At 35.1% G+C, this 72,089-nt stretch overlaps 5 protein-coding genes across 6 annotated transcripts; 4 read left to right on the top strand and 1 right to left on the bottom strand.

Annotated features, from left to right (window-relative positions):
• The first annotated feature begins 16,090 nt into the window (after window positions 1-16,090).
• LOC104108632 (uncharacterized) lies at window positions 16,091-17,619 on the top strand. 2 transcript variants are annotated; one of them, XR_011412820.1, is made up of 2 exons: window positions 16,091-16,710; window positions 16,780-16,876. XR_011412820.1 is itself a non-coding variant. In XM_033659281.2 (2 exons), exons 1-2 carry the CDS (start codon window positions 16,426-16,428, stop codon window positions 17,210-17,212), a joined length of 411 nt encoding a protein of 136 aa, XP_033515172.1. In that variant the 5' UTR covers window positions 16,091-16,425; the 3' UTR covers window positions 17,213-17,619. The 2 variants fall into 2 exon arrangements, 1 of the variants encoding a protein (XP_033515172.1); XM_033659281.2 differs by lacking the exon at window positions 16,780-16,876 and adding an exon at window positions 17,087-17,619.
• A 5,569-nt stretch (window positions 17,620-23,188) lies between these two features.
• On the top strand, window positions 23,189-33,587 carry LOC104108631 (AP-2 complex subunit mu-like). Its single transcript, XM_009617712.4, has 13 exons — window positions 23,189-23,439; window positions 23,885-24,062; window positions 26,421-26,511; window positions 26,644-26,738; window positions 26,931-27,020; window positions 27,111-27,159; window positions 27,252-27,390; window positions 28,351-28,467; window positions 29,957-30,047; window positions 30,126-30,268; window positions 32,746-32,860; window positions 32,989-33,033; window positions 33,112-33,587. The coding sequence occupies exons 1-13, from the start codon at window positions 23,357-23,359 to the stop codon at window positions 33,190-33,192; spliced, it is 1,317 nt and encodes a 438-aa protein (XP_009616007.1). The 5' UTR covers window positions 23,189-23,356; the 3' UTR covers window positions 33,193-33,587.
• A 1,056-nt stretch (window positions 33,588-34,643) lies between these two features.
• On the top strand, window positions 34,644-39,821 carry LOC104108630 (AT-hook motif nuclear-localized protein 10-like). Its single transcript, XM_009617711.4, has 5 exons — window positions 34,644-35,354; window positions 36,253-36,305; window positions 37,398-37,529; window positions 38,485-38,646; window positions 39,163-39,821. The coding sequence occupies exons 1-5, from the start codon at window positions 34,847-34,849 to the stop codon at window positions 39,406-39,408; spliced, it is 1,101 nt and encodes a 366-aa protein (XP_009616006.1). The 5' UTR covers window positions 34,644-34,846; the 3' UTR covers window positions 39,409-39,821.
• A 1,972-nt stretch (window positions 39,822-41,793) lies between these two features.
• Window positions 41,794-42,177, top strand: LOC104108629 (uncharacterized). Its single transcript, XM_009617710.2, has one exon. It carries the CDS (start codon window positions 41,794-41,796, stop codon window positions 42,175-42,177), a length of 384 nt encoding a protein of 127 aa, XP_009616005.1.
• Window positions 42,178-49,375: 7,198 nt separating this feature from the next.
• Window positions 49,376-51,802, bottom strand: LOC104108628 (AT-hook motif nuclear-localized protein 23-like). The gene is made up of 3 exons (XM_009617709.4): window positions 51,307-51,802; window positions 50,810-51,130; window positions 49,376-50,080 (listed from the first exon to the last, which is right to left on the bottom strand). Exons 1-3 carry the CDS (start codon window positions 51,467-51,469, stop codon window positions 49,755-49,757), a joined length of 810 nt encoding a protein of 269 aa, XP_009616004.1. The 5' UTR covers window positions 51,470-51,802; the 3' UTR covers window positions 49,376-49,754.
• Between the last annotated feature and the right edge of the window lie 20,287 nt (window positions 51,803-72,089).

Consider the following 72,089-nt stretch of genomic DNA (forward strand, 5'->3'; position numbering starts at 1 on the left):
AGAGTCTTATTCTCGAAAGTGTTATTATCAAATGAATATTATATACCCCTATCATTGTCTCTTCTTTCTATATATATGGAGTCTTTTCCTAAGAAACCCTAATAGTACAAATGCAGAGAATATCCACTAGAATATTCTCTTTTAATACCCTATCCTGACAAATTAGCTGTTACATCTCCTATCATCAATAGTCAACCTCGATCTCAACCCTTGTTGACATCTCAACTACGGCTCTTTGATTGGGTCCAAACCTACACCACTATAGAGTAGCGAGGATGGTCGATGTATTTTTACCTAACGAGGTCGGGATCGATTTTCATAGGGAGTTAATTTGGTTTGGAGTTGGGTATCTAACTAATCTAGATGTGCTTGTTGTTCCTAATTGCACTTCCAAACATTGTTGCGATTGATTCTATTCTAATTTTATACTATAGTATGCTGAGTGTAAGCTAAGTACAATATTTTTGGTGAAAGTTTTCAAGTGTTAAAAGGCACTAGGGAAGTGACTTCCGCCTAGGTGAGTATCTAATGGGTATCAAGAATCTAGGACAAGCTTGTTATGATTGGGGTCGTGATATAACCATCACACATAAATGCTCACTCTATACCTCTCGGTAGTTTGAGTGACTTTGCCCGATTTGGCTTTCTCAAGCACAAATGGGTGTTCATACAATACAAGTGAAATTTGCTCAAGTCGGGTATTACTATCTCTAGGTTTAACCCTTTAATTGGGGCTATCAATCTCTTGAGTTCGCCCGAATTCCTTGTTAGCCCAATTTTCCTAGACTTAGTCCCTCTTTCTCAAGAAGAGCCTAAGTCATAAAGGCATGAATCAGTGTTTGCAACCACTAATTCTATAATTTTAGCATAAATTAGGCTAAATATCACTAACCCATAAACAATTAAGCCCTAAAATTCAAGACCCATTAAATACCCACACTAGGGTTGGGTCACAACCCTAGCTATGAGGTCTAGCTACTCATAATAGCAGCAGAAATCAAAGATAAAGATGAAATATAAGCCATAATATTAAAGCACAAGATGAAAAATAAATGTTTGAAGGTAAATCTACTCTAAAATTTCCCAAAAAGGAAAAAACCAGTTGCTCACGTGCTCTACTCAACAAAACTTCACCTAAAATTGATAAAAGGATCTATTTATACTAAGCTGAAATTTTAGGATAAAAATGCCACTGCGGAGGATTTGCGGACGCGTAATTCTGACCGCGTCCGCGCTTGAGCTTTCGTGGCCGCGTAATAATGAGCGTGGTCCGCGTTTCTTCAATACTGGGCTTCGATTGGGCTTAATTTCACGGACTGCATAATTTCAACCGCGTTCGCGTGTGCTTCCATCGCGGTCGCATAATTTGGACACGGATCGCGTTTTTCAGTTAAGCCTGACTTGCAGGGTCTCTGAACCTCAAGATGCGCTCTCAGCGGAAATCCCTTCGTGGACGCGCCAAAGATTTCGCGGCCGCGTTTTTCCAACGCGGTCAACGGTGATTTTAGTACTCAAAGCAGTTTCTCTTAATCTACTTTCGTGGACCGCGTAATAGTGGCCGCCTCAGTGGTGGTCCTTATGCGGCCGCACTTTTCTGCCGCTCTCAGCGCTCCAGTCTCAGCCTTGGATTCGTGCAGGTTTGACTCCTTCATGAGTTGATTATGGCTTCTTTGCCTCATTTTGCCCAAACCCTGCAAGCAAGCACATTAAGTTAGTTTTCGGGAATACCTTTACACATTTTTTACCCAAAACCTAAGCAAAAGGGAGTAAATAATAGGCTAAAACCTCTAGTTATCACTTTTGTCGACACCTCGGCTAATGAATTTGCTGCATCTTGGGCGACCTCGATCGACTCTTTCCTCAATGCCATATTACGCTAAATGTCCTTAGGGCATATTTTGGCCTATACAGATATAAGGCCTGCCCTAATTCCAATTTATCTATTTAGTGTAATGTCTATATAACTTAATCCTTTGTGATTAAGATGTAAAACTTCCAAAGAGAGTCCAATTTTCAGCCAAATGAGAAGGCAAAATACATACTTTACCAATCGGTCTTGTCCCCAAATCCCTCTTACATACTTGTTAAATATATTACACACCAAAACTTTTAAAGGTGTGTAAATTACACACCACTTCGGTGTTTGACCACATATGCTTAAATATTGCTATTACACTCGCCAATAAACATCTAACACGTGTCATAAATCGAGGGAAACAAAAAAGAAAAACTGAAGAAACGAACTCTCCCCCCTCCCTCCTCCTCTCCACATCGTCCCAAAGAAAAAGAAATACAGAAAATAAAAAACATGGCCCCTCCTTATCTTCCCAACCCCATCATCTTCTCCACCACCACCATACTACCACCAACACTTACACCACAAGTACCTTCTTCCCTAACTATGATTCAACTCTTTGCCGATTTTTAACGAGTTTTAACAATATCCATCACAAATCCTTATACAAATTTCAAAATCAAGCTCAAACCCAAAGCTTCAAACTTGTTAGTGGTGTTTTTTGAATTTTATCAAAATTAATCACCTAGGAAAATGTTTACTCAACGATAATCATGAATTCAAACTAATTTTCTAGGTCATGGAATACCAAAATCAACAAGACCCGATTACATTTTTAAGCTTTTTCCAAAGGTCAATAATGGTGATTTTTACAAGACCCGATAGCTCATCTGTTTATTTTGTATTTCTTCTTTGTCATAGGGGTTGGAGAGACAAAACATGATGGGGGTAGACAAAACTAGGATGTGGGTTGAGGAAGAAGACGAAACATGGGGGGAGGGGGGAGAGGAAACGCTGGGGTTTGGGGTAGGGGAAGAAGACATTGGTTATATTTTATTCTTTAATTTGAAAAAGAAAAGGCTAAAAAGGAAAAAAAATTATTTCAGATGAATTTTTTAGTTTTCACGCGCCTCTTTTATGTGTAATACTAGTGTTTTAAAAGGCGAGGAGTTTTACATATACCTCAGCGAGGCGCAATCCCCATAGGTATTTAATTTTTAATATTTTATAAAATAATATAATTACAGTAAATATTTATAAACATGTAAAATTGCATAAATATTGAAGAAAACTATAAATATGTGAAATATATATATATAGATATGCTCCATCCCCACTAAAATCTAGTCAAAATAATATATTATACGCTACTTAGAAGCACAAGTAACTTGAGTCGAAAAGAATAAAGTTTTCTACACTGAGGAACAAAAAGGATGACTAACCTGCAATTTAAACGTTGAACTTGTTGCTATGAAGGTGTAACGACCTGGCCGGTCGTTACGAATACTTTAACCACGATCCCCTAAATTATGTTTCCTCAATGCTATATTGTGGTGTTGTATCTTGTCGGGGTATTTGGTTTTTGGATTCGGGGTGAAAATGGGACACATAGTTTCTAAGTTAAAGGCTTAAGTTGAAAAGGTTAATTGGATGTTGACTTATATATAAATGACCCCGTAATAGAGTTTTGATGATTCCAATAGCTCCATATGGTGATTTTGGACTTAGGAGCGTGACCGGAAAATTATTTGGAAGTTCGTAGTTCAATTAGGCTTAAAATGACTAAATAGAAACTTAAGTTTGGAAGTTTGACCGGGAGTTGACTTTCTGATATCGAGATCGGAATCTGATTCTGGGAATTTGACTAGGTTCGCTATGTCATTTATGACTTGTGTGCAAAATTTAAGGTCAATCGGACTTGATTTTATAGGTTTCTGCATCGAATGTAGAAGTTAAAAATTCGTAAGTTTCATTAAGCTTGAATTGGAGTATGATTCGTGATTTTAGCATTGTTTGATGTGATTTGAGGTTTCGACTACGTTCATATGATGTTTTAGGACTTGTTGGTGTATTTGGTTGAGGTCCTGGGAGCCTCGGGTGAGTTTCAGATGGTTAACAGATAGAATTTTTGACTTTGAACTCTGCTAGAATTTTTCTGATACACTGTCTAGTTTCCTTCTACGTGATCGCGTAGGCTTAGCTGGGCAGTGGAGAAATTGTTCTTCGCGATCGCGTGAAGAGGGATGGGATTGCGTAGCTCTGGGATTTTGTGATTCGCGAATGCGTGGCTAAGGTCGTGTTCGCGTAGAGGAAATGGAGCAGAAGTGGAGGTCATGCATTTGTGCTTCGCGACTGCATGAACGAGACCGCGATCGTATAGGTCTGTGAAGTTGAGCTTCGTGATTGCGTGGACAGGTCTGCAATCGTGTAAGGTTAAAATTGGTCAAGGGCAAACTGTGCTTCGTGATTGTGTGAGATCGTCCGCGATCGCGTAGAACAAATGACTGGACATAATGTTTAAGTTCTGAAAATGGGAATTCGTCCCATTTTCCATTTTTACCGATTTGTTGCTCGGGAAGAGGTGATTTTCGGGAGATTTTCAAGGGAACCAACGGAGTAAGTGTTCTTAACTCAATTTTGGTTAAATTACCCGAATCTATTGCTAGTTTTAGCATTTAATTGGTGATTTAAGTTGGAGAATTTTGAAAACCCTCTTGGTTAAATTTGAAGATTTGAGGGTCGAGTTGATGTCGGAATTTGATAGAATTGGTATGGTTGGACTCGTGGTTGAATGGACATTCATATTTTGTAATGTTTGTCGGATTCCGAGATGTGGGCCCCGTTGGTGATTTTTGAGTTAAATTTCGGATTTTTGTTGGAAAATTAGTATTTTCATATGGAATTAATTCCAATAATTTGTATTGACTGAATCGAATTAATTGTGACTATATACGAGGCTTTCGGAGGCCAATTTGCGAGGCAAAGGTATAGCGGAGTAAAACATTACACAGTTTGAGATAAGTAACTTGTCTAACCTTGTGTGGGGGAAATTCCCCTTAGGGTTGGTATTATTATGAAAATTCTGATGTGTTGAAAGTCGTGTACGCGAGGTGACGAGTGTGTACACGGGCTAAATGTGAAAAATTCTGGTTTTAAATTGTGTAAATTTATGTCACATATTAATTAAATTATTTTATCATGTTATACTCATCATCATTGATCTGTTTTTATATTTAAAATTTGCCTTACCTTTTCTGTTAATTTCTTTACCTGTTTAGTTGAAGATTTGTTTCTTTTATTCCGTGCTCACTATTTGAAAGTTGAATTTCTTAATTGAATTATTATTAATATGAAGTATTTGACATTTAAAATTTGGTATTGAGGCAAAGTATTAAATTTGTAAAATATTATTTTATTGAGTTATTCACTCCCGAATATTTTGTTGAGATTTTTGTATACATTGTGATTGATCTGTGAACTCCTTATTGTGGAAAATAATATTGTTGATTTATTTGGCAAGTGGAAATAATTGGGGACTTGAGGTGCAAATTATGATATATTGTCATATTGATATGTATGCGGAGGATAAGGTTTGGGTGTTGAAACGCATGCAGTGAGATAAGGTGGGCTTGATATGCGTGGCTAATAGGGAACTACTAGAAGCCATGTAGTGTGATAAGGGTAGCTAAAACGCGGGATGCTATTTCGGAAAAAATGATTTCTTTAAAATTAAATGTGAAGGTTCCTCCGGTGATATAAGCAAAAGAAATATTGTGAATTTATTTATGATTTGGGACTACGAGGCGATACCTCGGGAGTGCCCTTGTTGATATTTTTCTATTAGTGTACTTGTCTTGATTGTTTTATTTTTCCTTTAATATGTAAATTCCTGTTTGTCTTCCGTGATGTATTATTCGCCCTTACTCTGAGCAGTTAAATTCTGACATACTGCTTACTTGATTCACTCTCATTGTCATTATTATTATTATTATTATTATTATTATTATTATTATTATAAACTGTTCGCCCTGTCTTTTATTATTTTCAGTTGGTCCCTGACCTAACCTCGTCACTACTCTACCGAGGTTAGGCTTGGAACTTACTGGGTACTGCTGTGGTGTACTCATATTACGATTCTGCACATCTTTTTGTGCATATCTAGGCACTTCCTACTAGACCAGGTATCAGTGAGTTGGTCTGTACGCGGAGACTTCAAGGTACATCTGCCAGCGCCCGCAGACCTCGGAGTCCCCCTCTATCCTTATTATGTTGTTTTCCTTATTCTCTTTAGACTCTGATGTTTAGAGACACTTAGTATTTTTCTTAGAAGCTTGTGACTTATTCCTACCGGGTTTTGGGAGTTGTAACTACTTTGAATTGCAGTTTTTAATTATTTCATATGTTGAGATTTGAGTTTCAGTTTTAGATTCCGTTATTCTGCATAATTGATAGGCTTACCTAGTCTTAGAGACTAGGTGCCATCACAACATCCAACGGAGAAAATTTGGGGTCGTAACAAGTTGGTATCAGAGATCTAGGTTCATAGGTGTTATGAGTCACAAACAGGTTTAGTAGAGTCTCGCGGGTCGGTACGGAGATGTCTGTACTTATCTTCGGGATGCTATGGAACTGTTAGGAAAATGTTCACTTCTTTGATTTCCTTATCGTGCGCATTGTTGACTTCGAAATTCTAAACCATTGTCTTTCCATTCTCTCACAGATGATCAGGACACGTACAACTGGATCTGATGATCAGACACCCGCGCCCCTTGTTGTAGCCACAAGAGACAGAGGCCGAGGAAGACCATGTGGTGCAGCCAGAGCACCTGTACGAGATATTGCATAGGAGCTACCAGTAGCTCCAATTGGAGAGCAGGCACATGAGGTGCCCGTTACTACCCTTGCACTTCATGAGACTCTTGCCCAGTTTTTGAGAATGTTTGGCACTCTAGCTCAGGTCGGTTGATTCCACTTTCTCCTTCCACATCTCAGGACAGGGGAGGAGAACATACTCCCGCCGCATGTACCCCAGAGCCACGGGCCCAAGTTGACTATGCCCCAGAGGTTATACCAGTGTAGCCAGTTGTCCTAGTTCGGCCTGAGGTTAGGGTAGCAATTTAGAAGGGGAGCAGCTCATGCTCGAGAAGTACAAGAAGTACTACCCTCCTACTTGTAGTGGCTTGGAGTCAGAGGATGCCCAGGGTTTTCATGAGGAGTGCCATTATATCCTCCGTACTCTGGGTATTGCGGAGACTAGTGGGGTTTCTTTTACGGTATTCCAGCTTAGAGAAGTGGCCTACGAGTGGTGACGAGCATGCGAGTTGGATAGTCCGGCTGAGGCAGTTTCACTCACTTGGACTCAGTTTTCAGATATGTTCTTGATGGAGTATATTCCTCTGAGTCTCAGAGATGCATGGCGCGTAGAGTTTGAGCAGTTGCGCCAGGGCTCTATGATAGTATCAGAGTATGCATTTCTTGTAGAAAGGGATTTTTCAGATGTATTTCCAGCGGATCTTTTGGGTATGCCACCCGACAGGGATATTGACTTTGGCATTAATTTGTTACCGAACACTCAGCCCATTTCTATTCCACCATATCGTATGGCCCCAGCAGAATTGAAGGAATTAAAAGAGTAGTTACATGAGTTGCTTGATAAAGGTTTTGTTCGGCCAGTGTATCGCCTTAGGGTACTCTTGTCTTATTTGTGAAGAAGAAGGATTGTTCTATGCAGATGTGTATTGATTACCGCCAGTTGAACAAGGTTACGGTAAAAATCAAGTATCCATTGCCACGTATTGATGACCTATTTGATCAGCTTTAGGGTGCCAGGGTGTTCTCAAAAATTGACTTACGTTCCGGCTATCATCAGCTGAAGATTCTGGATCCAAATATCCCTAAGTCTGCTTTCAGGACTCGGTATGGTCATTATGAGATCCTTGTAATGTCATTTGGGTTGACCAACGCCCCAACAACATTTATGCATTTGATGAATAGTGTATTTTAGACCTATCTTGACTCATTCGTTATTGTGTTCATTGATGACATTCTGGTGTACTCCCGAAGTCGAGAGGATCATGAGTAACACCTGAGGATTGTGCTTCAGACTTTGAGAGAAAATAAGTTATATACAAAAATTTTAAAGTGTGAATTCTGGCTAGATTCAATGGCATTCTTGGGTCACATAGTTTCGTGCGAAGGGATCAAGGTAGATCCGAAGAAGATTGAGGCAGTGCAGAATTGGTCCAGACTGTCCTCAGCTACGGAGATCCGGAGTTTTCTTAGCTTGGCGGGGTATTATCACCGATTTGTAGAGGGTTTCTCTTCTATTATTGCACCTATGACCAAATTGACCCAGAAGGGTGCTCAGTTCAGATGGACCGAGGAATGTGAGGAGAGCTTTCAAAAGCTCAAGACAGCTTTGGCTACAGACCTAGTATTGGTATTGCCTATAGGTTTAGGGTCTTATATTATGTATTGTGATGCGTCGTGTATTGGTCTCGGCGTAGTGTTGATGCAAGACGGTAGGGTGATTGCCTATGCGTCCAGACAGCTAAAGGTACATGAGAAGAATTATCTGGTCCACGACCTTGAGTTAGCAGCTATTGTTCATGCCTTTAAGATTTGGCGGCATTATTTGTACGGTGTCCATTGTGAGGTTTATACCGATCACAAGAGTCTACAACATCTGTTTAAATAGAAGGATCTTAATTTGCGGCAACATAGGTGGTTGGAGTTGCTTAAGGAATATGACATCACCATTCTCTATCATCCCGGGAAGGCCAATGTAGTGGTCGATGTCTTGAGTCGTAAGGCGGAGAGTTTGGGCAGCTTAGCATATCTACTGGTAGCAGAGAGGCCTTTAGCCTTGGATGTTCAGGCCTTGGCCAACCAGTTTGTCAAATTGGATATTTCTAAACCGAGTCAAGTTTTGGCTTGTGTGGTTTCTCAGTCTTCTCTTTATGATCGTATCAGAGAACGTCAATATGATGACCCCCATCTATTTGTCCTTAAGGACACGATTCAACACAGTGATGCCAAGGAAGTCACTATAGGAGATGACGGTGTATTAGGGATGTAGGAAGACTATGTGTGCCCAATAATGTAGATGATTTACGTGAGTTGATTCTTCAAGAAGCTCACAGTCTGCAGTACTCCATTCACCCAGGTGCCGTGAAGATGTATCAGGACTTGAGGCATCACTATTGGTGGAGACGGATGAAGAAGGATATAGTGGGATATGTAGCTCGTTGCGTGAATTGTCAGCAGGTGAAGTATGAGCATCAGCGACCAGGTGGATTGCTTCAAAAGTTAGAGATTCCAAAGTGGAAATGAGAGCGGATCACTATGGATTTTGTTGTTGGACTCCCACAAACTCAGAGAAAGTTCGATGCAGTTTGGGTGATTGTGGATAGATTGACCAAGTTAGCTCATTTCGTTCCAGTGGTTACTACTTACTCTTCGGAGCAGCTGGCTCATGTTTACATTCACGAGATTGTCAGGTTTCATGACGTGCCGGTATCTATCATCTCTGACCGGGGAACACAGTTCAGGAGAGTCGTAGAACGAGAGTTGGGTACTCGTGTGGAGTTGAGTACAAAATTTCACCCTCAAACAGACAAACAGTCTGAGCGCACTATTCAGATATTGGAGGATATGTTTCGTGCGTGTGCGATGGATTTTGGGTGTCCTTGGGACCAGTTCTTGCCACTTGCGAAGTTTTCCTACAACAACAGTTACCAGTCGAGCATTCAGATGGAACCGTATGAGGCTTTATATGGTAGACAGTGCCGATCTCCAGTGGTTTGGTTCGAGCCGGGTGAGGCTAGGCTATTGGGTACAGACCTGGTTCAGGATGCTTTGTAAAAGGTTAAATTGATTCGGGATCGACTTCGTACAGCCCAATCTAGACGGAAGAGTTATGCGGATCAGAAGGCTCATGATGTTGCATTCATAGTTGGTGAGCGGGACTTGCTCCGAATTTTGCCCATGAAGGGTGTTATGAGATTCGGGAAGAAGGGTAAGTTGAGCCCTAGGTATATCGGGCCTTTTGAGATTCGAGAGAGAGTTGGAGAGGTGGCTTACAGACTTGCACTACCACCTAGTCTCACTGCAGTTCATCCAGTGTTCCATGTTTCCATGCTCCGAAAGTATCACGACGATTCGTTTCATGCGTTATACTTCAGCTCAGTCTAGTTGGACAAAGATCTATCTTATGTTGAGGAGCCAGTGGCCATTTTGGACAGACATGTTAGAAAGTTGAGATCGAAGAGCATTGCTTCAGCAAAAGTTCAGTGGAAGGGTCATCCGATCGAGGAGGCAACTTGGGAGACCAAGCATGATATGCGTAGATATTATCCTCATCTTTTCACCACTTCAGGTATGTCTCTATACTCGTTCGAGGATGAACGTTTGTTTAAGAGATGGAGAATGTAACGACTTGGCCGGTCGTTACGAATACTTTAACCCTGATCCCCTAAATTATGTTTCCTCAATGCTATATCGTGGTGTTGTATCTTGCCGGGGTGTTTGGTTTTTGAATTCGGAGTGAAAATATGACACATAGTTCCTAAGTTAAAGGCTTAAGTTGAAAAGGTTGATCGGATATTAACTTATGTGTAAACGACCCCATAATAGAGTTTTGATAATTCCAATAGCTCTGTATGGTAATTTTGGACTTAGGAGTGTGTCCGTAAAATTATTTGGAAGTATATAGTTCAATTAGGCTTGAAATGACTAAAATAAAAACTTAAGTTTGGAAGTTTGATTGGGGAGTTGACTTTTTGATATCGGGGTCGGAATCCGATTCTGGAAATTTGAATAGGTCTTTTATGTCATTTATGACTTGTGTGCAAAATTTGAGGTCAATCGGACTTGATTTTATAGGTTTCGGCATCGAATGTAGAAGTTAAAAATTCTTAAGTTTCATTAAGCTTGAATTGGGGTATGATTCGTGGTTTTAGCGTTGTTTGATGTGATTTGAGGTTTCGACTATGTTCATATGATATTTTAGGACTTGTTGGTGTATTTGGTTGAGATCCCGGAAGCCTCGGGTGAGTTTCGGATGGTTAACAGATGGAATTTTTGACTTTAAACTATGCTGGAATTTTTCTGATGCACTGTCTAGTTTCCTTCTACGTGATCGCGTAGGCTTAGCTGGGCAGTAAACAAATTATTCTTCATGATCGCATGAAGAGGGATGTGATCGCGTAGCTATGGGAGTTTGTGATTCGCGAACGCGTGGCTAAGGTCGCGTTCGCGTAGAAGAAATGGAGCAGAAGTGGAGGTCACGCGGTTGTGCTTCGCGATCGAGTGGATGAGTTCGCAATCGCGTAAGTCTGTGAAGTTGAGCTTCGTGATCGCATGGACAGGTCCACGTGTAAGGTTAAAATTGGTCAAGGGCAAACTGTGCTTCACGATCGAGTGAGATCGTTCACGATCGCGTAGAGCAAATGACTGGATAAAATATTTAAGTTACCGATTTAAAGCTTGGGGAGAGGCAATTTTCGGGAGATTTTCAAGGGAAACAACGGGGTAAGTGTTCTTAACTCAATTTTGGTCAAATTACCTGAATCTATTGCTAGTTTAGCATTTAATTGGTGATTTAAGTTGGAAATTTTTGAAATCCTCTTGGTTAAATTTGATGATTCGAGGGTCGAGTTGATGTCGGAATTTGGTAGAATTGGTATGGTTGGACTCGTGGTTGAATGGGCGTTCATATTTTGTATCGTTTGTCGGGTTCCGAGACGTGGGCCCTGCTGGCGATTTTTGAGTTAAATTTTGGATTTTTGTTGGAAAATTAGTATTTTCATATGGAATTAATTCCAATAATTTGTATTGACTGAATTAAATTAATTGTGACTATATACGAGGCTTTCGAATGCCAATTCGCGAGGCAAAGGCATAGCGGAGTAAAGAATTATACGGTTCGGGGTAAGTGACTTGTCTAATATTGTGTGGGAGAAATTTCCCTCACGGTTGGTATTGTTATGAAAATTGTGATGTGTTGAAAGCCATGTACGCGAGGTGACGAGTGTGTACACGGGCTAAATATGGAAATTCTAGTTTTAAATTGTGTAGATTTCTGTCACATATTAATTAAATTATTTTATTATGTTATACTCATCATCACTGATCTATTTTTATATTTTAAATTTGTCTTACCTTTTCATGCTAATTGCTTTACCTGTTTAGTTGAAGATTTATTTCTTTTATTTCGTGCTCATTATTTAAAAGTTGAATTTTTTAATTGAATTATTATTAATATGAAGTATTTGACATTTAAAATTTGGTATTGAAGCAATGTGTTAATTTTGTGAAATATTATTTTGTTAAGTTATTCACTCCCGAATATTTTGTTGAGATTTTTGCATACATTGTGATTGAGTTGTGAGCTCCTTATTGTGAAAATAATATTGTTGTTAATTTATTTGGCAAGTAAAAATAGTTGGGTACTTGAGGTGCGAATTGTGATATATTGTGACATTGATATGCATGCGGTGAGATAAGGTAGGCTTGATACGCGTGGCTAGTAGGGGAACTACTAGAAGTCATGCGGTGTGATAAGGGTGGCTAAAACGCGGGATGCTATTTTGGGAAAATAATTTCTTTAAAACTAAATGTGAAGGCTCCCGCGGTGATATAAGAAAAAAGAAATATTGTGAATTTATTTATGATTTGAGACTACGAGGCGGTACCTCGCGAGTGCCCTTGTTGATATTTTCCTATTGGTGTACTTGTCTTGAATCTTGATTGTTTTATTTTTTCTTAAATATGTAAATTCTTGTTTGTCTTCCGTGATGTATTATTCGCCCTTACTCTGTGCGGTTAAATAGTGACATACCCTACTTGATTAATTTCCATAGTCATTATTATTATTATTATTATTATTATTATTATTATTATTATTATTATTATTATTATTATTATTGTTATTATTATTATTATATTGTTAAACTGTTTGCCCTGTCTTTTATTATTTCCAGTATGGCCCTGGCCTGACCTCGTCACTATTCTACCGAGGTTAGGCATGGCACTTATTGGGTACCACTATGGTGTACTCATACTACGCTTCTGCACATCTTTTTGTGCAGATCCAGGTATTTCCTACCAGACCAGGTATCAGTGAGCAAGTCTGTATGCGGAAACTTTAAGGTATATCTGCCAGCGCCCACAGACCTCGGAGTCCCCCTCTATCCTTATTATGTTATTTTTATTATTCTTTTTAGACTATGATGTATAGAGACACTTAGTATTTCCCTTAGAAGCTTGTGACTTATTCCTACCGATCTTTGGGAGTTGTAACTACTTTGAATTGCAGTTTTTTATTATTTCATATGTTGAGATTTGAGTTTCAGTTTTAGATTCCGTTATTCCGCATAATTAATAGGCTTGCCTAGTCTTAAAGATTAGGTGTCATCACGACATTCTACGGAGGAAATTTGGGTTCGTGACAGAAAGAGAATAGAGTTCTCTTTGTATTTGTAAAAAATAAATTGAATATTTGTTGCTTTGGGGAGATATTACCAGACTAGCGGACAAAGTAAAGAATTTGGAAAGACCATGAATTAGGACTTCAATCAATAAAAAAGGTCTTGACTTTTAAATTTAATACATTTCAGTTCCTTTTTAGAACTTTTGAGTAATTACCAAGCTGGATTTTGAGAATTTGGGTATTATATGAAGGACTTATTGAACAAATTTTATTTTAATTTTAAAAAGTGTCTCGGGCTTACGCCTTTCTTAAAAAACACGCCTCAAATGCTTGGGCGTACGCCCCGAACGCCTAGGCGTTGCCCCGAATGCCCGGGCGTACGTCCCAAATTGCTGGGCGTATCCCTCTTAAGACTTTCGCCCCACACCATCGCCTCGGGGCGTTTTTGGTGCGCCTCGACCGAAAAACGCTTTTTAAAATACTGTGTAATACACGCGTGTGACACATGACAAAAGAGGTGTGTAATTGACACACTTTTCAAAGTTTTGGTGTGTAATTATCCCTTGGTTTAACAAATGTGTAAGAAGAATTTGAGTATAAGGTCGATGGGCAAAGTATATATTTTGCCAAATGAGAACCCCATCTTGTCATTTATGATGTGTACTTTCTCATTTGTGTCAACGACACCATGCTTAAATCTTCATCACATCAGGTTGTTGAGTTTTGCCAAAAGATATTTCCTGTTTTTTCTTATAATTTAGAGCCTTTGAACCAAGTTGTTCGCATTTTTTGATTTGATTCTTTGAAAATCATGTGTTTGAATTTGATTTTAGAAAAATAACTCCTCTTTCTTATGTCATAAAGCAAAAGGTATTTACAAAATTTACATAACACGAGCTCTTGCAAATTAACACCTTTAACTTACAATAATAAATTCAGAGCTGGACATAAACTCGAAAATAATGAATTTTATAAATGATCACCTAATTTTTATTTTATTATAGTAAAATCGTCAAATTAATTTTTTTTTTTTTTTTGCAAAAAGGATCACTCAGTTTTATCTAAATATAACAAAATCACTAAACTATTCCAACCATGTTACTTTTTTATTTCATTTTATGCGATGCTATTTAAATGATCATAAACTTTAAGATAAATTTATATCTATACCTATACTATAAGTAGGAATAACCAAGCACCTCGTGATCAACATGTCCGCCTAGCCCAAAATTATCTTACAGCTTGCCATAGCACTTAATGTCTGAGGAACACGTGTGAGTTTGTTGCAACAGTAGGCTCAATTGAATTTGTAATTTACACGTCAAGCAAGGTTAAAGGCTATTATGATCAATAGGGCCCCACGTAAATTTGTCATTCCACACATTCTTCTGCTGATTTAATGTTTAGAAGCAAGTAAATATTTTTTGCCTTAATATTCTATTTTTAAAATAAGAACAAATATAATTAACTATTATAACCAGGCAGAATACAAAATTATTTACAAAAGGCTAATCTGTAAATATTACTATGCTATTTCAAACCAAAACATTGACTTACATTTATTAATTGTTAATTAAGTTATTTTCATTTAGTAAAAACTTCTTTCGGCTTAATTTACAATATTAATAATAAATTTATTATGTTTTTTGATATATGTAACAAGAAAAGAGTAATTTGATTAGGAAATGATAGTCAATTTAGAATTCACGGTATTATTAGGCAGAATAGGTAAAGACCCCCCTAAACTTGACACTTTTTAATGAGCGTATACCTTAACTATACATGATTTTAATTACCCCCCTACGCTTACTTTTTTCGGATGTTATTACCCCCTAACCTAGTAAACATTTCTATCGTGAATACACGCATTGTATACATTTAAATGCTTGCTTATGTGGTTGTACACGTTGAAATAATTCGGGTATCCAATTAGAATACCTGACCCGCTTTTAAAATTAATCCCTCAAATTTAACCCATCCCTTTTACCATCAGTTCATTTGGTCGATAACATAGAAAAACTAAGGTTTCTCACCACTTCACTCCCATCAATGACAGAGACGATTGTGAGGGCTTGAGCTTGATTTTGTGAGTCAATAGGGTTCTCCGTTGAGGTGCTGCTAAAAGCTATTGTGGAGCAGCTAAAAGCTACTGGGTTTCTTTGATTCTCGCCAAAATTTCTACTGTTTTCACTCCGCATTTGAAGGTATGTGTGCCTCTTTCTGTTAGGGTTAAATCAGGGCTTTTATGTTGATTGTGATTTTTGCATGCATGCCGGTTAGGGTTAAATCGGGGCTTTTATGTTGTTTGTTAATTTTTTATTATTTATTTGTAATCTTCTGTATATGTATGTCTTGAGAGTTATTTTTTACTTTTTTTTTATTGTTGTGTAGGGTCCCATGAATACTAAGTATTTGAATTTAAGATAAAAAATTGGTGGGATATTGGTGAGTGAGGTAGGACCTCTATATGTTGGGGGTAGGGTTGAACATGTGACTAATGTCGATTCTGACCACTTGTCAATATCAGAGTTATCTGATTATGCTAAGGATTTTGGGATTGCAAAGTTAGAAAAAACTTATATTATGAGTGCTAAGGGTGGCAATTTGGTTGAATTAACAAAAGATAAGGATTTAATGGACCTTGCTATGTTATTAAATAATGGGGATACAATAGACATTTTTGTCTCTTATGACTCACAATTTGAGGAGGTGGATGCTATAGAGGGTAGCCAAATAAGCCACGTGGGGTGAGCCTTTTAATGCATCTTCCAACACACAACAAGACAATAGTGAATCTTTTGTTCCCTGTGGTCCTCCTTTAAATACTACTGCTGCAAATCCAAATCTAGGATTACCTACTCCTTTGAATACCACTCAAGAAGAGGATTCACCCATAGATTGGACTTCCCCTTCAGAGGAAGAAGAATTGTTGCTGATGATGATGTAGAGGACACTGCTGCTGATTCTCAACAGGTAGAATCTGCTGGAGAAGAAGAAGAAATAGCATCTAGTTATGAATCTGAGAGGTCATTTGATTATGAAAGTGATGTCCATGAAGAGCTGAGGGTTGTTAAAGAAGATCTGAAGAAATATAGACAAAAGAATAGGAGAAAACTTAGGAAGGAAAAACCTTATAGATTTTTAGGTGAAGTTGGAGTTGATGAAGGTTATGAGAACATAGATCAGCCCAAAAAAAAATATGAGAGACAAATTAGAAGGTAATGATGAGCCTTACTATGATAGTTCAGATCCAGATAGCTTTGAATCTGAATCAGATCTGGAAGGGGAGGGTGATCTTGTATCTGATGATGATGTAGATGGGGAAGATAATATGGGACAGTTAAGGGGAAGGAAAAAAATAAATAGAGTGGTTTATGATCCTTCTGCCAAAGCAAAGAAGGGAATTACTATGACGTGCTCCATTTGCAAAGCAAGTACTCATAATATGAGGAGTTGTCCAACAATACCAACAACTAATCAAGAGGTACCTTCTTCCTTTATTACTATCTTCTTAATTATCTAAGAGCTAATTCCTCATTTTCTCATATAATAGACTACTAATTGCTCACAACAATCAACAACAAAAACTTCACAAAAGAGAGGCAGAAAAGAATCTAACAATGCATCTACAAGTAAGGCATCTACAAGTACTGGAGGAAAATCTGGGGGAGGGGGAGGGGGCAAGAAGCTACTACAAGAGGCCTAGGCTTCAAGGACATGGTGTATTTGTTGCACCGTCTGGTTTTACAAGTATTAATATAAGTGTATTTATTTTTTTGTCCTTAAATTTTATTGTCTAACATACTATATGATGTTATTGTCTAACTTTGAAATGTATCTTTTGGTTTGAATGTTATCAGCATTGTTTGCCTACAGCCAGAAAGGTGTATACCGGCCCTTTAGTTGATTCTACCCATGTTATTAGTGATATTGGATATAAGCCTTCTAAGGGTTTGAAATGGAAAGGGAAGGAAGTTGTGACTTAAAGACAACTTCAAGTCCAAGCTATAATGGCTAGAATCAAGACAAGGTCCCAATCCGCTGGAATACAAACAAGATATAAGGTTATGGGAAAATCTCCCTTCAAGAAGACCACTTGAATTTCTTTACTGTTTGGATATAGTATTTGATATACTAGACTTCTTTTTTGTTGAATTCATGGGGTGTCTGTTTTTTGTGGATACTAATGGTGGTACGCAACTTTATTTTATGAACTTGTTTGTCATGTGTATGTCTAGCTGTATATGGACAACATAGTTTAACTCTATTGTTTGATGTTAAATTCTGACTTTTTTTGTCAAATTACCAGCTATGTTGACAAAATGTTGTGATTGTGATTGGTTGTTTTTGTGGATACTAATGGTTGTTTTTATATAAATTGTGATTGGCATCAATTCCATATGTTGACATAGTAGTGTCGAACATCGTATCATATTGCTTAACTTCTATTACATATTACCAGATAACTATTATTTGTACATGAGCAAAATCAGATTTCAAAGTAAACTGAAAAATAATAGAAACTTTAGCATTCTTTCCCTCTTCGATAGTTTGTTAGTCTTCTTCAACAACCCAGAAATAACAATGTTTGCTTGCTCCGAAAATAGAGGTTCATACTACTGAAGAAATCAACAAGAATTTATCTTCGGATAAAGACTACGTCCAAAGAATCGTCGTCCAGGATTTGCAGTAGTCCATGCAACTTTTAAAGGAGCTGGCTTGCCACATCTACAAAAAATATTCATCTTCTTTCTTCCAAGTAAAAAAAATGGTAGTTATTTGGGCAAAAAATAAGAGCCAAAATCTTTGGGGGGGAGGGGGGGAGGGGGATAGAATTTGGATGGACAAAGAATGTGAGAACAAAGACTAGAAAGAAGACATAAATAGGGGTGAGAATGAGGTTGTTACCGTTGGGGTCTTCATTTTTTGGGGGAAATGCATTTATTACCATTAGAGGTGGTTCTAGGATTGGGAAAGGGAAATATTCAACTGATGTGGCAAAAAATATACTCCCCACGCGCACTCAGCCATTTAAATCAACTTTCACTACCATGTGGCAGGTTAGGGGGTAATACCATCCGAAAAAGTAAGCATAGGGGGTAATTAAAATCACGTATAGTTAAGGTGCACGCTCATTAAAAAGTGTCAAGTTCTGGGGGGGGGGGGGGAGGGGGGTCTTTACCTATCTATTATTATTCAAACTGTAATAACTTGACCATTTAAATCTCCAAGATTATTTTGAATGTCAAGTAAACATTTCAAAGTGGAACTGTTAAACAACTACCTTTAATTCTAACACTTAATGATAAAAGTCTATAAAAAAAATAGAATTGGTACTCCTTTAAAAATAGTTATTTCTATATTTTCAGGTCCACTTCTAATGACACATATTTTTTCTTACGTTATAAGAAGATATCTCATCTTATTTAATATTATTAATTAATGAATTATCAATGAAGAAAAATGCAAACTTTTTTGTTATTCACAAGTTGATCAGGTTTAAATATATTATGAACATTTTTCCTCCTTAAATTTAACGGTAAGAAATGACCAAAATGTGTTCCCTATCAGTTCATGTGCTACACATAAGCCTACTTATTATTATGCTAAGAAAAAATTATTATAATTTTTAAATTAAAATATGAGGAACAAATAACACACAAACACAAAGAAAAAACAAATTGATGAAATATTGGTTATATTTTTACTCTTTTTTTCTTCGATATTTAATTCGAACAAATTAAGTTTAAAATTAGATGGTTAATTCGGAAATGCAATAATTTTTATCGAGTAAAGATGCATATGAAGTTCTTATTTTTTAAGTATATTATTTAAATGAATATGAATGGTTTTACAAAATAATTAGAGTAACACAGGAAATATTTTTGTAATTACGTGTTGGGCCATGCTCCATCCTCATCTAGTACTATTGATAAGAGAAGAAAACAATAGAATAATAATGAAAAAATGTATAAAAACACGGAATGAGTAATTTTAAATTTTCCTCGTAAACATTTGTAAAATGTAAAAACCATCGCCTCGGGGCATTTTTTGTGCGTCTTGTCCCGAAAACGCCTTTTAAAACACTGTGTTATACACGCGTGTGACACATGGCAAAAGGTGTGTATTTGACACACTTTTCAAAGTTTTGGTGTGTAATTATTCTCATATTTAACGAGTGTGTAAGAAGAATTTGAGTGGAAGGTCGATGGGCAAAGTATATATTTTGCCAAAGGAGAACCCATCTTGTCATTTATGATGTGTACTTTCTCAATTGTGTCAACGACACCATGCTTAAATCTTCCTCACATCAGGTTGTTGAGTTTTGCCAAAAGATTTTTCCTGTTTTTTTCTTATAATTTAGAGCCTTTGAACCAAGTTGTTCGCATTTTTTGATTTGATTTTTGGAAAATCATATGTGTTTGAATTTGATTTTAGAAAAATAACTCCTCTTTCTTATGTCATAAAGCAAAAGGTATTTAAAAAATTTACATAACACGAGCTCTTGCAAATTAACACATTTAACATACAATAATAAATTCAGAGCTGGACATAAACTCGAAAATAATGAATTTTATAAATGATCACCTAATTTTTATTTTATTATAGTAAAATCGTCAAATTAGTTTGTTTTTCTTTTGTGCAAAAAGGATCACTCAGTTTTATCTAAATATAACAAAATCACTAAACTATTCCAACCATGTTACCTTTTTATTTCATTTTATGCGATGCTATTCAAATGATCATAAACTTTAAGATAAATCTATATCTATACCTATATTATAAGTGGGAATAACCAAGTAACTCGTGATCAACATATCCGCCTAGCCCAAAATTATCTTACAACTTGCCATAACACTTAATGTTTGAGGAACACGTGTGAGTTTGTTGCAACAATAGGCTCCATTGAATTTGCAATTGGGATTTTTACCTTCCTATACACTATTGAAACCTTATTACTCTCCCTATTCAAGTTTTAATTTAATTACATGGTCATATACAATTTACCAATTATATATAAATAAGTTTTAAATGAGTATCCCTTTATATTAGGAATTGAATTAGGAATATCAGTTATTTCCTTATCCCTTTATAATTGCCCATTCTCTCTCTCTCTCTTCATCTCCCTCTCTGTCTTTGTCTCTCTCTTGCAAAGCCTGAAGACTCATAAGGAATATCAGTTTATGATTTGAAAAGACGAATGCTCAATGAAGTTAAAATTGCAAAGCCTGAGGATTCACTTCACTTTAGTTGGGCTATAACATATGTAGAGACTTTAATCTCTCCTAATTCTTTATAGGATTATAAAATTTGAAGGTGTTTGACTCTCCACCATTGACAACCATTAAAAAACTTTGAAGCTTTGAAATCGAATTTGGGTTTTCAAAAACCATAATTTGTTTGGATTGGGTGTTGTTGCAAATAATTGGGAATATTATTTGGAGTTTATATCTCAATTTTGAGGGTGTTTTGGTGAAGATTATACTTGATTTTGGCTGAATTTCAGATTGAAACTCGAAGAAGAAGAAGAACACATGACATACAATATACTTACGAAATTGTAGTAAAGTTGTAATATAATTGTATGTAAATTGTATTATGTTGTAGTTATATATATTTTCTTATTTGAATGTTGAATGAAAGTTGAAAAATAGTCGTATAATGTATGAATCATTGTATAAAATTTATATTTAGGTTATCAATACTATCTTTTTACATAAAGTTATTGATATGTATCAAAGTTGTATTAAGAGAGTAAGTTTTGATTGGAATTTTAGAGAGGAAGAAGCACACACAACATACAAAATATATACAAATCAGATACAAAATATATACAAAAGACATATTGTATAAATTTGTATAAAAATTATAGTTAAGTTGTATGATATTGTAGTTATATTTAACTGGGTATAAATAATGTATGAAAGTTGTAGATAAGTTGTATAATATATAATTAGTTGTATGAAATTTATTTTTACTATATATGTTATTGTAGATATTCAAATTTGCATTAAATTTGTACGAAATTTATTTTTAATTTGTATGATGATGTACCATACATTGTTCTTTTTCTCAATTGATTTATTAAGGAAAGAAAAGTAGATAATGAATTCAAAATCGACTCATGTGCAGTGATTCATATTTGTTTGAACGGAAAAACTTGAATATTGATTGAACTGAATGATTTGGGTGAAAAAATTTCGAATTTTATATTAAAAGCGCCCCAACTAAATTGAAATATTGTCATTAAGTTTGTAAAAGAAGGGAAAAAAAGCATGCCCCATCTAGTCTACCAAGTATGTGTACCCCCTCCCCCAACAAGATTATGACAGAAAGAATAGACATATTCAAGTTGACACTGCTGGATCACTAAATATTTTTAGCGCCTGATATGTGTTGTTGTAATGGCTATTGGTTAACACTTTAGTAATACTTGTTAGAACTCGAATATGATAAAAATTTATAGTTCAAATTATGCTCAGATGCATCCCCATCCAGCAAATGAGGCAAATTTTATGTTTGTGACTTGTGAGAATCATTGGATCGTTTTAATTTGCTTGTGATCACAATTGAATATTTTTGGATTATAAACTCGAATGTAACAAAATTTCTTAATTTAAGGCACTAATAATAGATTGTGCACGGAAAGAGGCGCTAGAGAATAACTGCATCCCTTAATTTAAGACGCTAATAATAGATTGTATATAAATTGTAAGCATCCTTATTTAAGGCGGATAATATACAAAATTAGGATAATTTTGATAAATAAGTTTCAAATATTGTATAGGAACGAAAAAATTCCTTTGCAATTTATAGGTCAAGCAAGGTTAAAGGCTATTATGATCAATAGGGCCCGCGTAAATTTGTCATTCCACACATTCTTCTATACATGTTTCTATTAGAATGATTATGGGAGTCCCACTTAAATAGCTACTATTAATAATTATCATCTAACATCCAATTCTCCCGGCTACCCTAATTAAATATTATACTAACTATGTAATGTTTAGAAGCAAGTAAATATTTTTTGCCTTAATAGTTTATTTTAAAAATAAGAACAAACTGAATAATTAACTATTATAACCAGCAGAATATAAAATTATTTACAAAATTTCTTTTCCTTAATAGTTTATTTTAAAAATAAGAACAAACTGAATAATTAACTATTATAACCAAGCACAATACAAAATTATTTACAAAATTTCTTTTCCTTAATAATCTATAAAAATAAGAGCAAGCTAAATAATTAACTATTATAACCGAGCATAATACAAAATTACTTACAAAAGGCTAATATGTAAATATTACTATGTTATTTCAAACCAAAACATTGACTTACATTTATTAATTGTTAATTAAGTTATTCTCATTTAGTAAAAACTTATTTCGGCTTAATTTACAATATTATAATAAATTTATTACGTTTTTTGATATATGTAACAAGAAAAGAGTAATTTGATTAGAAAATGATAGCCAATTTAAAATTTACGGTATTATTATTCAAACTGTAATAACTTGACCATTTAAGTCTCCAAGATTATTTTGAATGTCAACTAAACATTTCAAACTGGAACTGCTAAAACAATTACCTTTAATTCTAGCACTTAATGATAAAAGTCTATAAAAAGAAAAGATATAATTGGTACTCCTTTAAAAATATTTATTTCTATATTTTCAGGTACACTTTTAATGACACATTTTTTTTCTTACGTTATAAAAAATATGTCATCTTATTTAATATTATTAACTAATGAATTATTAACGAAGAAAAATGCAAATTTTTTTGTTATTTTCAAGTTGATCATGTTTAAATATATTATGAGGATTTTTCCTCCTTAAATTTAACGCTAAGAAATTACCAAAATGTGTTTCCTCGTAAACATTTGTAAAATGTAAAAACCAGCTCATCGGACGAATTGAACACATGCGTTATAATAATCAAAAAGCACAATTAAGATCTCAACAACGAATTTTCATTTCGTTTCATATTTTTTTTAATCAAAACAGTTTCTTTCCCCAAATCGAACAACATTTCCCCCCCAAATCACCTGGAAAACCCTAGAAATCTCAAATTTTGATCTGATTTGGTGGCTATTATCGTAAACTTGGATCATTTCTGATTAGCAGCCATGCCAGTGGCGGCTTCAGCAATATACTTTTTGAATCTTCGTGGCGATGTACTTATTAACCGCCTTTATCGCGATGATGTTGGGTATATTCTCATTTTTTTGCCCAATTTTAGTTATTTGTTTGACACATTTCTAGTTTATTTTGATTTATAGAATTAGTTTAAGAGAATTAATTGTTGATTTTTGAATTTTGATGAATAAATTAGAGTTTGCTGCTCGAAAGGTTTTTGTAATGTATGGTGCTGTAAGCTCAAAGTTGGAACCTTTTTTCATTGTTTGTATTGCTGTATAAGAAAAATTAATACGATATAAAATTTTGCCTAACTGTAAGTACTGCTCCCTGTGTAAAATTTTGCAATGCTATAGCAAACTTTTTTACGACTCTGACCATGTTTAAATTTTGGTTTAGCTGTATAACTAATGTAATATCTGTATTTTTGGTACAAACTCACTTCACTGAAGTCATAACTCACTACATTTCTCTGTTATGTTTCTCATTTAACTATAAACCTTTTTAAATTTTATCAGAGGGAATATGGTAGATGCTTTCCGGATGCATATAATGCAGTCAAAAGAACTTGGTACATGTCCTGTCCGGCAGATCGGAGGCTGCTCTTTCTTGTACATGAGAATTAGCAATGTCTATATTGTGATTGTTGTTAGCAGCAATGCAAATGTTGCATGTGCATTCAAGTTTGTTGTTGAGGTAACTCTCGTCTTGCTTATCAGAATCTTACTTGTGCACTTACTGATGATTCCAGTCTCAAGCACTGCTGTTTATTTGTTGCTAGGAAAGCTTTCATCTTATCTTTTTTCTTTTTCTTTTTTTTGGGGGGGGGGGGAGGTTATTGGAGAAGGTACATTTTTGCACTCTGAACATCCGGTTTTTGCTGTTAAGTTACAGACGGGAAGTATTTTGTTGGGTAATATGGAGTTGTGCTATGTTTTCTTTTAGGTTCACTAAAGTGACAAATAGTAGTCTTTGGTTGCTATTAAAAGGAAACCTTTTTCAAATGAGCAGTTTTATATATTTGTCTTATGGGATAAAGTTTTGCATATCCACAGTCAGATTTTTAATCTTAGTGAATGGCAGCCCGTGTGTTGTTTTGGGTACTTGAGGGGATTGAGACAGGGGGATCCGTTACATCTCATGCTTTTCATTCAGGTAATGGAAGCCTTGAGCACAATGATGGATAGAGAAGTGGGAGGTGGTTTCCTGAGGGGCAACGCTCATTGAGGTTCCATAACGAGAAGTAGACATCACTTTAGTTCTGTGATGTAGACATTAACCGGCTGAGTTATCTGAGGTAGATTCTTATGTGGTTCCAGGTAGTTAGGAAGTGTGAGATCATTTTGATAGGTGATGTGGCGATATTGAAGATCTAGCACAACTGCTCAATTGCGGGGTTGGAGCTCTTTCAACTGCTTATCTCAATTTACCTTTGGGTGCTCCCAACAAAGACCAAACTGTATGGAACTCGGTGATTGAGAGAGTTGAGGGAAGGCTAGCAGGCCGACAAAAGAGGTACCTTCCCAAAGGGGGGAAAGAAGTACCAATATACGAGCACTATGTCAGCATTCCTACTTACTTCATGTCTTTGCTTAATGCACTAGCCAATATCTTAGGTAAATTGGGAAGGCTTCATAGGAACTTTCTATGGGATTCAACAAATGGGGAGAGAAAGTTCCACTTAGTAAGGTGGGAGGATGTTATGTCTCCAAAGGAATTTGGGGACTGGGGGTCTAGGGGTGAAACATCGCATAGTTTTCAATAAGGCTCTAAGGATATTGGTTATGGAGATTCTCTATGGAGGGAGGTGATAGTGGAAAGGTATGGAGTAGTGGAATGGGGATGGAGGACTAAAAATATCACACTTCTTTTGAGTGTGGACTTTGGAGGAATATTATGTAGGGATGGAAGATTTCATCGGCAACATAACTTTCAAGGTCGGGGATGGCAGTAAAATCAGCTTTGGAGTCACAGATTTTGAAACTCACATTTTCGAACATTTGCAGCTTCTCAAGCCAGAAGGAGCCGATAGTACGACATATCCAAAGGTTACAAGGTGGGGGGGTGGAGGAGGAGCCTTCAAGACTGGGAAGTTGATGAATTCCAAGGTCTAGTTGAAATGCTTTACAAGCTAAGTACATCACACATTATTCAATGGAGATGAGGAGCAGGAAGCGATGAATTGTCTTCACTGAAGTCGTATCATAAACTCTTAGTGAGGGAAGAATCGAGTTTTCTGCAATTATCGGTTTGGAATTCCCAGGGCACCAAAAAAGGTGTGCTTTTTTACTTGATTGGCAGTGTGAGGAGCAATCCTGAGAGCCGAAAATTTTAGTAAAAGGAGGATTGCATACGTTTGTTAGTGTTTTATGTGCAAATTAGGTGAAGATGTTGATCTCCTCCTCCTACATTGTCAAGTGGATACTTGCCCGTGCTGTGAGATGTTGAGATGCTTCAGGATTCAATGAGCACAGTAAAAGGATGCACTCGCTAGATGGACTTTTAGAAGGAGATTTCTGAGAGCGTGGAACTTGTGCCATTGGCACTCATCTGGGTCTTGCGGATGGAGAAATATATAAGAGCTTTTGAAGGGGCAGCGAACAAAGATGTATATTTGAGGAATAGCCTCTTTTTCCTTGTTTCTTTTTGGGGCACTCGGAGAGCTCCAGTTTGCATAGAAGATTTGGTGTTGTTCATAGAAAATCATATTATGTTGTAGATTCTCTACTTTTTGGTATACTGCTTGTAACCCATTATTAAAAAAATTATTTACCTTATCAAAAAATGTATTTGTCTTATGGATAAGAAGCATTTCGGTACCGATATAGTTTCCAATGCTTTAGTTATATAGAATTAGTGGACCTTTCCTTAAATGTACTAATACAATCTGTCTTATAAAGGAGCATTTCTGGTACTCCATAAGAAATGGAGGTTAGAAACATAATGGCATAACCATGACTTTATTGCCTAAATGTGTTTTTCTGTTTGTTGTTCTATAAGTGATTCGTTTTTACCACATGATTAATAGAACTGCAATCTCCAATTCTCTCGCAGGCTGTTACATTATTCAAATCATATTTTGGTGGTGCCTTTGATGAAGATGCCATTCGTAATAACTTTGTTTTGATTTATGAGCTATTGGACGGTAAGCCTTTCATAATTATTTAGTTTCTGACATTTCTTATCTGGGTTTGACAAACGAAAACCTTTTTTATGGAATAACCTTTTATGTGCATAATAGTAATTGATTTTTTTCTTTGTTTGTATAAAAACACAGAAATTATGGACTTCGGTTACCCTCAAAATCTTTCACCTGAAATCTTGAAACTCTATATTACTCAGGAAGGTGTTCGGTCATCCTTCTCATCCAAGGTTAGTTATTTTACGTGCTTGCTTCCATATTATGACCAAAGCGGGTTGAAAAGTAGATTGAGATTAATCTTTCTGTTTGATTTACATTTATAAAATTCATTCTTGAGATATATCATGGCAATGAGAGAAAAGAGGAATTTTGAGTATAATATCTATCCCTTTCTCCCTTCACAATTGCACACAATCCTGCAGCATGTAGATAAGCCAGTTCCAAATGCAACATTACAAGTTACTGGTGCAGTTGGTTGGCGCAGGGAGGGTCTTCATTATAAGAAGAATGAGGTGGTTTATTTGCTATCTTTCTTAATCTCTTAGATCTTTTATCTTCCCAAGTATACCTGGGTTTTTGATGAAACTTCTTACATTCAACAGGTGTTTCTGGATATTGTGGAAAGTGTTAATCTCCTTATGTCTTCGAAAGGTATAAAGTTTTGTAGTTTGGTGGATGTTTTTTTCATTCTTCTCTTATTTTTCTTCCATTTTTGGTTCTCGATTGATATATAACATTTGCAGGTAGTGTCCTCCGTTGTGATGTAACTGGGAAAATTCTCATGAAATGCTTCCTTTCTGGAATGCCTGATCTGAAGTTGGGCTTAAATGATAAAATTGGTCTTGAGAAAGAGTCACAGCTCAAGTCCCGTCCTACTAAGAGGTAGTGTCTGCATAATTATGTGTTTCATCCGTTGTGATTATGTCAGTCTGACATACCTTGTTGAGCTAGTTGTTTCAGGAAAGGTCACTTGAATGTTTGTGAACTCTAGGTTACCATACTCATTCCATTTCTTTCCTGGAGAGTTTGGTTCTTTTAGTTCTTCAAAGTCTAGACTTGATCTCCTCAAACACGAACCAATTGAACTTTTTCTTTCCCTGTCATAGCACCTCGTCGTGGAAAGAACATTAATGCTAAAAAATGGAACGAGGGATGAGTAGTTTTAGGGAATTAATAGCAACCTTCTGAAACTGGTAGGTCTGTGCATCGTCCACTGACAGTAGGTTTATATGTTCAGCATTTTTCTTCTGAGTAATAATCGTGTATTACGAGATCGGTAATATATCTTTATAGGTGAGACATACACTACCTAACCTACACCGGATGTTATGGTATCCTCTTGAATATTTCAGAAAAGAATAAATGCTTTTGAATGGAAGAAAGAGGCTTCTACTACTTGTAAAATGTGCTACTTTCTACATATAACTGTTTCACGATTCCTAAGATTTAAAAGCTATAGTACATAGACGTAGTAATAGTTATTGCCTGAGAATTTGGCAGTTCTATTGCATTACATGAAAGTGGGATTTCTGGTGGATTATAGGATCTTACAAGTATAGAGCATCTATTTTTGCAGGTGCCTTTGAGTATGTGTTTGTAAATTTTCTAAGGGTTACCTGATATCAGTTAACCTTATAACCTTAAAGAGTGAAGATAACAGTTCACTTCATGCCATTCTGCTTTTTTCAGTTGGTTCTCCATTTTCTGCAGTTTTGTAATGCTAACTGTCTTCAGACTTTGTGATTATCTAGCTGTATGGACTCCATATTAGTTTCAGCGGCTGCATGTTTAGATAGTTATTTCTGTTTTTAACACGGTATATTTCTCTGCCGCTCGGTGCAGCGGTAAAACGATTGAGCTCGATGACGTTACTTTCCACCAGTGTGTAAATTTGACAAGATTCAACTCAGAAAAGACTGTCAGCTTTGTACCACCTGATGGTGAATTTGAATTGATGAAGTAAGTTCATACTTCCTTCTGTTCATCGTTGTTTTTTGGGCGCTATTTTTTGTTCTCATCTCAAACCAGAAGGCTGAACTGCAGTTCTTCATTTGTTCTAGTAGTAAAAATCTGAACGTCCTTGAAGTGTTGCTTCATGTCAAATTAGATTAATAGTACAATAACTATGGCAGCACAACTATCAAGTGTGTCTGTCCCAGAAATTGTTTTCGGTATGTCATGGTAAGAAGTCCGTTATTGTTGTTACTATTATTATTAATGCTGTTTTTCTTAATAACGGTGGTGAAGGGGAGCCTTGGCGTAACTGGTAAAATTGCTGCCATGTGACCAGGAGGTCACTGGTTCGAGCCGTGGAAACAACCTCTTGCAGAAATGCAGGGTAAGATTGCGTACAATAGACCCTTATGGTCCGACCCTTCCCCGCGCATAGCGGGAGCTTAGTGCACCGGACTGCCCTTTTTTTCTTAATAACGGTGGTGTCCCACCCAGTTTGTGAGCACCATGACTAATCCACCAGCCCGAAGGAAAGAAAAGTTTCCAAGAAGGAAAGAAAGTATATGGTAGCTTGAATTCTTTCCGTAAGAGTTAGCACTCTTTTCTAGAACAAGATTTTCTTCTCCTATAAATTGGAGGCTTTCTTACCTCAATGCATCAATATTCTTGATAATAAGAATCTCTACAATTCTCTCTCTATATCCTTCCATCTCCTTTTATTATTTTATAACAAATTTCCTTTTTAGACACCTCGTAGAATATTTTAATTATTCTGCAAAAGTCAATATATATATACCTTTCACAGCTGCAAAGAATTTAAGTTTGAATCATGATTTGATCTTTTCACTGCGAAATATACACTCAGGGATTTTAAAGTGCATTTAGTATCTTCTTTTGCTATTACCAAGATAATTGAAACTCAAACCGCTCTGATTTTGTTTAAAACTGAATGTCTTGGTTTCTATTATTTGGTGTCTCAAATTAATGTCCTTTTCTCCTAAAAATGGAATATTTACTTCTAGTTTTATGCATTCAAGAACTTGATGGGTCCTGTTAGCTACATTCCAATATCCCAACAAATCAAAAGTATTCTTTCTCCTCCTATTGCTGCCAATCTGTTCATGTCCCCACTCGTAAGTAATCATTTGTGTTCCAAACTCTAAATAAGTTGGGAAAAGTTAAAAGTATTATATAACAGTTTGAAAGTTCTAACAGAATATTCAATTTGAGAGAAGTATATGAAAAAAATCCTTTCTATCTCTGAGCAATTTAAATTGAAATAGTGTAACCTTTTAAAGTGACGAGCAAGTCTCCACTCTATATATCATCTACATATTTTTTATCATTTAGAAAGTTATGACCAGTCTATAAGGATTGTGTCTGGGCTTTTAGGCTCAAAATATGTAGGCACCTTGATTTGGAAGAAGTTGCAGATTATACTCATATTTATGGCCATACTCTTATATAATAGCACCTGAAATTTGTTTATCTTCAGGTACCGTATTACTGAAGGAGTAAATCTTCCTTTCCGGGTATTACCAACTATCAAGGAATTAGGTCGTACACGTATGGAAGTGAATGTTAAGGTTTGATATGGAATGTATTTCAATTCGAAGCATCTGTCTTATTTGATTTACTGTTGCTAACCTTGTGTTGTTTTTCAGGTTAAGAGTGTGTTTGGTGCAAAAATGTTTGCTCTGGGAGTTGTCATTAAAATTCCAGTCCCAAAGCAAACTGCAAAAACAAGCTTCCAGGTGACATCAGGGAGAGCAAAGTATAATCCAGCCATTGACTGTTTGGTGTGGAAGTGAGTATGCGATGGCTTAATCATGGTTGGCATAATTTTTTACCTCCATTTGATTTATTTCTTGAAGATATGGTCAAACCTTCTTTTTCATCTGACTCACCTTTAGACCAGATACCTTTGCAAATTTGACATATTATTGAAACTTGATTAATCTGTCTGTTTCTTCAATTAAAAAGCTTGATGTCTTTGGTTTTTATTTATTTATGGAATCCTCCTCTTTATCACTAGCAAATAAAATTTACATGGAGGTTTCGGCGTTCCTTACCTCCTCAAGAAATGGGGGATTGAAGGGGGTTCTAAAGTTCCGTGTATCAGACACTATAAAGGGAAGGACAACTCTGTTCGTCAATTAAAAATCCTTTTAAGGATGTACTCCATTACAAATGAATCAATTTATTGTGAAAATATTGAAATGAGCTGATTTGGATTAGTCTTACCTTGTATAGAAACTGGGATAATATTTTGTGTGCAGGTTTTCTGTAGATTCTGGTAAATTCATCTTCTAGCACATCTGACTTGATTGGCTTGCCTTTTGCATGGCTGAGTGGTCTGAATTGCATACTTTTTTTTAATAACCGAGAAACTCTCGATGGGTAGTGTCGCACGGTTCGAAACTCGGTGGATAATGGGCCCGCCCCTCTACCTTCTCCACTTGAATACTAGGCTTTGATCAAAGCTGTGACGTGCCTCTAAACCACGCATCCCGAGGTGTGCTCTTACCACTAGGCCAAAGTCCTGGAGGCTTGAACCACATACTTTCTTAAGTTGCTATAGGTGATCTCACAGATGCTATTGTGTCTTTAGCCATAATTGTTTATTATTTGAGCTGGTGTTTGTGGAATCAGGAGTCAATCTCAAATATATTAGTCTTCTCAGTAATCAACATAGTTGTATCCATTAGTTGCTTCTGGAAAATCCCCGAGATGGAGCTTCAGATTTGGCCAGCATGTCATTTTTGCCAATTTGGAATGAAAGGAATTGTGACTTAGAAAAAAGAATGGAATGAAAGGAATTGAAGGATATTTCAATGGATTGAAAAAAATAAAACTAAGAAATATAAAGAGTTTGTTCTCTTGTGCCTTTGGTGTAAAGAGGATACGCTTTGTAGACATAATCGTGTAGGGTTGTTAGGAGGTGAAAAATAGCCTAAATGTCCATATTGTATATATTTATGGCATCGGCCTGTTGGGTTATTAATGAAATCATTTTGACTTGTGCGGTTCTTCAACCGAATTATGCATAGAAATTCACATCTCTTTCATCACTTCAAATTCTCCCACCAGCAGAATATCTTGGATCATCCTAGCAACATTTTTTTTTTTTTTTTTTGAAAATGCACCCTAGCAACATTCATAGTCACTTAATTAAACTTTACAGATCTGTTTCTATTACTAACCGATAGAAAAAATCTGTTTTTATTACTATCTGCTACTTGGTGTTGTCAAAACTAAAAGAACAGAGAAGCGCCAAGTTTTAATAGGGCTTATAGCGCTAAGCACAATTAAAGCGCTGAGAAATCTAGTACATGTTTGTGTATGTATAATGCAAAAAAAAACTAAAAAAACACAAACAACAATTATTTGGATGGGGAGATATTCTCGTCCATATTAATCTGTAAGTTTCCACATCTAATCTCTTTGTTTTTCACCGTGTTAATGTTTTTGAAAATGACTACCCACAATTAAGGAGCTTGTTTTCCGAAACTCTTCATCTCTAGATAATAATGCACGGTTAGTACTGCTCCATTTTGTTCAACCTGGAGCAATTGAATTATTTGTTGCCGAACCATTAGCTTAGGGTGTGCCTATCACATGTATCTGTATTTACTCATGTATAATGTCTGTGTGCACATGCTATCACAGGTATTTACACAATCTATACCTATGGATGCTTTCTTTGTAGCAAGTAGAATTGCGTAGTGCGTACAGTTTCGTCTTAGTAAATTTGTTTATGTAGAATGTAGCTCATCTCTATTAAGAACAATATGGTATTTTCTTTGCATGAGTTGCTTGCCTCCAAGTGCACACTTTGTTACAACTTCAGGGAGAGTAGGAGAAGCCAATGTTTACACTTCTCGTCCCATTGTGACTAATTGGAGGAATTGAATTAACCTAAGATCAGTTGTGTAAGATCAGATAATCTGGCAAAAGGAGGATCATTTCACTAGGTCCTGGATTTATGTAGTAATAGATGGCTCAATTGCTTGAAAATTCCTGTGCTGTTTTTTTCCTTCCGAATTCTTCTATTTTATGCTTATATTTCAATATATATACGACTTCAGATTTCCAGGTCATTGTCGAGCATACAAGTGTTTTTACTTTCATTTTTCTCTGTATCTAGGAGTTTATTGTTAATACAACTTAATTATACAATGATCATTATTGTTCGGAACACAGTTATCTGTTTTTGCTGCATTCTTCTGCATTAAATCTAGTTTTTCCGAGAATAGAATTTTCAATATGGACAATGTGGTGCAGGATAAGAAAATTTCCGGGGCAAACTGAGTCGACATTGAGTGCTGAGGTTGAGTTAATTTCGACAATTACAGAGAAGAAGTCCTTGACTCGGCCGCCAATTCAGATGGAATTTCAGGTAAATATTTGCCCTACCACATGATAACTGTGTTCCTCTACAGTTTGTATTTTTGGCATGATAACTTGTTTTATTGTGGTTTATTCTATTTGTTCGAGAGCTCATTACCAGTTCCTTGTTCGATGCAGGTTCCCATGTTTACAGCATCTGGATTGCGTGTTCGGTTTCTCAAGGTATGTTTGGCAAAATTACAATTCAATAGTGCTTTTCTTTGGTATGAAATTCAGCTTCATGTGGTTAGCTCCGTGCAGGTGTGGGAGAAGAGTGGCTACAACACAGTTGAATGGGTTCGTTACATCACTAAAGCTGGTTCATATGAGATAAGGTGCTAAGATAAAACAGCTTATGTGAGTTTGAGGCGGTTGTAGATTGATGCCCAGTGTTAAAGTAATATGTTCGAAGGATGCAATCATACCAGCACTTACGCACCAGATTCTATACTTTAAATGTGCTTGGGCGAGTGTAGTACTAGGATGGATGACCTTTAGAGAGTTCTCGTGTTTCGTTCCTTTGCTGACTCCGACTAGTTTGGGATTGAGGCCGAGCTTGATCATTTTCTCTAATTTTTTTGTTGTGGTGAGTTCTTTATGAGGACTAAGAAGAAGCCTTTAGTTAAAGCTGGCATAGTCCTGTTGTTTCTATTGTTGGTTTGTTTGATATTGTTCCCCACACAAATTACTATATCATGTCTGGTTCCTGGAAATGAATTAGAAGCTGTTGTTAGTAATTTGGTTCTGCAGCCACAATTTCTTCCCATCATTTTTCTTTCTTATCTTATATGTTTACTGAGCAAATTTAACCTTCCATTAATTGAAATTTGTTCTATTGGTTCAATCATCTATGGATTATCATACATTATTGGACTCTGTGTTTTCTTAATGAATCTTATTTTGGTTTTATTTATTCAATTATTTGGAGGTATGTTATGTTGTTAAAATTCTTAAAACTGTAACCTTCAAAATGATTTAGAAAACAAAGTATGAAAAACATTTTACATTATTAACAGTGGTTCAAGGAGCAACATTTTCAAAGACAATACCTAGTTTAACAGACAAAGTGGCTATAAATAACACTATGAAATACATGCGATTAGCCAGGAAGAATTGGGCAAATAGCCACTTTCCCAATTGCTATTTAATATTTAGCCACCATTTCAAAACTATTCAACATTTAGCTATCTTTTAATGTAGAAGTAAAATCTGGACAAAAGTACTTTTAGCTAAAGTACGGGAAAACTTCAGCACAATGTGTCGGTGTTCCAAGTTTTTACATGTGAGGAGTTTGAAATGTGCAATTCAAATTCTAGGAAAAAAATTGATAGAGCTTGAAATGTCTTCAAAATAAAAATGACTTCTCGAATGATTTAAATTATATACAATGATCACGATAAGATCTTTTTTTATATATTTTATTTATAGTTTGATTTATGATAGTAAGTTGGTTATTATTTTTCTCAGATTATTAATTAATATTTATAATTTTTTTAAAATTATAATTAGTTTATAAGTAATCTAGCTATACAAATATTTTATACATCAAGTGTCTGAAAACACACTAATCCAACTAACCCAAATTCACAACCCATTCTTGTGAAAACGAATCTGATAAATTTCTTCATATTTAGAGCTCAAAAGCGAGACCTCTAATTATTTAAACTTATTCATAAAACCCTAAAATTCCAAACAACCTTCTTTCCCCTCTCACTCCAACTTAAAGTCTTAAACTAATTCATAAAACCCTAATATTCCAAACTTTCTTTCCCCTTTTTTCTCCTTCCGCTCTCTTTTTCCCTTTTCTCCTTTCACACTGTATTCTCTCTCTTTATTAAACAGAGTTTTTCAGTAGACAACACCATCCCACCCCCTAACCTCAGCCCCCCCAAAACACAAACACAACAAAATCCAAACTTCACTGTGAAAAAAACCCTTTTCACATTGCATCTCCCATAATTATATCCACTCTTTAGAGTATATTCTTTTTTGTCCTATGGATTCTCAAGAACCCCCACCACTTCACAACCCACCCCACCTTCAATCTCTACCACCCCACCACCAACCACCACCCCCACATGCCCATGGATCAATGGTGTCACCCCCACCCCTACCACCCCAACTCCAACAACAAGAACAACCCAACTTTCCTAATATCCAACAGCTGCAGCAACAACCCCAACAACAGAACTTACAATTTCCATTCAATTCAGTTTCTGGGCCAAACCCAAAATCAAATCTTGATTACTCTGATGGATCATCATCTGCTGCTATAGGGTTAAGCATTGAGCCTGCTAAGAAGAAAAGAGGCAGGCCCAGAAAGTACTCTACTGATAATAATAATAACATTGCTTTGGGCCTTTCTCCTAATCCAGTTACTCAAATTCCTTCAGTGGTTAGTCATCCAGATTCTGTTGCTGCTGCTGGTAATAATGGAGAGAACCCTTCTAAGAAGTCCCGTGGGAGGCCTCCTGGCTCGGGAAAGAAACAAGTAGAAGCTTTTGGTATATTTGTCTTCATTATTGCTTTAATTATGTATCTAGCTGTTTTAATTATGTATCTAGGTTGAGATCTTAGTAGAGGCAAAACACTAGGTGATTTATTCCTGTTTGGCTTAGCCTTGGTGGTTAGAGTTACTCGATACGTGTGCTTGTGCTGGTGAGAGGTAGTAGGTACCGGTGGAATAGTCGAGGGCCACACAAGTTGGTACGAGCACCAGCTTAATTCAAAAAAATATGTATTAAGCTTCTACTTTGGAGTGGATCTAACTTATATACATTGATGATGTAAAGAATTTAACTTATATGCACTGATAATGTAAATATGTTTTACTATATTAATGTAGTTCAACTTGTTACCGCATGCAACCTACCTTATTTTTATGGACGGTTACATGTAGTTAACCTGACATTTATATTTTCAGTGCATATAAGTAAAACTCATTTGGAAAAAACATATGCTTAATCCAGCTTTTTAGGGACGATTACAAACTGACATTACACTCATGCGTAGAAGTCAAAACTCATTTGGAAAATACATATGCTTAAATTGCTTATCATTGCTATATTTTATAGATTGCCTTTTGTTTTCCTCAACTTTCTCCTATGTCCCAATTTGTTTGGCACCGTGTTCTAATCAGAGTCAGGTTGACTAAACTTTAGGGGGCAAATATATTGATTAATTTAATGAAATTAAAATTTAACTAGTCGGATACATTGAAAAGTACTATAAGTTGAAATTCTTGTAGGAAAAAGGTGGATAAGAAAATATTTATGTTAGTCAAAGTTCACTTAGTTTGATTCTTGGTAAGTGAGAAGTGCCAAACATTTTGCGACAGAGGTGAGTGATTACCTATTTAGCACCTGCAACATAGTGATTATTGGGTTTCTTGATGGTTGACAGGTGCAGTTGGATTCGGCTTTACACCGCATTTAATCACTGTGAACATTGGCGAGGTAAAATATCTTTTTGCTTATTGATCTTTGGGGTAAAGCATGCTGTTTTTAACAGCATGATTTACAAAACTCTGATTAACCTATGTATTTTACAAATGCATGAGTCTGCATGTTTTTGTGCTGTACATTGTTGTTCTGCAACCGGCTCGAGTTTCCAATTTCTTATGAGAGAAAAAGAAGAGATCAGTTTACTTCTGTACATAGTATTTCGTTGGATTCCTTTCTTAATCTTTGGGTTGATACGCCAGTAACTTATTGTGGACAAGTTTCTAGGATGAATTAAAAGAACCAAACTACAATTTTTGGTGGAGTTTCTAATGGTGAAATAAAGGTATGCTTTTGTGCAACGGTTCCAAGTTGCAATACAGTGGTTTGGAAGGATGAGATATTTTTTGGATCTTTTGTAAGTTGGAAATTTTTACCTTTTTGTCTTTCATGAGCTAAATAAGGTACTGTTGTTAATTCATGTCACACATGCAGAGTTTCATTTTTGTGTTCTTCGTTCCGATCATCATTATTCTCTTTCCTTTTATTTGTATAGGCAAGATTTTGGCTCTTCCATCTTAACTTCTCTTGTTTAGTTGCATTAAGTTTTGTCCCTATGTTTTGGAAACCTCTAATATTTCATCTCAAACATGTTAATGAATTACTTGGAGGATGTAATTTTCAGCATTTTGATTAGATGTTGTCAGAGTTGGCTTCCATTATATTGTTTGCTTGTGGGTTTCAAGGTTTAAACTTTAAATAGAGGTAGTATCTTGGTGATCTAGGTTAAACTTAAAGTGGGATATGGAGCGTCTTTTGTCGGTGAATTTTTTTAAAACCCCGTGCACCTGGTTTTTGTAGTTACTAGAGGTGCTACCATATCTAAATTGTGTTGTTGCATCAGTTGTCGTATATGGTGAATGGTAACAGAAATGTTTTGGGGTTCACAACTCCATTTGTTAACAATAAAAAGTCTAATGTAACTAATACGTAAAATTTATATCTTACCCATAATCAAACTTCTTGTTGACTTGAATTGAAGTCCCAGTCTTGTGAATTTTTTGTTGAGTTCTCTTTATGATTGCAATTCTGTTACCTTGGCCGCAGGACATATCGTCAAAGGTAATGGCTTTCTCACAGCAAGGACCACGGGCAGTTTGTATTCTATCTGCAAATGGAGCCGTATCTAATGTCACTCTTCGCCAACCTGCAATGGGTGGTGGCACTGTGACCTATGAGGTCTGTATGAGTTTTAGCTTAAAGACACTTACTTTTTCTGTTGCCTTATGCTGTTGCATGTGTGGTAGTTCTTAGCTACCCTATGTATAATTGTATATGTTATAGTGTTTTTGCTGGAGTTTGCTGTTGCATGTGTGTTAGTCCTTTTTTTCTTTTAGAAGCGTTTGCATAGGAGCGATGATGATTACAAAGGCGGGTCTAGAATTTGAACTCTATAGGTTGCATTGAACACATTATATTTTTAAAGTTATGGGTTCATATCTACTATTTTTGCAATTTTAACGAATTTTTACTCCGCGTCGAAAGTTATGGGATCAATTGAACCTCTTTTATCACACTACGTACGCCCCTGACGATGAATGTACTTGAAGCGGGATGAAACACAATAAAACCTTCAACGGATGGTATTAAGCCCATACGAAACGAATTAACTCAGTTGAGGCTTTCTCTTCCCCTTTTTGGTCTTTCTGTTGTGATGTCAGAGACTTCTTCATTTATGAAGCCCAGTTATTCCTCTTGAAGTATCATTTTTGCAGAAGTTGGTTAATACGATTTTAGGTGTATCTGATCGTTTTATTTTATGACGGATAACCTTGTGGTTTTGTTATGTTGACATCAACTCGTGCGTTGTCAATCTTATCCTAAAGAAGAGATTGAGAGAAAAAATGAGAGCAGCTACAACGGAAAACCATTGCTTTGGGTAGTTCTGTGTAATAAACTTATCTGGAACGAGTTGTCATACCAATTTTCAGTTATTTGATTGTCTTGGTCTCTCTCTCTTGTGTATTGCATATTGCACAAGTAATTTGATGTGCGTTTATCGCAAAAGTTGTGAAGTGTCTGCTGTATGTTAATGCTGAATTTGAAAAAGGTGATGATTGCATGTATACTGATTGTCTTGTAACATACCTTTTCGGCATTGGTCATCGAGCATTGTGTTATTCTTTATATGCAGGGCCGATTTGAAATCATCTCATTATCGGGTTCATTCTTGCTATCAGAAAGTAATGGTAGCCGTAGCAGAACAGGTGGTCTAAGCGTGTCGCTGTCTGGGCCAGATGGTAGAGTTTTGGGCGGTGGAGTTGCAGGGATGCTTATGGCTGCCACTCCAGTACAGGTGCTATTCTAACTACCACTTCGTCAGAAAATTTAAATATACATACAATAATGTGCAAAAAGTAGGAAAAAATAATGTAAAAAGACACTGCTCGATGAATAGTGCTTCCTAGTCCACTGGTCAAGCGTTTCATTTGCTTATTAGAGGTTGGGGATTCGAACCCCAAGCTACGTGCGTATTTTAGCCTATTTTCTTAAAAAATAAAGGTGGTACTAAACCGAAACCTGACCTCTAGAAATAAGATTCGACTAAATCGATAGGCTAAAGCCCCTTTACACAAACTAAAGTGATAATAAATGTTAAAATGTTACACAGTTGGTTCGCGTATTTGCGCTCTTCTATGTTGCACAGACTCTCCAAAACAGCTGCCTCACCCGTGTGACGAGCGCTCATTGACATTTTCGGAGAGTACGAGCAACATAGCTCTTCTTTAAATGTTGACACCGCTTGTGAACAATCTGCATGCCGTTGTATGCATATCGTGTTACTTGCTAACAGTTTTCTGTTCACTACCAGGTGGTTGTGGGTAGCTTCATTGCGGAAGGCAAAAAGCCCAAGTCTAAGGCACCATCTCCGACTCCAACTTCCAATATGTTGAATTTTGGTGCTCCGGTCACTGAGGCGAGCTCTCCTTCCCAGGGTGCCTCAAGCGACTCATCCGATGAGAACGGTGGAAGTCCTCTCAGCCACGAGCAGGGACCTTTTGGTAATGCTGCGCAACCAATGCACGGTATGCCAACGTACTGGGGCCAAACAATGTGAAAATGCTTCCTTAACTTGACACGACGTTCCCAAGGGTATTTGTCTTCTTGATCCGCGACTGATCATAGGCAGCAGATTATAGGCGTTATATCGAGTTCTTGACTTCAGCTTGATTACTTCTCTCTTTTTTCTTATTTTTTCTTACTTGGTTTTCACCCTTTAGTTTATCAGTTGTAGGATAGGTCAAAGGCATGGCAAAATTGCAGAAAGTCAAATCATGGTTTCTTCACCACCTTAGTCTTAGTATATTTTAGGTGACTTTGTGGTTTGAGTATTTACTTATTCTCAGTTTGCCAAACTAATTTTATTGGTAACTTTCTTTTCTAGGTATTTGTTAGATATGGTAGTCATAAACTGAGTTGATTAGGTCTCAATGCAATTACTATTTCTGCCATAATAATTCTTCTATTTCCTATTAGAAGTTTGCCCTCTTTTCCTTCACTTTTATGACTCATATTTATAAGGTCCAAGTTAGTTTAGAAAACTTGCTAATTTATTAAGAGGGAAAATAACAGCTTTCAAAATAATAGCTGAAAAAATATATATATTTTTTATATTTTTTGATTTTGTATGTTATATACAAAAATTATATAAATTTTATATACTTTTTCGGCTATCGAATATTAATAGATTTTGGCGCAGGCTAAAAGTAAAAAAAGCCCTTGAGAGTTTAGTCATGACTCATGACAAGCTGGTATGCATGATAAATTTGCTGTTATAATTGCTATATTTAGTACTTTACTTTTTTGGAAAAATATTCAAATATACCGGGAAAATATTCAAATATACCTCTGAACTAATAAATACGGAAAATAAAGAAGAAAACACATTTTATAAACAGAAGCTATCAACTAGTCAATAGTCAGATTGGTTGGAAAATGAAAATAATAAGTATCTCTGCCAAATATCAAAATGTGCTGGAAAACAGTGACAAAACAATTAGTGATTTAGGTTTGAGCCAAGCAAAGTTTCAACTTCAACCTGGCCAAGTTGGTGTCCGGTAGGAGTGACGGATTCAAGATTTGAATTTTATGAGTTTTGAATTCTATAACGACTTCAAGTACTAATAAATAGATTTTGAATTTAAATTTTTTGTATATGTAATTAACTTCTTAACACAAATACAAAATTTAGAATATATCTTCTGAGTTCGATCGAATCCGTAAGTTGTCTTCAAGCTCCATCCTTGATGTCAAAGCCATAAACCAGTGACTTCTAACTAATACCACAAATTTGTACCCAATTTTATGCAGATGGCTACGTGTACTTACCACTAACCTTGTTCTATAAGTAATTATTCTTCATTCAACAACAACAACAATAACAACATGGTATAATCCTACTAGCGGGGTCTGGGCAGGGTAATTTGTACGCAGACCTTACCCCTACCCTAGGGTAATTTGTACACAGACCCTCCCTCCAAGAACTCCCCACCTTGCTCTTGGGGTCACTCGAACTCACAACCTCTTGGTTGGAAGTGGAGGGTGTTCACCGCTAAAACAACCCACTCTTGTCTAAGTAATTATTCTTCATTCTTTAGTCAAAATCAAGTACCAGATATTGCTCATTCGTGTGTACTAACTACCTTGAATCAAAGTAAAATCTAAGTAATGATCTAGTCAGTCTACAAAAGTTTGGTGGTGTTTGATTTAGTTGAAACTCAACTCTTTGCAGTTGCTAATTGGCCAAAAATTAGTTGGAATATCAGAAACTGATAAAGTTGTATATCCTTTTTTTTTGGGGGGAGGTTGTATATCCACTTAAGTTTCCTTAAACAATGTCTAAGCATTATTCTCAACTTAAATTCAAATTTCACTGCCATTCATTAGAAGAAATTTTTTTCACGCGCTTGACTCGTGAAAAAGAATTAGAACTATAATCATATAATTTGACAATTGATGTGAAATTGACCAGGGGCTGATCTTTAGTATTATATACGAGTTCACATGAACGTAGTAGTTTTGTTATATGTATTAAGAAATTAACTAAATATTTATATATATTTGACTATGAACCTAGTAATTATTATATATATTAACTTGAGATTGCTGTAAAACCCCATAAATTTCAAATCCTAAATTCTGCTCGTGAAATTAACTACCCCAAATTGCCTAGTATAGCCTTGCATGCATGTGACATGTTTCAAGCTTAAGATAGGGCCTTCCATTTATCAAATTGTCTGTCACTTTCCATATTCCTACCATCTACAAGAACTCTGCACTAAAATAGAATTGTATTATAAGTTGTCTTTATATATACACCTTTTATTAACCCTTTGGCTGGCCAATTCAATCTATACCCTCATTCAAGAACTCTTCATCTATCATACAAGTACTTTAGCTAAACATACAAATTTCCTAGCAAGTGGTGTTGCAAATTCACCTTATGGATTGCGTAATTCTGCCAATATCAATCTTGAAAAGGCGTCGTTCAAGCCGGTTAGGTTACGAATCACTATCTGAAAATGGTTATGAAGATTCAGATACTGATCAGGTAACTGTGATCGTGGGGAGGGAGAAGAGAGAATTCTTGGTGGAGCCATTTATATTGGAAGAAAGCCCTTTTAGGGTTTTGATTGAAATGGTGAGGAACAAAGAAGTAGATGAAGGGAAAGTAAATGAGAATATTAGAGAAAAGAAATTGATTTTTGTGGATGTGGATTCTATCTTGTTTGAACACATGTTGTGGTTGATGCAAAATGATAGTTCTTCTTTGTTTGAGCTTAATCTCAAGGAAATTATCGACTTTTATGCTCAAGATAGTTATTAACAAAATTAAAGTACGATCTTGATTCGATATTAGAAGTGGATTGAATTTTACTTGACTGTCTATAGGTCCATTTCTTATGATGAGGAGAAATTTACATAGATTAACAAGAAGGTATTCTGTTTTTCTTTTCTTCCTTTTTTTCTTCAAGTTTAACACATTTTTATCTCTATCCTCTTGTACAAAGAAGTTCAAGATAAGATTATTTGAATATTTAGACACAGTTGATTATTTTGGAAAGAATATATACCAATTGATAGAAATGACAATAATAAAAATTGAGATTAAGGACAAATGATTATCATGTCATCTATATCCTTACCAGAATTTTGAATAAATGTTCAAATAAATTCATTATCATATATACCACATGTCTTTAACAGAGTCTCAAGTAAATGTCTAAACAAAAATCTATTTCTTATTGTAAACAAATCATTGCCACAAAATTGATGCTTACTCCTTGAAAGTCCACATTTGATCATGATACTTTCATACGATTTAGGAACCCAATTTTACTACATTTCCTGTCCAACTTAATAATATTTACTAATGCATAGTAAACAACAACAATGTTGGTGTGACAACATGAAAATAGACCAATAATATATATACTTTTTGGCTCGCGCATGCAGTTCGTTCGGCCGACCAACCCATTTTGCATTTCGTCCGAGAAATAAATGGACTACCAAATAAATCAGGGAGGAAAATTGAATGGGCACAACTCGGATGAAATTCAAAAACAACCAGATTTACAAATGGTAATTGAAAAATAGTCACAGTTTCAAAAGTAATCAAAATTTAGCCACTTTTCATGTAAAGATAAATCTGAACGAAAATGCTGTTCAAAATCCGGAAAATATTCCAGCATAATATACTGGAGTTCGAATTTTTTACATGTGAACTTTCAACATAATATACTAGACCTCCAACATAATATACTGGAGTTCCAGTATAATATAATAGTCCAGCATAATATGCTGAAAGTTCATACACAGGAGTTTCAATCTCCAGTATATTATGCTGGAACTTTTCGTGTGCTGGAGTTCCAGCATAATATGTTGGAAGTTCATACACAGGTGCACCAATCTCCAGTATATTATGCTGGAACTTTTCGTGTTGCAGCAAAATAGTGGCTATTTTTCAATGACTTTGCAAACGCTGACTATTATCAGTTCGAAAATTGGCAAGCCCGTACTATTTTCACGCACTGCTCTACATTATACTTTATAGCAAGGTTTCTTGATGGGCCAAAAAAATTGGACCGTTGGACATCTACAGAAATCCGACAGTCCACGGGCTTATTTGAGGCTCCGAAATTTGATTTGGGTTTTTTCCTTTATAGGATTTGAGGTTTCAATCAATTTGTTTTGGCTCTTTGACTTGGCAATTATCCAAGGTTTCCAAACTTTTTGAACAGTCTAAGTGTTGGGCAATTAAAGCATTGCACTTTCTTTTGATTTTCCACTCGGTATTCGGTACTAGCTTTGACGCCGACTAATTCGGGCTCATGCCGAAGTAAGGCACATTAAAGGAGAAAACGTTTCATGCCAAAAAATTTCCCATATATTCTACTGGTGAAAGGATTATATCCATCCTAGTCATTTCTTTCGAATTATAATTGGGACTATGACGTTCTAGGTATGTATATTTGCCGTTTGGAGAAGACTTTTGATTAATTAAAGAGGGTTATGTATCCGTTTGGATAACTTTAAGATTTTTCTAAAGTTTCTTGGAAATAAAAAAAGAAAATAAGGACAGTTCAGACTACGTTAGGTCTATTGTATACAGCCGTACATTATATTTTTGCAAGACAAATTATTTTCATGGCTTGAACGTGATTTCCTAATCACACAACAATAACTATTGCGCTAAAGCTCTCTTTCACGTTCTTTGAGAAAAAAATATTTGCAAAAAGATAAACTTTTTGAAAGGGATTCTAATTGGGACTAAAAAGAGGATCTCCACCCTAGCAATGTTTATATTTTATATCGTTAATATAATTTAATCGGTTATTATTAAAAAATCTTACATAAATGTCCCAAATAAATTCTAACTTACCAATCTCTAGTCATCAATCATAGATTTATCAAAACTAGCCAAGCACATATAAAAATTAAAAAATCAAATAAATAAGATTTTTTTTCTCCAAGAATCATATGGAAAGATCTCCTTCCATATTATTAAGCATGATCAGCAACATTAGAAGTAAGACAGAAAGAAAATTTTATGAATGAGGTAGAAAACAAGGTGATAAAATACAATATATATATATATATATATATATATATATATATATATATATATATATATATATATATATATATAAGATTTCAAAAATCTAAGCAAAAGAAGATCTTTTTCAGTGGGTATAATTGAAATTCATTAAAAACATATGGATTAGTCAGTATACAAAATTTGAGGAAGATTGGAGATGATTTGGACTTATTTGGTATCAAACTTCGTAGTTTTAAATCAAGTTCAAAAAATTATTCTGCGACACATGTATCAAACCGTATCATTATCACGCATGTATCACACACGCAAGTATATATGAATATAAATGTGATATAAATTTGATACAAATATGATACATATGTGATATACATATAATTTTTTCCATGTTCATCTTCTACTTCAAATTTTCAATTCAAACTACCTAAATACTCCATCAAATCATCCCAAAACTGAGATCCAAACTTCTTAAGATGTACCCAATTTATTTTAATAACACTCACTCAAAAGAAAATAAAAAATTAATTTTTTCGATTACAAATAGTTAATTGGCTAATATTAGCAATATTTTATGAATTGACCAATTTTTATAATAATCTACTTATAAATGGACATAGCTGATATTTTTCCTTATTATTACTCTATTTTTTAAATCGCTATAACAGGCTTGAAATCAGTTGTTATCGGTCAAATAAATCTAATTATTTACGAATTTCGTATAAAGTGATCATAAACTCTTCTATATTTGGCTGTCCTTGGCATATTCTTTATATATATATGACATATTCTTTATATATACCCACAATTAGGGCTGTTAGCTTAGATGCTAATTATGGCATTAAGTGCAATATATTAATAAGAAACTTTGTCAGAGAAAAAATAATAAGATAAGTAGGAATAAAGACTAGGTAAAGATTAAAATTTAGCTAGTTATAATAAAATAAAGTATATGAAAATATAGAGGGGTTAAATACAAATTGACTTAAACTATAGGTAGTAAAGTCTTCCTACGGAGTTGAGATATGAAAAACAATGTTTTATATTCTGCCAAAAGAATCAAGAGTGTTAAGTTTTATACATTGGCAGTGTAAGATTTTACACAATAAATAAAACTATTTAAAAAGTATTTGTTATGACCTATAATAAATGAAACATACCTTGAAATAACAAGCTAATAACACTGGTAGCTTAAATTCTTTATACAATCAGTATATGCAACTTAAATCCAATAATTAATCATTACCAATTTAGAAATGTCATTGCAATTAGAATATTGGCCTAATCAAATCCTAATAATTGTTATTGGACACAAACTAATTTGCCACTAATTTATTCTTTAAAATAATCATAAAACTTAGAGTAGCTTGTTGAGTAAATGGAGGGCTAAGCATAGAGGTTATATATAATTTAATTTATAGATCACTATCAGACGTGATTTTGGTCAGCTCTATAGTTTATTTGGGCTATTTTGAGTTTTAAACAAGTTGTTTGATAGTTTAATAATAGCCTAGAAAAGACAAAAATCTATTTAATTAAATTTAGTTCGAGTCTTCCTTAAATAATTCATCTCTAGTTTATTCAATTTTAGTTGGTAAGCTAAGATATCTATGTCCTAACAACTCATAATTGGAAGCAAAAAACTTCTACCCCCACCCACCCCCTTAACAAAATAATTTGCAAAGTCTATGTCCAAAGCTAAGATATCTATGTCCTAAAAATATTATGCCAATTTTTTCATTTGTCCAATCGCTAGTGATAGAATTACTTGGTACATGTGCTGATAGGAGGTAAGCAAATATTCCCGTCGAATTAATAAAGGTGCCATCAAATTGATTCGGATAACAAAATTATGAAAAAATTAAAAATTAGCAAAAATTAGATATGGGAAAGATAAGTGGCCATTTTTAATTTTGAAACATATGTTGACTAAATTGCGATGAAGTACAGCATTTGCAAGGTATCTGATACTACCAATCTCTTCTTAGATTTATTATATGTTTATGTGTTACAAGAACAAGGTTGAGTTAGGGGATATTAATTCTTAAGTAATATGTACGCTAACACCTTCCATAATTATCAAAAAAGAAGAAGGAAAAAACAACAAAAAATAGATGATCTCTCCATTTTATATTTAGGGTTTAACTTATATAATACAGTGACATGATAAAGAATTTTTATACTTTCAGGGAAATTTAACAAGAAAGTTATTTATTGCATTTTTAGAACCTATTATTATATGACATCTTAGCCAGATGGAATAAAGAGTTGTACATTATCAATATATAGAAATTAAAAATCTTTAAATTACAGATATCTCTTGTACGAGAAAAAAGGTAAGCACGATCTCTTCTATCAAATACTTTTATAGCCTCTAAAATTAAAAAAATAAAATGCAAATAATTAACTGCAATACATTCCTATAAAAGCAATATTAATTCCTACAAGTTTACTACGAAGAGTTGTGATGAGACAGATAGAATCTCTCAATTACCAGAGATTTTGTGAGTTCTGGTAAGAAATATTTTTCCTTTTCTCGGTTTTACGCGGCGAATCTAAATTAGTTGGGACTCCAAAGAGAATGCTGAAACCAGCAGAAATCTATTTTTTAACAAAAATGAATATATACTAGTAATATATATGTAAAGACTATTTACATAACTAAAATACCTAACTTCTATCTTTATCAATTTGTATAAAATAACATGATTCTTTCAATTTTCAAACGAATCCCACCACTAATCTGAACCTATAGCCTATAAGCATGACCTCAAGAGATTAATTAATATATGGGATTTTAAGCATATTTGAGGTACAAAATATGGATTTTAAACATATTTAAGGAATCTTTTACAGCTAATTCAGTGCATTAAAGATCTCTTAAACAATTGAGCCATTTTCCTTGACATCCATAACTCCTTTTGAGTTTATTCTCAGTGGAGAATAAAGCTAACTTGAAGACGTAAAGTCCACTGTTTAGTGAAAAATCTTCTTTATTGGAAGACAAAATAGAATCTTTCGGTATAATGTATAGCGATTAATTATAAGTTAAGGTTATGGTGAAGAATATTATCTGCATTTTAGAAATATTAAAATCCCCACGTATTTCACAAAGTATGTTGTACACTTGAAGCCTTTTCTTAACCGAGGCGAGTACAAGATCTAGAGTCACTGGGTTAACAATGAACCTAGTTTTATTGTACATAATTAATTATATGTATACATTTAAAATATATTTTTAATATATATAAGATAGTTCGAGGAAAAAATAATATGTTCTATTGAACTTATAGAGATTGTCCTAGATCCGGTTCGGCTTCTTATAGTCTCCACCCCACCCCAAAGAAGAGAAGGAAAGAACAAACTCAAGAGGAAGAACAATGGGAGTTGTGGTTTTCAATATTGACAATCTAAATTTCACTCAGTTTTAGCAGATTTAACCCTATCTATACCCGGAGCCACTCACCTAGCGGTCCTGCCACCACGCCGCAGAATGGGAGCTCGTGGTAAGACGCTATTGCTCGCAACTAGGTCTTGAGTGTCGGTCTAATAAAAAAGTCAACTCTAGTTGCTTCTCTTGTCCGATCGAAAACTGATTTTCTTTTTATGGTGTAAGAGTCGGCAACCTTATTTAATTAAGGAACATAGAATTTTTTCCATAAAATCATGAAGAAGCCTGAATCATGTACTACTGAATCATTTACTTCAAGTATCTTTCCATTCTTTCTTAAATTAAAGTTGCCTCTTGTCCGGAACAAGGCGATTCTAGAACAAGTTCTGTTGTTCAACTGAACTCAATGTTTTCAACTATATTTATATATCATGTCAAGATACAAGAAAATTAAAATGTATACATATTTTATGATTATACTCATACTTGAACTTGTTAAGTCTAGATCCTAGATTCGCCTTTCGATCGTCAGAAACCATGTATTAAAATGGGAATAGTGCTTGATATACAAGGAGATGGAACTCAGCTATGTACATTCTTGAATAAGGAGGATAATCTCACAGATTAAATAAAGAAAGAGCAAGGAAGAAAATGACCTATGTTTTAATCCCTATTTCATGGCAAAATGTATGGATATAATAAAGCCCTATTTCATGAAAACTCAAGACTAAAAAATAGTTCTCCTTAGTTTTTTCTCTTCTTTTGTTTTTGGAGGTAACATAAGAGGAGAAGATGAGGAGCTAGCTAGGGGTAGAGGCGGGGCAGAGCTAGAGGAGCAGAATGGGGTTCGTTCGAACCCTTTTGCGGGAAAGATCAAATTTTTTATTTTTATGTATATATAATAAATGTTGAACTCTTAGTGAAAATTGGGTGAAAGGGTGAATGATGGAGAGGTAGATTAATTGATTGTACATTTGAAAGAAAAGTACTGAAAACTTGTCATGTGTCTCATATGAAAATGCCAGTTTTCTAAAGGTCAATTAGCTGAGAGAAATAAGCATTGTTTTCAGCAAAGACCAGTGGGATCAAATTCCCAAAAAGTTAGTAGCAAAATCAAGAAAATTCAGCTCAAGCATTAATGTAAGACATGTTATTAATAGATATCCAGCACATGAGCTTTTATCCAGTAGAAGAACTAATTAAAATGCTTATTGCCATTACATACATTTAATTTTTAATGTTTCACTATAGTTAATTACTATTAAAAAAATAAAAGGACTCGTGCACAAAGCATTTCGCGTTCACGCAGGGTTCGGAAAGGCAGCACCCCAAGAGGTATGATGTAAGCAACCAACCCTAATACAAGCATCACTGTCTGACTGATTCAACGATTTGAACCCGTAATCTATAGGCTTTCTATCCAATATGTCCTCAAGGTAATGAGGAAAAAATTCTATTTTCTTTCTATAATCTATGGTTGATAAAATAGAAAAAACATGAAGAGGAACATAAATCAACTAATCAGTTATAGTAATAGCACTACTATAATTAGTAAGTATATATGTGTGTGTGTTACTCCCATGACAACAAAAGTGAATATGAGGATTGCATTCTCAAACCATTTCAGAACATTAAGAGTGGAGGAGTATTTTCAGAATTCATAGAGTTACAAAACCAAGAACAATAAACAAGAAAAAAAATTAAAACCCCCTAAAATAGAAGTGGAAAATAAGTCCAACAACCACTAAGACTACTAGTACAAACATGGTACACTAATTCTCTTACCTTTATGATTCAAGAACCCTAATTTCTTCATCTATTTCATTCGATATAGACAATGCGACTTGAGCTTTTGAATGATAGTACTCAACATCCATTACTCTAATCTTCAAGAATTAGTCAGCTTGACTCTCGTACTGCAAACTATACGTCACGTAAAGTGGAACAGAGGGAGTAGTTTTTAGACTCCAAATGGTAGCTGACCATTAGGCATATTCAAAGGAAGATTAAAGAATGGAAATCCAGATGAAGGGTCAGGAAATTGATTATTATTAACACCACCACCACCTCCACTATTAGGGCCATTGCCACTAGAGACTTGTGATACCTGTGGTTGAATTTGGAGACTTCCTTCATCTTCCTCTAATGGCAATCTCTCATATGCAACATTTGTAAAAGATGAAGCTATAACAATAACTGGTCCAGAAGCAATTAATTCCCCTACAACACTTCCTCCAACCACTTGTCCTTGTCCACCCGCCAAGAAAATCGTTAGGCTCGTCGCACCTATTGAAAACATAATTAAGTAAATAGAACTGTATTTTTCATCGGTAATGGAACCAAGAATCCTAACAAAGGGATTCAAAAGAAAAATAAGAATGTCATATCTAATACTCTCTCAGTTCCAATTTATGTGAACATGTTTGATTAGACACGAAGTTTAAGAAAAAATGAATGACTTTTGAAATTTGTGGTACTAAACAAAGTCAGAAAGGGGTCAAGAATATTTGTGTAGTTATAAAAGTTTCTCATTAAGAGTAGAATTGAAAGTTTAAGCTAAATTGTTTTCAAATTTAGAAAGGGATAATTCTTTTTGAAACAGACAGAAATAGATTCACATAAACAGGAACTGAGGGAGTAGTATAATTTTTGAATCCCTCTTACCACTACATCTAAAACTTCCCTCACGTCAAGGGGATTCAATAACGCAGAGATATACAAAAAGTTGTTTTTACCCTATTACTACAATAAAATTTTTCGACAAAGGAACCCCTTCATTCAACTTAGCTATGTGCGCTACTGGTTTTCTCTAACAATATAAATTTTTAGATGAGTTGGTCGTAGCATAAGGAACCCCCTTCATTGAAAATACAGATATACAAAAAAAGTTTGTTTTCCCCCATTACTAAGGTATAAATTTACACGAAGGGGATTCAACTGAACCCCTTCGTTGAACTTAACTCCGCTACTGATTTTCTTTAAATTTTTAGATGAGATGGTTATAAAATCTCGCACCTGGTGGAGCTGGTGGAGGCAAGAAAGAACCAGAAAGTGAAAGAATCTCAAATCTTCCATGCAATGTAACTACAGAACCAGCTGCCGCAGGTTGTCTAATGCTCACATTTGTTACTGTCCCACTACCACTTAATATACAGATCCCACGTTGTCTTCTTCGAGCATAAGTTGAAACACACTCAAAAACATCACATCCATTTCCAATCTCCAAAATATGTGCTCTTAAGGTATTTGCACTTTCCCTAGTGATGATTACTGGTGGTTTTGCCTTGTTCTTGGATCCCGGTGGCCGCCCTCTAGGTCGCCGACCAACAATATCACCTGCAAAAAAACATAATTAACTAAATAAAAATATGTTCTTTCCAACAATTTAAATTGTTAGATGAGACTGTCAACGTAATATCAGACCAGACAAAAGGTCTTGGATTCAAGACTTCAAGGGTGAGGGGACGTGTTGACCGAAAATATAATTAAGTAAATAAAAATATGTTCTCTACCTTGATTCCGGTGACCGCCACTATCGCCGTGGTGATGGTCATCGGAAAATTGGCTTTTGTTGTTAACTTCAATATCATCAGGTTGTCTTTGGAGATTGAAGTCAGATGGATGGTGAAGTTGATGAACAAAATGAGAAGCAGTGCTTAAATCCAAACCAGCCATATTGACCAAAACATCAAAAGTACAACAAACACAAGAAAATTCAAGAAAACTATAATATTAAATAATAATAAAAAAATTTAAAAACTGCTTTTTTGTTGTTGTTTAATAGAGGGAAGTGGAGGAAAATGGAAAGATATAAGGCTTAAAAAAAGATGATATTATTTTTTTTATATCAAGATTTGAATATAGAGATTACAAAACAAGACTTGCCTGCAGCTTGTGCTATGGGGATTTGGTTTTTGAGTGCAAAGAAAGGGAAGGGAGGAAGAAGGAGAGAGAGAGAGAGAGAAGAGTGAGAGAAGGGGGACAAAGACTCAAACAAACGCAGTCATTTCTTTCTCTCACCCTAAAGTTTAAATATACAAGTATAAAATAATAAGGGATTGAAAATTATTTCTTTATTCAACTACTACAGATTTTATTAAAAGAGAAATATTATGGAGTAATAGAGTTTTAACTTTTATACCAGTGCAGTGTGGAATCATCTTTGTTCCTTCTAAAAATTTACACCGTGGAACTAGGTAACATTTTAGGTATATATATATTATATACTTCTTTATATATTGACTTTTTTTTATGAAAGTTTTTTCCGCTATTGTATAGTGTAAGATTATTTTTTATACAATTGGGTCATGAATAAAAAATAATTACATGTAATAGTTTATAACAATTAAAATTAGTATCCTAAAGATACAATAAATTATTTACTACAACATGTTAAAATACACTAATAATACAGTTTTTTTTATATAAACTAAATCTAGAATGATTAGAGAGTAAAATAATCATGTTAATTAGCGCGTTGAAAGAAGCAGATTTACTGATAGAGTACGTTAGTTGACAAATGGATTCTTATACTTCTTTCCGTGTTAAAATTATTAGTAATATATTCTTTGGTTTGAAATTAATCGACGTTAACAATGAAATGTAAAAACAATTTAGACTCCTTAATTTTGGGTCTGAATTCTGGCTAGATTTTAATCTAAAAAGAAACGAGAATCTTATAAAAAAGAGTTCAATTTTTGTGTAATGACAATTTATAGGTTTTTAATTTACACCATTAAATTAAATTGACATATATATACTACAATAACGTGTTATATAACTGATTAAACTACATTATTGTATCAACTTGTTTACAAAGTTGACGTATATAAGACAGAAACTAAGCCTTATCTTCAATTAGGTAAGAAGCATATATAGATGTATGTCAACGAATTTAGTACAAAGGCTCATTTAGTCTTCTTTGTTTCTTGAAAACTTGGTTCATATATTTTTTAGTACTTGGCGTGTTTAATTTTTTTATTTTTTGAATCTCCATAGTAAAAATTTTGCATCCGTGAGTTCCCGGCCAAAACCCTAATTCTAGAGACACAAAATAATAAAAGAATAAAAAGGCGGACAATATTAGTGGTTGGTGACAGTAAATAGTTGAAAATTATAAAAATAATTGCGTGAAATGAATGAGAATTATTTCTTACTAATGTTTATAAGAAGTCAAGATTTAGGAAATTAGAAGCAAGTTGGATTAGGGGTGCGTAGGCAGTCATGGCTTTCGTGTTTTACAAGTGTGTTATTTTAAAAAAAATAAATAACATGATAGTGAAGGAATTTATTTTAGTAGTATATATGAAACCTTGCTTAGATTTATGTGGGTAGGGTTAGATGTGGTTTGATTGATTTGTGAGGTGTACAAGACTTAATCATGGTTAAGGATCTCAAAGTGTTGACCATGTTTTAATGCTACTCAAAGATAAACGTGAAGATGAGAGAGACACCACCAACCAGCCACGGCGAAGTCAGAAAATTTAATAAGGGTGTTCAAATTTTGAACATCATTTATCAGTGGACTATGCAAGGGTGTTCAAAGTCTATTTTTAATCAATAACAAGCAATATTTTACATTATACATAGTATATATTTTCGGCGAAGGGTAGTTAGTTGACCACCCTTGGACCAACATAGCTTCGCCTATGCAACCAGCACGAAGCTAGTGTTCGAGTTACGGGTTTGATCAAATCCTATAATTTTGGTATATATATATTTGTCTTTAAAAAATTATTATATCTACAAATTATTAATTTAGAATCCAATAATAAAAAGATTACAATACTGAATTCATAAACTTCAAATCTTGATTCCGCCGTTACTATCAAGGATGTAGTGAATGAATGAGATTACTTCACTCCTCATCAAAGATTTGGACTCAAACCCTAAAAATGGAGAAATCCCTCACAAGAAATGTTTTTTACTTACACGAATCTAAATTAATAGGGCTAGCGAATTCCAAAATTCTAATATTAAATGATTATAGAAAAAGAGAGAGATTATAGTTGTAATTAATATTTTAATTTATGTTAAATAAATTTTATATTAGAGAAAAAATTAATGGATGGGGAAGAGTGGCCAAGTGGAAGATGGAAGCAGCGGCGGATGGATCCCACTTTTGTCCTCTCCAAACCACCCTGGACGGCTTTCTTTGTAGTCTTCTTTTTGCTTTGGGCCATCCTTGCTTGACTGGCTTATTTTTTGGCATTTGTTGCATAAGAACCAATTATTTGACCCCGTCTTTTATAGAGAGCACTTTACCTATTTAAGTAAAAATATTTGGCACAAATTTGAATTAGTCCTACTCGTAAGTGAGTATCGAATACCGGAGAAAAAATCCAAAAAAAATTAATTGATAGGCCCCACGGGCAATCGTCACCCGTCTGTCTTTCCTTAGGAAAAAATCGAACTATTATCTCTTGATTGATCTGATTTTTTCTAGTTTACTAGCAATACACCAATACAATACTAGTTATAGCAATAACTAGTACAATGAATCCGGGGTTGGGTGAATTCAATAGTAGACGCATGTTGTCATACCAGCTTTCCTTCTCCTTGTAGGGAGAGATAATGCGAGTATTTTAGTTTGTAGGTAATAAAACCTACTATTTCGCTACGACGGAAAAGTGTGAAAAACTATGTGAAGTAAATATGTGTAAGGGCGTGTGAACTATCTTATTTATAAGTTTAAATTATTTAGATTATAATTCGATAATTCTTTGATTTTTCCTCTCATGTTGTTCGTTGGTCAATAATCAATTAAAGTTCATTATACCACATTTAGTCATTTATGCAACTCGTACATGAAGATTGAAAGGTATCTTATAGTTTTCGTAAAGCAGAGCAGTCAAAGAATGAATTAAACGAAATGATTATTCTAAAATGAATTTTCATAATATTTAGATCTATAACATATTTTCTATTGTGCTGATCTAGTCTTTTTTGGCCAATCAAGTCAAAAAATTGTGTTAATTTTTTTGTATGAGATTCTGAACTCAAGACGTCTGCTTACTCTAATTTTATGTTAATAAATTTTGTTGTTTATAAGTTTAAGTGAAAATATTAGAGATGAGGCATTTATTTATTATGCCTTGTTTGGTAGTCTGGAATTAGGAATTCAACCCCCATACATCTATGTGGAACAAACATACAGCATTTGATTTTATACTTTAATTCTTTATAGCTACTTGTTATTCAACAAATAAATAAAGGTACAAAGGCATACACCTTTATTTTTATTTATAATCAACAGAATATGCTATTGTCTGGGTAAGTGTTAAAAAATAATATATCAGTTTCAGTCACTGAAACATATACAATATTGATAGGAGAATTAATATTTTTTGGGAACATTTAAAAATTAAATATTACGTACTTAAATATATTAACTACTGTTTTTGCTACTATTTTAATAGTATGCTTAAAATTAATAATTGACTTAATTCTTGCATCATAACCTTTCAAGATTTGGAGTGATAAGGTGAAATAACAATCTACACGAAGATATGTCATCTTAATTATCTGTTGGGGTATTTGGCTAAATTAGCTACCATATTTATTAATATTTAATGATAATTACAATTTTATAGCCGTTCATTAAAATAAAGTGTCAGATTAGTATACCAAAATAGTGTCCAATTATTGAGCTCAATTGTTCAACTTAAATCAACATGAAATATTCTATTAATTAAATAAATTACTTTAAATACTCAAAAGTTTTCGCACATTATATTTCCGTGTTGGAGTCAAGTGGAGTTGTGTTTTCTTTTCAATAAATAAAAGGCTTTGGTCTAAAGCTAAATGTGAACAAACCATATGAACCCATGATGAAACAAAAAAGGTGTCGGTACACGTTCCAAATAATAGGAGGCAAACTTAGGTTTTTTATTTGTGTAGCAATCAATAATGTCGAATATGAAACATCATCGTGAATTGGAAATACATACTGTTTCTGGCACCTTAAATGTTATATTACAGCAACAATAATAACAAATTCAATGTAATTTCATAGGTAGGCACTATTAAAAACTGCCTAAAACCGTCCAGAAATGCCGATCGAAATCGATCGGAAAACTGAAAAAAACGACCGATTTCCTTCCAACTTTAACCGAAAAACCGACCGAATTCGGTCGGTATTTTTAATTATGCAAAATGCATTGTCTATGAATCAAACCAGGGTCTGTATTGTGGCAGAATACTATTCTACCACTAGACCATTGATACATTTTTAGTTTAAGACTTTCTTTTATTTTATTTATACTCTTTAATTGCATTTTCGCGCGAAAATAACCGATCGATTTCGGTCGGTTTTATTAAAAATATAAAATTACAGACCGAAGTCGGTCGGTTTTTTTAAAATGACTGACTGAAATAATCGACCGATTTCGGTAAGTTTTTTGAATATTAATTTAATTTATTTTATATGAAAAACCGTCTGATTTCGGTTTTCGGTCGGTTTTTTGACCGACAAAAGTCGGTAGGTTGGTCGCGGTCGATTTTGGCCGAATTTCTAGTAGTGAGGATCTGAGAAGGATAGTATATACACAGACCTTACCCTTACCTTATGGACAGGGACAGAGCTAGCCCACCAACTACGGGTTCGGCCAGACCTAATAACTTTGGTCCAAACCATATATTATTTTATGAAATTTATTGAATACGCCACCTTAAACAATATATATTGAAGGCAACAAATGAAAGTACCACTCATTATCTTGAGCTCAAGTTATATATGTATGTATTATAATTTACACACAATAAGCCCACATACTAGTTAAGTTTAACTTCATTGCTACATAGGAGAACATACCTATTAGTATCATTTGTACTGCTTCAATGTATATATTTTTTGGATAATAATGGTGTCTAGATTAATTTGCATACACTTCGACTATTACATTTAATATGTGCTACCTCCCATGTTACTTCAATATAGAATATTATGAGAAAATATAGAATATGTGCAGCTAACACACATGTTTTATAGTAAAATAGTGGTGGTGCTAATTAACTTGTCTAGACTATCCTGTCCCAACAAATGAAAAGAAAGAAAAAGAGGAGAGCTTCGTGCTTTAAGTATGGTATCGTCTTTGTTAGAAAGTGTTTCACGTTATATTATGGAGTTGTGCAAATCTGAATTTAGTCGGGGCCCAATACGGAGACACCAGGTGGGACACTAAAAAAGAAAAGAAAAAAGAGGAGAAACAAAGTCCGAAGTCTACTAGATACAAATGCATACGTCTCTATTAATAAATTTGTGAAGTTGCCTAAAGAATTGAGGTGTAGAGTTAATAAGTTATTGTAACGACCCGATCGGTCGTTTTATGTATTACAACCCCGTTTTTTCATTTACTACTCAAATTGGGTTTTACAGTTATTGTGTGACTTGCCGGGGCAATTGGTTCGGGTCCGGTGAGGTTTTGGAATGAATTGGAACACTTAGTTCCAAGATTTAAAGCTTAAGTTGAAATAGTTAACCAGATATTGACTTATGTGTAAACGACCTCGGAATTTAATTCTGATAATTTCAATAGCTCCGTATGGTAATTTTGAACTTAGGAACATGTCCGAAAAATTATTTGAAGGTCCGTAATGGAATTAGGCTTGAAATGCCGAAAGTTGAATTTTTGAAAAGTTTAACCGGGGGGTTGACTTTTTGATATCGAGGTCGGAATCCAATTCTAAAAATTGGAATAGCTTCGTTATATCATTTATGACTTGTGTGCAAAATTTGAAGTCATTCCAGATTGATTTGATATATTTCGGCACAAGATATAGAATTTGAAAGTTCAAAGTTCATTAGGCTTGAATTGAGGTGCGATTCATAGTTTTAGCGTTGTTTGATGTGATTCGAGGTTTCGACTAAGTTCGTATGATGTTTTAGGACTTGTTGGTATATTTGGTTGAGGTCCCGAGGGGCTCAGGTGAGTTTCAGGATGGTTTCAGACCATTTCTAGGCCATTTTTAGTTGCTGGTTTCTGCCTACAGAGGTGTGCATCGCGATCGCGAACATTTGATCTCGTTCGCGAAGAGCAATCAGCAGTTTGGAACCTTGTGAATCGCGATCGCGTAGAACAAAATCTATATTGCACTGACCTGACTTTGAAAGCTTATATCTCGCAATCTATAAAGAATTTGGAGCTGATCCAAAAATAAAAGTTGTAACCCTTGATATCTAGTTTTAAGAAATGTAAACTAATTGTCATTTGGAGTTGTGTACAAAAGGCTATGGTGGATAAACTATAGATTATCTCGGAAGAGTTCGAAAATTCTCTATTGCACAGGGCTCACTTTGGAAGCTTATATCTCGGAATATATTAGTAATTGGGAGATGAGCAATAAATGAAAGTTATAGCCCTTGGTGTCTATTTTTCTCAAAGCTAAACTAATTGCAATATGGAATTTTATACAAAACGTTATGACTATTATACTAGAGGTTGTATAGAAGAGCTCGACATTTGTTCTTCACGATCGTGAAGCATTTTCCGCGATCGCGGAAAGCAAATTTTGGGCTGAAAATTTTTGTTCTTCTCGATCGCGAGTATTTTCTGCGATCGCGAAGATTAAATGACTGGACAGAAGATAAAATCGTGGGTTTTGATTCTTTCTTCATTTTCGGATTTTGGAGCTCGGATTGGGCGATTTTGGAGCGGAAATTTTTCACAAAACTTGGGGTAAGTGTTCTTGACTCCCTTGTGATTATATTCCATGAATTAATATTCATTTTCGGCGTTAGATTATTGATTTTTTAAGAGAAATCGGAGGAATTTCTATAATTTTATAAAAATAAATTTTCGAGATTTGAACACCGATTCGGAGTCGGATTTGAGTGAAATTAGTATGGTTGAACTTGTAATTGGATGGGTTCTCGGATTTTGTGAGTTTTGTCGAATTCCGAAACGTGGTCCCCACAGGCATTTTTTGAGCTAAATTTCGGATTTTGATGGAGAAATAGCTTTTTCTTATGGAATTAATTCCAATAAATTTTATTGACTGAATCAAATTAATTGTGACTAGCTTCAAGCCGTTTGGAAGTTGATACGCGTAGAATGAAATTTCTGGAGCATTGCTTAGCTTGCTCGATATTGGATTTGGCTTGTTCGAGGTAAGTAACTCTTCTAATCTTGGAGTTGAGGGTATGAACCCCAAATATATATATATATATATATATATATATATATATATATATATATATATATATATATATATTTTGTGAATTGTTGGGAGGTGACGCACATGCTAGGTGACGGGCATATAGGCGTGCACTATAGAAATTATGACATAATTATTTCTGTGAAATTTTATAGTTAAATAATCTTGGCATTTTTCATGCGGTTTTATGTGTTAAAGAAATTAAATTGAAAAGCATATTAAAAATTATGTTGAGGCTATGTGCCAGTATTATTGGGACCCACAGAGGTCATATTGCCATAAATTATTGTGTTAAATTGAAAATTCATACTCACTCATATTCATTTCATTGCATATCATATCTGAGTCTCTATTGTTATTTATTGATACAACATATCATCAATTTGGGCTATTTTTATGACATTATTAGTCCAAGAGACTAGAGAGATTGATGATTGAGTGAGGCCAAAGGCCTGATTTGTGAGGATATTTATGGGATCGGGCTGCACGCCGCAGCAGGCCATGTTGGCTTTATATATATTATTATTGCATGTGAGTTGGTCGTGCAACACGTGAGTTGATCGTGCGAATTTTTATATTATTATTGCACATGAGTTGGCCGTACGGATCTTTATATTATTATTACACGTGAGTTGGTCGTGCAACACGTGAGTTGGCCGTGCAGATCCTTATATTATTATTGCACGTGAGTAGGCCGAGCGGATCCTTATATTATTATTGCACGCGGGTTGGCCGTGCGGATATTGTATAGGGCTGAGTGATTGAGTGTGCTGAGCACAATGAGAGAGAATGCGAGACAATGAGATTGAGTACTCTGAGAGTGTGAGTACATGAGTGCAATCTCTGAGATACATTGCATTGACATGCACACATGACATATATGCATAGAGATGTGTTTTCCTCATGCTGTACGGTATCACATTATTTATGATTTCTCACACATTTTGACAGATGGGCATAGTGATGCATTTGTTATACACGGGTTATGCGGAAGGAAAATAGAACATATTGTTTATTATTGAAAAGATTTTTGGAAAAATTTATTGTTTTCAAACTATTCATATTATTGGCAACTTCGTCAAAAGATTTGAGTTTTTACTGATGGATTTGAAAGGAAGAACTATTAATTTTGAAATCATGATTTGGCTGAGCATTTTATCTCTGAGTTACTTCTGGTATTATTTGCTTATTGTTGTTATGGACTTTTGTGGACTATTGATTTTGGACCCGACCTTGGTGGAAGCTCGTTACTACTTTCAACCTACGGCTAAGTTTGTTACTTACTCAGTACATGGGGTCGGTTGTACTGATACGACACTTTTGCACATTTCGTGCAGATATTGGTTGTTGTTGTTGCTGTGCTCGATGGTTGCGAGATTTGAAAATGTACATGCATTCCTGTTGTAGCTGCCTCTAGTTCAGGGTAGCCTGAGATTTATAAAAGCTCTGTTTATGTATTATTTAAATAGACTATGTATTAATTTTATTTTCTCTTTGTATACTTTATTCTTAGAAGCTCCTGATTTGTACTATCAGTTTTGGGGAAAATGTATTGGTTTTAGATATTTTCTTTTAAATAATTGTCATTGTAATTGAATAGTTGGTAATTGGCTTACCTAACATGTTGAGTTAAGTGTTATAACGACTAGTTGGATTTTTGGGTCTTGAAAGTTATTGAGGTTATTCACTCTTTGACCATTACAATATGAAAATAAAAATATGAGCTTATTTAATTTCTAGGTCTACCTGTCTTGAATTATAGGTGCTCATGGTCCTCCATTCCTAAACACACACATACTGATATACTCTGTCTCTCGTTGAAAGTTTGAACTTGGAGAACATGAATACTTACAAAAATGCATTACTATACATGTTATTTGTTTTAAAAAAATTATTCTTAATATTTTTAGTATGCAACTTCATGTGTTTCCATTACGAGTTAGCTAACTGATGTGTGTGATTGTTGAATTTCATTAACCCCAAAAAAAAAAATAGTGGCAAAACGGATTCAAAAATTGTTTTAGGTCTTGAGTTTGACTCCTAGTTAGGATAATTTTAAAAGGAGTATCTATTTTGAATCTCGTTATATCTTTAATTTTGCTTCTATTCTTCTTCGATTACGTCATAAGAATTTTCACTGTTCATTAATTTAAGGTCACTGTAAAAACTCATAAACATTAAATTCTGAATAAGCATCTAATTAATGTAACAATTTATCTTTTTTTTCGTTTTTTTGGGGGTGGGAAAAATCAATAGCTTATCTCCTTCTAGGAAGCATTTGCAGTACTCCAAACTCTTATTATATTCATGAATATATCCTTGAGAAAAGTATCTTAATGGAACTCATGCAACCATTTATATATCTTAGAAAAGATTTGAGATTAAAGTAGGAAAAGGACTTGGAATTAGGTACTTGAATTGATGGTTATAAAGTTGTATCAAATTTCAGGTAGGAAAAGTGAGAAGTGTTTTAGTAGAAGTGGTAGATTCACGACATCTTTAATTAATTGGAGAACTCAATAGTTTAATTAGTATTATCCATCCGAATGGTTGATTCTATAACTCGAACACTTAACCTATAGGTCGCCGGATAAAGACAACATTACCATGGTCACATAAGCGGAAAAAATATCGGTTAATTCTTATTGGGTAAATGTTATACGGTAATTCTTTTGTACATATTACAAAAAGTTACTGGATAAATGAATGAATAAATAAGTAAATACTTGAATTTATTCCAGATGTAAACCATAAACCGAAATAGAAGATTGATATAGAAAAATAACACCAAGATAACCTTATAATACAGTAGGATTCTTAGTCCATTCCTTGTTCAATGAGTAATCGACATTCTATGTAATTCAAAATGTTTGTATTAATTAAAATATGATAGCCATTAAAGTGGAGGTTCTTAAATTACAAGAGAAGTCTCCATATAAATACAGAATCAAAAGCCAGTGATGATAAGAATAAATGCAAAAGCAATGGAAAGATGAAGGACATACCTTTTCGTTTTAAGGACCCCTTGTCAAGGAATTAAGTTATATAATTCCTAATTTATGTAGCAATATGAAAGTCGAACAATTTTTTCTTTGGTTACGATTTTTTTATATACATTTTAAATATTTAGAATTACTATTGAGATTTATAAGTAGTTAGTACTTTTATGTAGTTTTTAAATATGTAAATTTTATTTCAAGAAATTTAAAGAATCCTACTGTATTTTAAGGTTATCTTGGTGTTATTTTTCTATATCAAATTAAGAAATTTGACTATCAAAGTCGAAACGATAACACATAAATTGAGACAAAGGGAGTAATATATTATAACAAAAAATTTATAATTTCTCTCGATTATCGTTAATACTAATTGAAAAAAAATATCTTTAATTATTTTTAATTGACGTGATTTTATAAATATTCATCACATCATCAGTACAAAAACGAGTAGTCTGATGCACGAAGCATCTTTCGTTCACGTAGGATTTGGGGAACATTGACACCCAAGAGGTTGAGATATAGACAGTCTACCCTGATACAAGTATCAATGATTGATTTCACATTTCGAACCTCTAACTAAAGTCACATGAAAATAATTTATTTACCATTGCTCCAAATCTCCTATTTGACGTACAGAATTGGTAGATATTACTTAAATCTTTTTTATTTTTTTCTCATACTAAGAAGATTTGGAACAGAGAATCCTAAATGTCAAATCCTAAACTGAACCCCATTTAATCTCACGAACTCAATAGCAGTTTGAAAACCTGCATATATACTTTGTCCTTTTGCTTTATTTCTCCTACAATGACTTTGTCTTATCTATTGCCAGCTTTTCTGGTTTTACTCTTAGTTTTTCACAAAGGACAAATCAAGATTTCTCATCACAATTTTGCAGAAAATTGACATTTTTATTACCTAATCAACACGTACTTATATAATGACATGTGGGGTTTTGGCCTGCATTTTTTTTTCCATTTTTTCCTTTGGAATTTGTCGCAGGACCCCAAAAATCTGAAGGAATCTGATTTTTTTTCCAACAAGTTTTCTTGTACCAAGCCCTTGTTTAGGATATATTGGTGGTTGCTAGCAAGTCAAAATTTTCACTAAGAAAATTAAAAAATAAATAAGTAAACTCACAATAATTATAGGATGTCAATATGTAATATATATATATATATATATATATACCGAACTACATAATATAATTTTCGTATGAAACAGTGTCAATTGACACATCTTGAATACATATGATTTCGCCATTGACGGTGGCTAAGAACTAGGAAGTAGGGAGGAAATTGATGGCTCTTAGATACCAATTGCTAACTTGGAATTGATCTTTGAATTCAAGAATGTCACATTGGAATGATTTTCCTTGAGTTTTTTGTTGGATTTGTGAATGGAAAGCAAGGCTACATATCTCTTAATGTTGGATTAGATTTTGCAATTTTTTCTATTTGAGTAACATTAGTAAAGTACTCCACATAGGCTGAACCAAAAATTGATAGACTATGAAAAATATTACTTCTCCTTGCAGTTTGTATTGGGTTCATAAGTTTGTAAAATACATTAAATTAGATGGAAATTAATGACATATAATTTGACAAAATAAGAAAGTCAGATTGCTACTAGCTAGTATAGTTTATGGCATTTTCAATGTAAAACGGTAACTCGGTGCATTAAGCTTCTGTTATGCGCAGGGTTCAGAAAAGAGTCGGACCACAAGGGTCTATCGTACGCAATCTTACCCTGTATTTTTGCAAGAGACAATTTTCACGGCTCGGACCCGTGATTTCCTGGACATGAGTGGGTTGCTCTAGTGGTGAGCACCCTCCACTTCCAACCAAGAAGTTGTGAGTTCGAGTTACCCCAAGAGCAAGGTGGAGAGTTCTTGGATAGAGGGAGCCGAGGGTCTATCGGAAACAACCTCTCTACCCCAGGATAGGAGTAAGGTCTGCGTACACACTACCCTCCCGAGACCCCACTAGTGGGATTATACTAGGTCGTTGTTATTGTTATTGTTATTATTGGACCTATGATTTCCTAGTTACATAGCAGTGACTTTACCAAATTGAGTCGGCGCCGAGTCGGGAGGGAGGAGTCGGTGCTTCCTATCACAGACATTAAGAGTGTCAAAATATATAAAAGTAAACATAACAGAAAATTAAAGGGAATCAATACATAGTATATATACATATAATTTTCTCGCGAAAGGGTGTCATTTGACACCAGTAGCGAATCCAAAATTTTCACCATGGGGTGTCAAAATATAAAAAATTAAATACATACTGAAAAGTCAAGACGAATCAACGTAGAGTAAATATGCGTAAAACAAAAAAAATATTATCTAGCAGTACAGTGTAACTTTCCGTCGAAAGGGATAATAATTGACATCTCTTGATTGAACGTGACTCCGTCATTGTTTGACACCCCTTCCTATGTGGTTTCTCTGCCATTGATCACAGTGAACTTCATTTTCAGAACTCGAATTGAAAGCCTTTTATTAAAAATCGAGGAGCCTTTATCATTTTTCTACAGTGCTTGGTGATCTTATAATTACGTAAATACTACTGACATATTTAAGATTATAATTTTTAAAGTATTTTTTATTTTAAGTCTTGTGTCAAGTAGCAAGAAATAACAGGAAACAAAAATGAAAATGTTGGACGAAAAAAATGTAAAAGGTAGCAGGTGGGCACGTGGGGATAGGATTGAAGTCAAAACACAAAGGAGGAGAGAATGGAAACCACCGTGTAGTTGTCGGCCACGAGGCATTTTTTGGTTTAATAATTGTCACTTTTCTCTGTTAAAACTATTGGGAATTGGTCAATTTTATTATATTTCTTGAGCCCTTAAAACTCGGGGGGTTCACCTTTATTTGTGGGGGGAACTTTACTCACCTACTATGGTGAGAGTAAACCCCACCCTCTAAATAATCTAGCATTGAAATATTTTGTCTTTTTCCTTTTTTTACACTATGCTCGTATTGAGGTCCGGTAAATTTGAATTTGTGCCAAAAAAATCTCATATTCGAAGGTAAAAGAATCTCTTAGTAAAGATAATTTCATACGCTAAGGCTTGAAATCGAAATATCTGATTAATGATAAATGAGTACTTACTACTCAACTATAATCCTTGTCGGTGTCTTTTTCCTTGCATATTCAATAGTTTGCCTCATGTAATTTTAATTTACTCTATTGGATTGATGTTCGGCCAAAATATTATACTTTTAGTACATTACTCGCCATATATTTTATTATTTTAGTGATTAATTGTGCGATATTTAAGCTAAATTATGTTGTTTTATGTGTAGGAGCATTAGAAGAAAGAGTCGAATGAAAAATGCACAAAAGAGGACAAAAATATAAGAAAAGAGGACAAAAGCATCAAGTACCCAAATCGTGCTATAAACCAAGTAAAGTCAACTCTATAGCCTCCCTTACCGTGCTACAGACCAAGTAAAGCCACCTTTATAGCCAGCTTGATCGCGCTACAGGCCAGGCGTAGCCAGGCTGACTGCGCTATAAGTATGGCCTCGCGAGGTCTATAACCCGGTAATTAAAAGTCGGGTGTTAAAAGATTCCAACCCGAATTTGGACTGAGGGATTTTGGCCCTAACATATAAATACTCCCCAAACGAGTTGAGAGAGGGTGGGACACTATTTTGGAAGAAGAAAAAGGCTACAGAGCACTATGGAACGAGAATCAGATGAGTTTTCCCTCCGTTTATCTCCTTACTTTGTAGTTTAATGTCTTTGAACATCATGATGATTGTTGATACACTTATAAGTAGCTAAACTTTCTAATCTAGGGTTTGATGGAACCGATTGGAGGATGATTTTCTACTATGTTTTATATATATCTGCCTTTGATTTTTCTCTACTTGTTCAACTATATTTTCGTTGTTGTTGATTGAAGAGGTCTCAATTAATTATGCCTATTTGGTGTGTATATTGCTCGAGAAAGAGTACACATTTAGGTAGTTATTGAACAACACCACTCCTAACATATTTGAGAGATAAATACAGAGGGTTTAAAGACGTGATTAGAAATAACAAAACCTTGGTGCAATCGTAATGAGAAGCGAATTAGTGCCAGCTAGCGCAATTCGAGAGAATACATATAGTAAATTGTAGTAGTTGCTCGAGAGAGAGCTACGACACCCAAAGTACTCACGATCGGTAGAAAAGTACTTAGGCGAATTTATAGAAAACGTAGCGGGGAAGATTCCGACAATAAGAGAATTCATAACCCTAGACCTTTCCAAATCTTGTCCACAACATTTGCTCTGTTAGTTATAAAGTACGGTATTTTAATTACTTTACTCTTAGTTAGTAAACATTCAAATCGTTATTTAATATTTCTGAAGGTTGACTACTTGAATTCGTAAGAAAATAGTGGTTGTAATTAGTAGGTTAATTCCTTATGGGATTCGACTCCGGACTTGTAAACCAGATTATATTTGCAACGACCGCTAGACCTCTTAGGAGGCATAGTTGGGCATGATCAAATTTTTGCGTCGTTACCGAGGAATTAACGGTGTTATTAACTACAACTAGAAGAATTGCTACGATTCTTAATTTAGTCATTTTTCTTCATTTTTAATTCATTATATTGCAATTCTAATATTTGTAGTTTTGTGTGTTACAGATGCATGCCTAGAAATTCCTCAAGAATTGGTGAATTGTTTGAATCATTACCGGATCCTGAGAAAGCTTTCAAGGCATTAAATCGTGCAAGCAAGAAGGACTAACGACAACAAAACCTAACAAAACAAATCGAAGTAGACATGGGGGACGTTAGAGACAACCAAAATAACTTAACAATGGGAATGACCCGAACTATCAGGGTGCGACACCTCTTGTGCCAGAAACAACCTTGTATGATTGGGCACAACCCACCGCTGAAAATCTGACAACCGCAATTGTAGTCCCTCAAATACAAACAAAGTCATTTCAAATCATAAATAACATGCTACATCTGCTGCAGAACAAGGGACTGTTCTCTGGGTTTTACATTGAGTATCCACAACAGCATCTGAAAAACTTTTGTCAATTTGTGTCACTCAAAGGCAACCGAATGTGACACCGAAAGCAATCAAAGTGTTATTGTTTCCATTCTCATTGACTGGAGAACTCAGACTTGTCTTAATTCACTCCCCGTAAACTCCATCACCACTTGGGAGGATTTTGTCAAGCAGTTTTTGAACAAGTTCTACCCACCCAATAAGATTGCCAAGTAAGTTGATCAGATATTGAGCTTCAGGGAGAATCCAACTGAAACACTACAAGAAACGTAAGAGAGGTTCAAAGGGATACTGGTTAAGTGTCCACATCATGGTATTCCAGATTAGATGTTGGGGCAAATGTTCTACATGGGATTGGCAGACAGCTTGAAGGCCAATGTTGATGCTTCAGCAAGTGGAGCATTTTATAGCAAATCATTCAGGGAATGTAAGGTCTTACTTGATAAAATGGCTCTAAACTCAGGATGGATGCAAAAGACTCTACAATCACTCATGCAGTTCACTCAGTAGATCTAGACCCAAACAACTCCATGGTTGAGATTATGGATACAATGATGATGCAGTTGAGTATCCTAACCAAAAGGATTGATGAGGCAGGCCAGAAGCAGGTGCACATAGTTGACACAGCAAATAGAGGATTATACACACCATGCATTAATCACCCATATGTGTCCTCGTGGAGTGGTGAGAGTGACAATGAGAACTATCAAGAGAATATGAACTATGTGGGCGACTATGAAGGCCAGAGACAAGGTGGTCAGACTCGGGGATAGAAGAATCAACAATATAGGCCAACACAACAACAATTCAATAATAATACTCCGTGAGTTTCAATTTAGATGATGTAGTTTGACTCGGCACGAAGTTTAAGAAAATAGAAGAAGTCTTTTGAAACTTGTGGTCTTAAAAGCTTAAGGGGTCGTTTGGTAGCCGATTAGAGAGGAGTTATCCATGTATTAAAACTAGGATAACTTTATACATTGTTTGGTTAAAATAAGGTGAAAAAATAATCTCCACATAGAAGCTAGCATAAGTTATACAATATTTGATTGTTTTTTCCTCTTTTTCACATAAAATGTAGTATTGCTAATACAATATTTCGTTCATGTTTTTCTTTTCCGCATAACTAATACATGTATAAGTTATGAGGGAATCTATATATTATTTATGTAGGGTAGAAAGTAGAATAACTTATACATGTATTAGTAATACTTGTATTAAAATACAAAATGACAAGAATACCCTTTATTCAAACTTGTACTTTTTTGTTTAAAAATATATATTTAAACTATACTAACAATTTTAATAAAATAAAGTAAGCTAATAATAAATAACACTCACATTACATTTATATTACTAATCCTTGTATAACTACTACATAACTAATCCCCGCATAACTAATCCCAACATAACTTAACCTTGCATAACTTATCCCTGCATAACTAATACATGCATAACTAATTCCTGCATTACTTTTTCCTGCATAACTAATACATACATAACTAATACCTGCATAACTAATACATGTGTAGCTAATACCTGCATAACTCTAACCGGCAACCAAACGACCCCTAAGGGGTAAAAGCTTTATGGGGCCATGGCAGTTGTGTGATTATAAAAGCTCCTCATAAAGGGTAAAATGAAGAGTTTAAAGTTGAGTTATCTCCAAATTTAGAAATGTGTCATTTATTTTGAAACAGACTAAAAATGAAAGTACCTCATCTAATTTGAAACGGAAGGAGTAATAATCCTGGAGCTGCACGACCACAGGGTCAGGCTGTGCCTTATCAAAAGCAACAAGGGTACAATCAACAGAATCAACATCTAGTTTATCAACAACCTCAACAGTAACAGATAGTGCAACAAGATGATAGGTTGTTTGAAATTAAATGAATGTTGCAACAACTTATTGGGTCCAGCGGGAAAATGGAAGAAAAGGTCCACCAGATGCAAGAAAAGGCACACCAGATGCAAGAAAAGGTAGTATCACACGACTCAGCTATCAAGGGCATTGATATTCAACTAGGGAAAACATCCATGTCCCTTAACAATCGTCCTCGAGGGACATTACATGCGGACACACATGTTAACCCAAAAGAGCACGGCCCAGAGGAGTTGATGATTGTGAGTCTGAGAAATGATAGAGATATTGATATAGAGCAAGAAATTACTCGTGAAAGCCGACCAACTGAGATACTTGTGTCAGTACCAATTGAGGTAGATGAGTCAACTGAGCTAACAGAAGTAGGCTGAGAAATTGCAAGAGAAGGCATTAGAAAAAGTGCCTGAGCAGGATCGAACTCAAGTCACAGGAAAGAAGCGACCTCCAGCACCATTCCCACAGAGGTTGGCCAAATATCAGAAGGATGAGCAGTATAAGAAATTCATGGAGATGTTGAAGCAAATCCAGGTGAACATTCCACTGGTTGATGACTTGAGTGCGATGCCTGGTTATACAAAAATGATGAAGGACTTGATGTCTCGCAAGTTCGACTTTCAAGACTTGGCAATTGTTACACTAACTCAGACATGTAGTGTTGTCGTGATGACACCCATAGCTGAGAAGCTATCCAACCCAAGGAGTTTCATAATCCCATGAACAATTGGCAGCTATGCTTTTTCTAATGCATTGTGTGATTTGGGGGCGAACATAAACTTGATGCCCTTGTCTATCTATAAAAGATTAGGAATTGGAACAGCAAGACCCACATCCATGTTACTATCGCTAGCCGACCGAACGGTAAAGAGGCCATTAGGTATACTTGATGATGTACTTGTGCAGGTTGGAAAGTTTGTGTTTCCGGCAGATTTTTTCATTCTGGACTGCCAGGTTAACGAGAATATTCCCATAATTTTGGGAAGGCCATTCTTAGCCATTGGGAGAGCTCTAATTAATTGTGAAACTGGGAGCTAAAGATGAGACTTAACGATGAAGAGATAACGTTCAATGTGTAGAAGTCTATGCGGCGACCCAGTGAGTTTGCTAACTATTCTCTGATAGAAACTGTGTATGTGATTTTGGAGGAGGAAGACGAGGCACTGAATGTAAAAGATCCCCTAGCAGCATGCCTGGTGAACCTAGAAAAGGTAGATGGTGAGGACTTGGTGGAGTGTGTTTTGGACCTTGAAGGCTAATGGTACTGGAAAAGAGAGCTAGAATTCAAGCCTTTACACTTAGAAGAGAAAAAGACCCATCCAGCTAAGCCATCAGTCAAAGAGCCACCACAGTTGGAGCTAAAATCGTTGCCGTCTCATCTCAGGTATGCTTTCTTGAGATCTAGTTCGACATTGCTTATTATTATCTCATCTGGTTTGTTAGATGTGGAGGTAGAATAACTTTTGCAGGTTTTGAAGATGTGCAAGACTGCAATTGGGTGGACCATTACAGACATAAAGGGTATCAACCCAACGTTTTTTATGCATACGATTCTACTAGAAGATGGGCACAAACTTTCCAGAGAACATCAAATAAGGCTCAACCCAACATGAAATAATGGTGAAGAAAGAAGTGATTAAGTGGTTAGATGCGGGAATCATTTTCCCCATATCTAACAGCAACTAGGTCAGCCCAATTCACTGTGTGCCAAAAAAAGGTGGAATGACTGTAGTGTAAAATGAGAACAATGAGTTAATCTCAATAAGAACAGCCACGGGATGGTGAATCTGTATGGACTACAGAATACTGAACATGGCTACCCCAAAAGATCACTTTCCATTTCCATACATTGATCAAATGCTAGATAGATTGGCTGAGAGGTCCCACTTTTGCTTCCTAGATGGATACTCGGGGTATAACCAGATCTCTATTGCCCTAGAGGATATAGAGAAAACGTTATTCACCTGTCCGTATGGCATCTATGCCTTTTGAAGAATGTCGTTTAGCCTATGCAACGCACCGGCCATATTCCAGAGGTACATGATGGCCATCTTCATAGATATGGTAGAGGAAATAATGGAGGTTTTCATGGATGACTTCTCAACGGCGGGGAACTCATTCGATGATTGCCTTATGAACTTGAAAAGAGTAATGAAGAGGTGTGATGTAAGTGACTTTGTCGTGGGAGCAGTTCTTGGGTATAGAAAAGATAATGTCATGCATCCAATCTACTATGCAAGTAGAACCTTGAGTGGTGCCCAACTGAATTATACAGTGACAGAGAAAGAGATGCAAGCAGTGGTGTTTGCATTTGACAAATTCAGGTCATACCTAATAAGCTCGAAGGTAGTTGTTTATACTGACCATGCTACTCTCAGGTACCTAATTGAGAAGAAGGAGTCAAAGATGCGCTTGATTCGATGGGTGCTACTGCTGCTTGAGTTCGACTTGGAAATTCATGACCGAAATAGATCGGAAAACCAAGATGCTGATCATTTACCCAGGCTTGAAGGAGATGGAAAGAGAGTTGAGGTGGAAGAGATTGTGGAGACTTTTATAGATGAACAACTTTTAGCCACGAACCTTGAGGTAGCGCCATGGTATGCAAATATTGCATACTACCTAGAGAGCGATATTGTTCCCTATGACTTGTCCTTTGTCCAAAAGAAAAGGTTCATTCATGATTGTCGCATGTACTTATGGGATGAACCATATTTGTTTATGATTTGTATTGATAACATGATCTAGAGATATATTCCCGAGATAGACCAAGCTTCTGTTTTGAAGTCATTTCATGCTTCGCCCTATGGAGGCCATTTTGGAGGATTAAGGACAGCTGCTAAAGTGTTGTAGTCGGGATTTTATTGGCCGACGTTGTTTAAAGATGCACACTTTTGGGGTAAAGAGTTGTGATGAGTGCCAACAGACGAGGAATATTTCCCGTCGACATGAGATGCCCATGAACCCAATTCAAAAGGTAGAAGTATTTGATGTATAGGGAATAGATTTTATGGGACCATTGGTCAGCTCATATGGTAACGAGTACATACTGGTAGCTGTTGACTATGTCTCGAAATGGGTAGAAGCCGTGGCACTCCCAACAAATGATGCAAAGGGAGTTATTGGTTTTCTAAGAAAAAATATATTCACCCGATTTGGTACTCCAAGAGTAATCATCAGTGATGGAGGCACCCACTTCTGCAACCGAGCTTTAGCAAAGTTGTTGGAGAAATATGGTGT

The sequence above is a fragment of the Nicotiana tomentosiformis genome, chromosome 12 (assembly GCF_000390325.3).
Source record: "Nicotiana tomentosiformis chromosome 12, ASM39032v3, whole genome shotgun sequence".
In the NCBI taxonomy this organism is placed as follows: Eukaryota; Viridiplantae; Streptophyta; class Magnoliopsida; order Solanales; family Solanaceae; genus Nicotiana; species Nicotiana tomentosiformis.

What these genes read in the sequence shown, in the direction of transcription:
- LOC104108631 (XM_009617712.4), top strand. Translation starts at nt 23,357, where the DNA reads ATGCCAGTGGCGGCTTCAGCAATATACTTTTTGAATCTTCGTGGCGAT. An exon ending in CATTCAAGTTTGTTGTTGAG is followed by an intron (nt 24,063 to 26,420) that starts GTAACTCTCGTC and finishes ATTCTCTCGCAG; the next exon opens with GCTGTTACATTATTCAAATC. An exon ending in TGCGTGTTCGGTTTCTCAAG is followed by an intron (nt 33,034 to 33,111) that starts GTATGTTTGGCA and finishes AGCTCCGTGCAG; the next exon opens with GTGTGGGAGAAGAGTGGCTA.
- LOC104108629 (XM_009617710.2), top strand. Translation starts at nt 41,794, where the DNA reads ATGGATTGCGTAATTCTGCCAATATCAATCTTGAAAAGGCGTCGTTCA.
- LOC104108630 (XM_009617711.4), top strand. Translation starts at nt 34,847, where the DNA reads ATGGATTCTCAAGAACCCCCACCACTTCACAACCCACCCCACCTTCAA. An exon ending in GAAACAAGTAGAAGCTTTTG is followed by an intron (nt 35,355 to 36,252) that starts GTATATTTGTCT and finishes GATGGTTGACAG; the next exon opens with GTGCAGTTGGATTCGGCTTT. An exon ending in TGGCTGCCACTCCAGTACAG is followed by an intron (nt 38,647 to 39,162) that starts GTGCTATTCTAA and finishes GTTCACTACCAG; the next exon opens with GTGGTTGTGGGTAGCTTCAT.
- LOC104108632 (XM_033659281.2), top strand. Translation starts at nt 16,426, where the DNA reads ATGAGAGACAAATTAGAAGGTAATGATGAGCCTTACTATGATAGTTCA. An exon ending in TACCAACAACTAATCAAGAG is followed by an intron (nt 16,711 to 17,086) that starts GTACCTTCTTCC and finishes GAATGTTATCAG; the next exon opens with CATTGTTTGCCTACAGCCAG.
- LOC104108628 (XM_009617709.4), bottom strand. Translation starts at nt 51,469, where the DNA reads ATGGCTGGTTTGGATTTAAGCACTGCTTCTCATTTTGTTCATCAACTT. An exon ending in TGGCGGTCACCGGAATCAAG is followed by an intron (nt 51,131 to 51,306) that starts GTAGAGAACATA and finishes GTTTTTTTGCAG; the next exon opens with GTGATATTGTTGGTCGGCGA. An exon ending in GCCTCCACCAGCTCCACCAG is followed by an intron (nt 50,081 to 50,809) that starts GTGCGAGATTTT and finishes TGTTTTCAATAG; the next exon opens with GTGCGACGAGCCTAACGATT.